Consider the following 68,625-nt stretch of genomic DNA (forward strand, 5'->3'; position numbering starts at 1 on the left):
CTTTAAGAAGGTAAAAATTTTTATTGTATTTTTACACTATGAATTTGCTTGTAAGGAATTTTTTTTTTCTGTAGGAGATTAAAAGATAAACTTTATCCCATCCTCTGAGTTTTAAATTCTAAATTATTGGGGCTCAATGTATGACATTTTACAGTACTGTATTCTATTCTTCCACTGAGAGGAAAAGAATGGGAAAGTTTCAAATAATTATAAATGGGAAAATTTTATTTTTATATTATGTAAAGTTTTACAATTTAAAATGAATCAGCATGTGATTTCATATAGACATTAGCCACATCATTTCTTTCTGTATTTTTGCCAGTTACTTTAGTTTGCTCTATAATGTACTGTTCTGAGTTACTTCCTTCACCCCCACATCAAGTATTAATCGAGGATTGGTACTCTGATTATAGGAATTTGTTACTACTAAATAAAAACTAAATATGTTTCAAGCAGTCAGATATATTTTTTGCTTCAGGTTTATGTCCCCTTTTAAAGGATATTTATAGTGCTTATAACTTTATTAGTTTTATTCATTATATTTCGACATTGTCCTAGGTTGACAGACATATAATTCTTGTAGACGACCATTTTTAAGGCTGCCTCTAGTCCTCTGTTTTCCTTTTTCCTTCTGAAAGCTCATAGGAACCTGGCATATAGAGCTTATTTTGCTCTTTTAACTGGTTAGTTCCACAAATCCAGGTACCTGGCTTTGGTACTACATTACCACAGTGAAGTACTCGATGGCTTGTTCATGTTTATAGTCCGCCTCTTCAGAAAGAAATATTTGTGCAGTAAGTAATAGGTCATCCCAAAGAAGAACTGTTATGAAAAATCTTATGAGGAGAAAACAGGTGGGAGTGTTGGTCATTAGAACTTTGCTTTGTTTTGTGCTTTTCAAAAATTGACTGTGTGCAGATCATAATTTTATGTTTGAAGTTTAAGAGACTGGATCAGAGACTAGAGAGGGAGATCCCTATAATATTTAGTTGCCTAAGGGCCGAGCCCGTGGCGCACTTGGTAGAGTGCTGCGCTGGGAGCGCGGCGACACTCCCGCCGCGGGTTCGGATCCTATATAGGACTTGACCGGTGCACTCACTGGCTGAGTGCCGGTCACGAAAAAACGACAAAAAAAAAAAAAAAAAAAAAAAAAAAAATATTTAGTTGCCTAAAACTTTCATCTTTAACTTCATGGATTTTGATTAGAAGAACAAGCAAACAAAAATCCTTTAATTTAGCCCTTTAATGGTCTTTTTAGAACCAAAGAAGGAAAGACACTGCATAAATGTTGCATATGTGAGTCTATCTTTCTCTGTTACAAGAATTTGTGGAGAGCTGGCTGGTTAGCTCAGTTGCTTAGAGCACAGTGTTATAACACCAAGGTCAAGGGTTTGGATCCTCACACCAGCCAGCTGCCAAAAAGAAAAAGAAAAAGAAAAAAAAAAATCTGTGGAAACAGGATGACTTTGTAAAGAAATGGACTAGTGGGATTGTGAGAGTATGTAGTGAGGTGGGGCATGAGGATAAGGTTTCTTTGCTGAGATCCTCAGACAGAAACCTTACAACTGTTTAATATTTGGCAAGTTCTCACAACCACGTAGTGAAAGAACAATTGTTATTGGAACCTATGGAAGAGACCTAAGAAGAGTGCCTGTGTAATCTAACTTTATGTTATGTTGTTGTCCCAGATCCAAAGCTGCATTTATTCTCAGTAAGTTAGGGATGTTTTGGAAGTTGCTTCTGAATTTCAATAAAGAAATTAAATGAAGTGTTGTCCTTATAATAGAGCCATGGCACTGCTTTCAACATAGTTTCTCCAGTTTTCCTCTTTACATAAAAAACACCGAGCAGGGCCTTTCCAGAAAAGGTAGTCTTTATTTGGGAAAAACACTGGTAGGTTGTAATGAAGAAGGAATTTTGGCATAGACAGTCCAGCCTAGCTAATGGATATGGTTTGGTCGCAGGGAGTTAACAAGAGGAAGCGTTGGTTTTGGTAGCAACAGACTTCATCTCCAGTGGTGATTAATTGCAAATATCTCCCTGTTTCACAGACAGGGAATGATCTCATATTATTGATGATGACCCTGCAAATGACCCTAATTCAAAAACCAGGAATCGCAAACACTAACTGATGTCTTTTAATAGTTTGTCCCTACAAGATTCTTAAAAAGTTTGCCAGGAACTTTCTCATTTCTTAGCCCAGGGTACAACCCCTTTCCTTCTTTTTTTAAATCTGTTTTTGTTTGTTTGTTTCTTTCTTGTTTCATTTTTTTCTTTCTTCCCTTTCACCTCTTAAAAAAAAAAAAGAAAGAAAAAGGATTTAGAGGTAATTCATGTAGAATTCTATTATAGGTAAATAATATTCTTTAAGATACTTGGGGAAGAAGTATCACATGCCAGAAGTTAGCTCAACTGAGACTATTTTAACATGTTTTCCATGTTTGTGTTCTAAAGTTTTTTTCCTTTGACATACCATTCTTTGATTTACTTGAGTGCCACCATTTTTATTTGTGATACAATCAGTGTTTTATGCCATTTATGAATCATGCAGTTCTTTCCTCCCCATACACACACACACACACACACACACACACACTGTTAAAAATGAGGGAGGAGTAAAACAAAAAAGATATAATGAGAATTATTAGAATGTAGCTTTAGTTAATATAGATGAAAAGAAATCCTCAGTTAAGTAAGAATTAAGATTAAAAGTGTTAATGCTACAGGTATTATCTCTAGTCATAAGTAGTGAAAAGAATATACAAGTGTACTTCAAAACATCTGTGGAAAAATAAAATTAAAAGATAATACAAATTTTTCCGTGAACTTTTTGAAGTACCCTCATACATCTGGAATATAACGTATTATAGCAAGGTGATAAAATTATTCTTGAAAGTAATGTTTTAACCTTATGCAACAGAGATCCCCATATTGTTAGAGAAAATTAATGTAGCTTATGGTTTTAATAAATTAGACTCTGATTTAAACTTGAAAAGTTTGTGACTTTTATTCTGACACATGGCTTCTTAAATATATAAAAATTATATTGAATGAATTAATACTTAGACTGTTCATTCCTCTTAACTTACATATTCATTTATTCTGACTTCAGTTCATAGATATCTCTCTCACATTGGCCTTCTTGGTATGTGCAAAATTCTACATAAAAAACTTTTTAGCTCAACCCATTTCCTAACCAAGCCTGAGCTGTAAGGGAGAAGGCATAAGGTGTTTTCAAATGCAGGAACTTCTTAGAGGTTACAACTGGAAAAAGACTTGAGAACTTACTGCCTTCCAGAGTAGAAAGGGCTGTAGTCATAGCTCTACCATTGATTTGCTTCATGTCCTTAGGCAATTCTCTTAATCTCTGTGTGCCTAGTTTCCCCTGTAAATGGTAGTGATAATACCTGCCCTCACCTACCTCACCAAATTGTTGTAAGAATAAGATAATGTTTGTGAAAGTGCTTGAGTTCTCCAAAGAAAAAGCTACTCAGAAGTTGAAGATAATAGAATAGTGTTGTATGAAGCGTTCCTCTCCAGTTTGCCTCTGTGAAAGTGTCTTTAATTACTGTAGATCATTTTATGAAACTAGTATAAAGGAAATATAGGCCTTAGCATGGTGTGGTGTTCAGTTACAAACGTATCCTGTTCTCTCTCTTCCCTGCCCAGATATCCACAACACACAAGTTGAATTTTTACTTATAATAATCTTTGGCAAAAGTGTAAATTTTCAAAAACCAAACCCCATTTAGTGGTGCTAAGGCAGCTGCAGTTGTATTTTGATTTAGGTTAATGTGGTGAAATCATCAGAAACTCAGACTGCACTTTTGCCATAAATGCATCAGAGACTGTTTTACAGCCAGATAGTTATCCTCTTGTTTCGTGGCAGATTTTTGATATCTTTCTTTAGAAGAAAAGAGGGTTGGGTTTTAAGAATGACAGTGTGCTTATTTCACTCGTCGCTTTGCAGAATTGAACTTCACTTTTACTTTAAAAATTCCAATCATCATGTACCTGTAAAAGTTAAAGTATAGTGAAAGTTTTTTCTTTGTGTTCATTCAATTCTGAGCACCTGCAGGTGATATCAGATATCTGACCCAGTGATCTTTATGGATCGTGGGCAGGAACTTGCATCATTTTAACAGGCTTATGCATTTCCATGGGGGGAGGGGGTAAGATCCTATTTCTGGGAAATTGCAAAGGGCACACCACCGAAGGGGGTGTAAGTAATTCCTTGTTGCAACAAACAAGATTTTTTTTTTTTTTTTAAGAAAAAAGGATGCATTTTAGGTATACAGGGTATGGATGCATTCAATATTTATTTTTATTTCTATAGATGCTGACCTCCCTTTGTTGCAGGCAGTTGGGCTTTTCCAACTCATTGCTAACAGAGATGGTATCTGCATTAGTTTTATAGGACAATGACAGTTTCAAATACTGAAGATGAAAAGTTGAGGATATTCATGCTTGAAAAGTGAACAAAAAATCTACCTTAAGCAGTGAGATAGCTAACGTTGATATATCAGGAATACTTTTAAACAATTTTTGCTGTAACGTAATAGCTTTAATGTCTCTCTTCAGTTATGGACCCATAAAAGTATTACTATATCTAGGGAATTTCTTGTGGACTAGTATATGGATGCATTCATAGGCTGTGGGAAGCAGTGGTGTGTATATGTGTGTATATATAACTATTTTATGTTGATAACACTGTGTATTACATAAGTTTATATAGAAAAAATAATGTGTTGTAAAAAATAATGTGTTGTTTCTTTAATGTTTGGGGGACTAAAATTGTAATATGACCATTCCAGTGTAATGTGACCACTCACTCTAGAGAACATATTTCTATTATTCACACACACAATGCACACACAAATGCATACCCCTAAAGCATTGCTAATTGCTCCCACTTTAAATAATTGCTGCTTTTTATAAAACCCTAAGTGATGGAGGAAGAAATAGAATTCTTTTTAAAGGGGCTTTTCTGAAGAGGAAAATGTAAATATAGGACATGTGGGGGAGGGTGGGGCCACCTGCAAATGTCCTACAGATGGACAAATAGCCTTTAAATTTTACTTTTTAACCATCTTGACCGTGTGTGCCTATTTATATTGCAGATGAGAACTACTATTTTAGGGGGTTGATAATCAGTATGTTTTGAAAGTGAATTATTACATAAAATCAGAGTAACCTCTTCTTCATCCTCTTTCACGCTAACTATTCTTGCCAAATATTTCTACTGATACCAAGTTTCAGCAAGGCAAAATGATGGGACTCTTAAACCTTCCTCATCTTCCCTACCCCTCTGGCTTATGCCTGGCCTGGCCTTATATTTTTTGTTGGCTTTTCATAAGTAAGAACAGCTTACTGTAGTATTTTAAGACTGCAGAATATCAAGTGTTTATATATGTGTAGGCCTTCTTTTTAAATGTTTGGTTACACAGTAACATCAGTTAAAACAATGAGTGAGTCTGAGTCTGTAATATGCTATAAGACAAGATCTTAAGTGATACCTAAAGAACACTAACCTTGACTGCCACATTAGAACTTTACGATGGGGAAGGGATGGGAGAGCAAGTCTATGATATATATATGTGATCACTGTACAATTAGAACAACAAGTGCAGAATCCTACCACTGTGTGCTGGGGGCCAGGCTTTGGATTTGGTTGTCATTTGAACTCTGTGAAGATTATATGTAATTATGGTGAACAGAAGGCAAATAAAGTTTTTGAACAAAAGTATTTGTTTTCACTATTTAAAATTTGGTAGTAAATATGCCACTTACAGTTAAACTATCTTCCCAAAAATAATTACTACAGAAAACTTGTGGGTGAGGTTGAGAAACTTGAAGAAGTTGGTTTTTAAACAGTTCAGTCACTTATATTTTATGTTAAAGAAATTGTCATAATTCTCTCTGAGCCAAACTGTCACTAAAATGTCCTGTGACAGAACCGCTCCTTCTTTTTCTGCCATTCTGCATAGTGGAAGGGTTCTATGTTGTATTTGTTTTTAATCCTTGATTTTAAAAAAATTAATGGTTTTAGTGTTGCTTAGCTTCAGTTTGAAGTGTAACTTCCACTAATAACTGCAATAAAAAGAAAAGCTTTGCTCCAAACCTATTGTGTGGTCATCATTACAGCTCTTCAGACTTAGGAAAGGGGAACGGGTGTGATACAGTGGAGAGAATTTAGGCTTCAGAGTAATGAAGTCCTCTCCTGAGTTCAAACCTTGATTGTATGACACAGTGGGCAAGTTCTTTGATGCTTCTAAATCTCAGTTTCCTCCAATTAGAAAGAAGATAATAGAGCGTAGGGGTGTTAAATGAGATAATATATGGAAAGTATTTAACAACTCTGGGCATGTGAATGGAGCTCAGGTTTTAAAGAGTTTCCCTACCTCTTCTCCCTCCCCCCACCCATTTTCCCTTCTTAAATAAAAGACATTGGAAAGAGCAAGACAATAAAAAGTAATAAAAAGAAAAAATAAATGAATAAAAGCCATTGGGTGAAGTGGAAAGAGGGGGAGGCAAGAAACGAGGCTTACAAACTTGGCTAGGAGAAAGAATATAAGAATGGATAGGGAAAAAAGGAACCAAAAATGAACTGAGAGAATCCTAACATGCCCAGAAATGGGTACACAGCCCATGTATGATATGCAAGATTTTGGAAACCAGCTGTCAACTCTCATAACTGTATTACTTTAGGTATATCATTTCCCTTCATTTTATAATTGAAGTTGTTGGACTAAAATCAGAAGTCTCAAGCTGGCTGGCCAATTTTGGTCTGCGATTAATTTTTGTTTAGTGTTTAAAATATTTTTATTAGTTGCCGACATTTAAAAAATCAGATCTCATATAAAAATCCAGATTTTGTCTTCTCTTGAAAAATGAGATCTGGCACCTTCACGGTATTCCATCGGAATTCTTTCATGGCTGCCATCAGGGAAAACTCAGTAGTGGTCGCCCTCTTTGGGTGGGGCAGATGCTGCACTGCCGCTGCTGCTCTGCCTGGCCTGCACAGGCATTTGTTTGCCATCACTAGACTAAAAGGAATCCTTGCGATGAGTAAGGAGCCAACCAATGCAGGAATCCCTTTGGGGATGTGGGGGTTACTCACTACGTTGAAACAGTCCAGCCTAAATATTAAAAACTTGACCCTTAATAATTTCCATTGCCCTGTTTGTGTTCTCCAGAACATCACAGAATTAGTGCAATACCTTCTGGCTATTATGTTTTGCATGCCCTGGCTTCTCCCAGCTACATGTCCTCTGGTTCTGCACAGCCCCAACTGTACACATTGTGTTCTAAAGGATCTCATTACTAATGCTAAAGAAGCACTAGTCTGCTTATTGACAAATGCCGATGGGTTTGCTTGCTTGTTTATTTAAATTGTATGTGTCAGTTGATAAGTGAAGAGAATCACTCGTGTCTTTGCCCAGTAACTGCAACCAATATCAAAAAAAAATTTTTTTAAACATCAATAATTTTACCCAAGTTCATAAAGTTAGGTGGGGGGAATATATGTAACAGTAACGCTAAGGCCAGGTTCTAAGAAATTATAGAGGCTGTAGCGTAGACACATGTATCAACAAAAAAGCACCACAGTTATCTAGGCAGACATCAGCCGATTGTTCTTATTAATAAGATGTGCGAGAATGAACAGAACAAGTTGCCAATGACATTAGAACTCAACTGCTTGAAACTTTCTCCAAAGAAAAGGGTACTCAGAGTGCTACTCTTAAGCCTCAGAAATGAGGTGGCAGTCTGAGGTAAAATTCCAAAGTGCTGTTTTTTTTTTTCCTGGGGGCAGGTGGTGGTGAGGGGTATACATCTTGAAGTAGTTTTCATGGTTTCCATGCTTCAGTTATCTGATCATCTGACAAATTCCTCTTGGCTGCTGACACTTGCATACCTTGCATATGCTTTTAGAAAATTAATTAGGTTAATCTGTCAATGCCAGGAAAGGATGCGATCATGTTTACAATATTTGATAAAATGTTATCATAAAGGAAACTGAAATCTTTAGTTTTATCTATAGAAGAAATATGGTTGCTTTCCTATGTTCTGTCACTTTTATTGCTTCTACAATTTTACAGTCTATAAAGATCTTTTCTTGTACTTTTCTTTATAAAAATATTTTCCCTCAAGAATAATGCTTGTGTTCAACATTTATTTATAATTACAAACAAAGCAGACACATTAGTGGCTTAGGATTATGAAGCCCAATATGTTTTTCTAAATGATTTTAGAAATGGCACAATTCAAAAGTACTTGAAACTGCTAAATGTACAATATTATTCTTTCTTTACTATAATATATCTCGCTGAATGGAATTTGCACTCTACGTTGCAAAAAACAAAAATAAAAACAGAACATAGGAATAGTTTGATGCTGTACCAGACAGAATTTCTGTCAGCACCGTCATTCAGATGGTTTCACTTGTATCTTATACAAATGTAAAATTAAGATTGTTTAACCATCTTTATATATTTTGTTTTGTGAGCTTAATTTTTCTAATTTATTTTTGTACTTTTATAAAGATTTTAGATTATAAACGTTTGCCATCTATGGCATCCCTTTGAATAATATTCTTAAAAATGTATTAATAGGTGCTATATAAACCATTAGTAAAAAATTCTTAACTATTATCTACTTAAGGCCCCTTAAGTAGACAATAATTTAATAATTTAATTTGAAAGACTGCACAAAAGTACAACACTTCATATTTGGGGGGGGTGGCTGGCTGGTACAGGGATCCAAACCCATGACCTTAGTGTTATAAGGTTTCACTCTAACCAGCTGATCTAACCTACTGATCTAACCTGCCGGCCCTAACACTTTACTTTGAATGCAGCAAAGCTGCTTTCCGTTCATTTTAACCCAGAGACTTTTCTGTCATGGAAGAAGAGTGGGCTCTGAAGATATGGAAATCAAGTGGGGAGAAAAATCATTGTCTCAACCTTCAGAGCAAATCCTCTGCAGCTGTCTAATTGCAGCAGCAGTTATTTCTCTGACTAGTATGCTATGCAAAACCAGTTGGCTTTAGCCATATCTCAGACTTGAGGATCACAACATGAATTTATTTGGCTTGAGAAAAGTGCAAGACCAGGAGAAAAGTAAGCTGGAAAACACACCAGAGTCGAGCAGTTTCCTGTAGAGCAATAAACAAAAAAAAGTTGTCAGGCTGGCAGTTAGCTCACTTGGGAGACAGCAGTGCTGGTAACACCAAGGTCAAGGGTTTGGATCCCCTTACCAGCCAGCCACCTAAAAACTAAAAAAAACAACCAAAAAAAATTGTCTAAGGTGAGAGAGGTCGACTATTCTTACCCACCCGCTTTTAAGAAAAAAAATGTACGTTACTCTGGGGCGATTATATTCGACTCCCTTGGCAAACAACTCATATAAAACCTCTATATGGGACAGCCCGGTTAGCTCAGTTGGCTAGAGTGCACCCTTCGAACACCAAGGTCACTGGTTTGGATCCCCACACCGGCCAGCCATCAAAACAAAACAAACAAAACAAAACAAAAAACAAAATGCATAATCTTCAACTATACCTTGAAGGAGGGCTACTTGACTGTAAACAGCCAAAGCCAGTCCCATTTTAAAACAGAAATCTTCTAATGTAATATTGAGTTGTTGTCTGAAAAACATTTTTACATTTCAAAAATAGCAATTTCCAGAGAGAAGGGTCGAGTTTGATTTAATAATAAACCTCAACTTAAATCTTTGCTGTAATTTGCCAAGCACATTAGTAACCTGTTTAGGACTTAACTTTGATTATCTTCATATGACAGAAGGAAGATAAAAGGAAAAAAACTCTTGAAATTTGTACCTTGTTTTTCAACTTAAGAGAGAAGAAAGGCTGACAGGGAACTGATTTTAGGATGTTCAGTTTTGCATTTCTGCATATTGGAAACAACCTGATATTTGAGCATGCTCCTAAACAGAATGAAACTATCATTCATCTTCTGAATTGTCTTTATTTACCTATTTTTCTGTTAGATTTAAATGAAATAGAAAACAACCTCAAGTCAACAAAGCCAACAGAAAAACAGAAAATACTATTTTGTAGAGCTTGCCCACTTGAAAAAAAAGGAAAGGTAACTTATCTGAAGTTGTTCCATACAAAAGGTAGTTAACAAGGAGAAATTGTAATCCAGTTTTCAATTAATTTGTAATATCTACAACTATCAAGAAGCGCAGTAGTGTATTTCCGTAGGAAAGACTTGGGAGATGTTGTACTAAGCAGTACTATATTGGCCTCTAGGCATTGGAAGTGTCTCTAAAGAAGGATACTTGAACTTCAGGGAACGATATAACACAACTGCTCTCTCCACCCACAAAACAATCTGTGCAAATATACACCTCTATGGAAAGATAATAGTTATCTTAAATGGCTTGATGTGGGGGCCACCTTGTCAAAATCTTTTTCATGTTAGAGTATCAACTGACCAGTATTAACTAAAATGCTTTTAAACATTATTCTAATTCTGTAAAATCCTTACTCCGTAAGGATTTTAATAATTGGACTTCACTAAATTAGGTAATCTATAGCATCTAGTAGGAAGGGGAAAAGAACAGAGATAATACATACCATAGTACTTCACAGATTTTGAGAGCAAATGGTTTTTTATTGTCAAGGCATTTCATGTTATCTCTTGGTTAAATCAGAATCACTTTTAAAAAGTATGAGTTCACATTTCTCTGCTTCACATTTTTGTCACATTTTTTCATATTTCTTTCTTCATTGTCTATGTCTCTTAGGATCCCTTTTAACCCATGGGAAGGCTGTGTGGATAATCAGGTTCTTTAAATCTAAGGAGGGAGAGCAGCCAACTGAACGATATTATAACCAAACATACGCCACTCACACACACCATCTTCCTCTTTACGATGTTCATCCTACATGTGGCAGCTTTATCTATTAGCACCGTTCCCAGGGTAATGCACATGTTAAACAAAGAAATGAGGTATGTTTCTGCTGCCAACTGAGAGTAACTAGTTTTGCTCATATAATATATATGTCCTGTGTAAGGATTCCTTTCAACATATGGTGCGCCTTTTATATGAGGCCACATTTGACCAGATGTCATCACAATCACAAAACACACAGTTAAAACTGCCCATAAAATTTTGCTAAAAATAAATTTGCTATTCCATTTCAACAAATACATAAGTCCACCAGTGAGAGCTAAAGGTATCTCCATCTTGAAGAGATGATAATTTGTAGGCTGTCTGATTCTGATGTCGACATTTGTTCTCTCAGCTACCCATTCAGCCATTTGCTCAGCTATGATACCCCTTTTATTAAAATGATAAACGTCATCTAATATAGATTTCCTTTTAGCAGAAAAGTGGAGGAAACTTGGAACTGACTTCACTTGGAGCATTCGGAAGACCTCAGAGCTTTGATCATAATCTGCCATAGCAAAAAATACCTTGTTGGTAAATGCACTGGGGTGTTGCCAGGAATTTGCCAAGATCTGAAATTCTTTAGCGGCATGTTTGCACATTACACATGATCTAAACTCTTGGAGAGTATTAAACATCACAATAACAGAATAGTTTCTTGGTGTTTCTAATACAAAATGATTGAACACGGTGCCACTCATCCGTATCACTCTGTTTTTCTGGGTCCACTCCATCAACTGGCTGACCTTTTTTGCTAACACCTTCTCCCCTCGGGCAGGATGGGCAGGAACCCCATGAACCATGAACATCAGGGCCACCGCTATAGTCAAATGTATACGCCAAAGCCACCACAGTTCTGCCATATTTGTTTACTTCTTTCTGTGACAAAATGTTTCAAAACATGTAAGCCAAAATTTGATCATTTCTTCCAGCAAATAATTTTCTCAAGACCATTTCTTCTGTCTTCTTTAATCCTGGTAAAGGAGTTATATTACAAACTCCTGTTCATGTCTGGTTTATGAGCCATGTATTAGAGTTCTTAAAACATTCTGTGGAAAAAAATGTTCTGTGGTCAAGGGAGTTTGGGGAAATATTGTTTTAGCCTCAGTGTTTCTGCTGAGCTCCTGACTTGGAGTTCTAACTGCTTTCTGGACAGCTCCTGAACCCACCACAAGCAACTCAAACTTCCCAAAGCCAACCTCTTCCCCCCTTGCCAACCAAGCCCTTGGTTCTCTACCTTTCTTGCCTCTGTTGAGGACAGAACCATCCCATTAATCACTGAGGTTTTCAAACAGAAGGACTCTTCCTGGACTACTTTCCTTTATCCATCAAACCGGAGCTTGGCCTCTGGGACAGATTGCCTTACGTTTAAATCCAGGATCTACCACTTGTTAGTTATGTGGCCCTGGGCATGTTCCTCACTGCTCTGTGCCTCAGTTTTCTTCTCAGACGAAGATGATAGTAGTGCCCACCTCACGGGATTGGTCTTGCAAAGCCCTCTGAACAGGCCCAGGTCCCAGGCTTGTTTTCCTCTTATTTCCAGCGCCACCACTGGCGGCTGTGTGGAGCCGAACAGAGAGAATGTACTCACCTGGTTAGAGCGTGGGGCTAACACCAAGGTCGAGGGTTCGGATCCCCTTACCTCCAGCCGCCAAAACAAACAAAATCTGGGGATCAGACACTACTGGGTTTCTATCCCTGCATCTTAGCAGTGTACGTCTCTTTTGTTACTGCGAAAATGGAGATATTGCCTACCTCACCTCTTAGTTCGAAGATTAAAGGTTAACATTTTCCCAATGCCTAGAACAGCACTCACGATAACGCAGGTTGAATTCCTTTTTCCTTCTCTTTTTTTAAAGAAACGGTTGAATTTTGAGCGTTGCTTCTAATACCCCTGTTATTTCTCCCAGGGTGTACCCTCTGCAAATACATAACCATTCCTTGTATGCCTTCGAGCTGATAGGTAAAATTGTGGGGCAAGGCAGGATCCGGGGAACGTGTGTAAATAGTATTAAATATATATCCATTTCTATAAGGAGACCTGCTGGGGAGCGAGGCTGAGCGGGACAACGTCACTCCTATGCGTTGTTCGTATTTTTTACCTTGTCGATGGGTAACTTCTATCAAAATGAGAGTGTAATTTGTAAGTCAAGTGAAGGCTCTATACCGACGTCCTCCTCCCCACGTCCCCCCAGGCTCGGCCGCCTCTTTCCTACCCTGTAAAGGCCTTTGGGGACGCCACGCCGCGGTCGCCGAGCTAAACCCGGAGGCCGGTGGTCACCCGCGCGGGGCGGGGGCGGTTGCCTAGCAACCGGGGGCGCTAAACAACAGAGGAGCTTGCCGGGGGGCGCAAGGAGGAGAAAGGAGGTGAGAGGCGAGGCGAGCGCGGGCGGCGGGGCTCCCACGCAGGGCCCTACCTCTCTCCCTCCCCCCTCCGCGCCAGGGCCGGGGTACTGGTTTAAACCCAAAACGACTGTCCTGCGAGGGGAGGGGTTCGGCTGGGAGCTACCCCCGCTCCTCCATCTCCTCCATCGGCGGGCGGGAGTGCAACAGCAGGACAGCGAGGGGGCCGGCGCCCTCACCCCCACCCCAGCTCCTTGCTGCCAGCCCCTTTCCACGCCGCGGCACGTCCCTGGGAGAGAACAGGGCTCCTTCGCCTCTCAGATACCCCGTGGGGCCTGGCCCACTGCCGAGGAAGAAAGAAAAGCAAACTCAACAAGACGTGGCTGCGCAAGTAGGGGTGGCAACTGGATTAAGGGCTGTCTCTCCTGCCACCACCCTCCCCCCACCAGGCACTCGGTACTACAAGCACACACTCACCAGGGACCCCATCATCCCCCTCTACCTGCTCCAGGACCTGCGGGGTTTGGGGGTGAGGGTAGGCGGCTTAGGTAATACCTCACACACACAAAGTTGCAGTAAAGCAAGGGCTGTTCCCAAGCAGGCTTCCTGTAGGAAGGGACTTAGAGCAAATGGACAGGAGCAGGTCCCGGGAGGAGACATTTGATCCAGGAGGTGGTCTCCCGGACGGTCTCCTGCAGCCCTGCTTTCCCTCCGCAGGTGTTGCGTCTTGGATCAGGCCTCCTCGGGGTCTCTGACCCTTCAGGTTTCTGCGCTATGGCCACACTGAGTGTCAAGCCGAGTCAGCGCTTCCAGCTGTCCGACTGGCACACCAACAGCTACCTGTTGTCCACCAATGCTGAGCGGCAGCGAGATGCTTCTCATCAGATCCGCCAGGAGGCCCGTGTACTCCGCAACGAGACCAACAACCAGGTTGGCACAGGAGCCCAGTTGGATGGGCAGAGGGATAGCCCCCAACCAGCAACACCCTCTTTACCCACCTCTGTCTCTTCCAGACCGTATGGGATGAACATGACAATAGAACTCGACTGGCAGAGAGAATTGATACTGTCAACCGGTGGAAGGAGATGCTGGACAAGTGTCTGACAGATTTAGATGCTGAGATTGATGCCCTGACACAGGCAGGGAGCTAGGGCTGGGTGCCAGGAGACTGCTGCAAAAACGTCCCTGCCTTCCCCACTTCTGGGTTTTGGGAACCCTTGATGGGGTTGTGGGTGGCATGTCTGTCTGAGTCTCATTGGTCCTCTGATAAAGCGCTTCCCAATGGATGGCTCCACCAGCCTCTGGTGCCCCCTCTTTTCTAGATGAAGGAGTCAGCAGAGCAAAACCTGCAGGCCAAGAACCTGCCTCTGGATGTAGCAATCGAGTGCTTGACCCTACGGGAGAGTCGGCGAGACATTGATGTGGTGAAGGACCCTGTGGAAAATGAGCTGCATAAAGAGGTGGAGGTCATTGAGGCCACCAAGAAGGCCTTGCAGCAGAAGATCAGCCAGGCCTTCGAGCAGCTCTGGTGAGGGAGGGATGGGTCATTCGTGCATTCCCATGCACTTGCAGGCTTTGTGTCTTCCACATGGAGCACAGGCATTGTGGATAATGAGTAACTGTCCCTCCTGTGCCCATGGCAGGAACTACTAATTGACTCTAGCACCTTTTTGCTGCCTGGACGTGGTCTCAGAATCCTTCTCACCATCCTTTAGGCAGCCTGTATCAGTTATCTGGAAGCATGAGCCATGAAGTCCATTTGCCACCACTTCTGAGTACCTTATTGTGATGGTGTATGTGAGCCTTTGTAAGCGTAGCTACACGTGTGCCTGTGGTTGAGTGTAGCACTTGGGTGTCACAATTCTGTCTGCGGGAAGCCCATCCAGCTGTGCTGCTCTTTGTCTCAGCTTCAGCAGCAGCACCATTATCTTCTGCTGGGAAGTCTTCCAGCTCCCCACTCCTCAGTGTCCCCTCAGTACAGTGAGGCCCACATGCTGGGGCTTTGGAGAATAGCTCCTGATCGAGTCTGCTCTTTCCCCAGCCTCCTGCAGGAAGTCCAGCAGCAGCTCAACTCTGACCATCGGGGCAAAATGGAGACATTGGATATTGACAGAGGCTGCGCCTCTCTCAACCTCAATTCCCCAAACATCTCTCTGAAGGTCAATCCCACGCGTGTCCCCAGTGGGTAAGAAGAAAGTTTCAACCAGTCTTTCCTCCTCTCCTCATAGGCCATATACTCTTATGAACTCGTTATTTCCTGCCACTTGCAGCTCTACCACACTCCAGCAATGGGACGACTTCAGTCAGTTCAACAAGAACCGAGCAGAGGCTGAGATGAAAGCAGCCATGGATCTGAGGGAGGCCATTGCCCTAACGATTGCTGAGGTGACTGGCCACCCCCCAGCCTGCTCCTTCAGAGCTAATGGGTGGCGCAGTGTACATTCAGTCCTTATCCGTTGTTCCCTGTTGACCATTTGGTACCCCTTCCCCTCACCAGAGCAATATCCTCAGATGGCCATGAGCTTATACCTTCCCCTTGCCCTTCCTACTTCCTGTCCTTCAGACCAACAATGAACTTGAAGCCCAGAGGGTTGCAACAGAGTTTGCCTTCAGGAAGCGGTTGCGAGAGATGGAGAAAGTGTACAGTGAGCTCAAGTGGCAAGAGAAGAATGTGAGCCTTCTCCTTGGGCCTGGACTTCTTGCTGTGTGATGAGGAACCAGATGCCCTGCCTGGAAGCCCTAGACTGACTGCACCGTGGTGAGTTCAGCTGGTGGACACCAGTACCTCTGTCCCCTGCAGACCTTGGATGAGATTGCTGAGCTGCAGGAGGACATCCGGCACCTGGAAGAGGCTCTCCGCAGAAAGTTACTGAACCTGAAGCTGGCCCATACCCGGATGGAGTCCAGAACCTACCGGCCCAATGTGGAACTCTGCCGGGATCAGGTGCGAGGAGATCCCAGTGGGGAACAGGCCTCCTGCTAAGGTTTTCAGTAGCACCCTCCAGCACATACTCCTAGGGGAGCCAGTGTGCTAGTAAAGGGCAGCACTCAGGCCCACAGACTAAAGGACTGTGCAGCTGACATGGAACACCTAACCTGTCCCTCTGCCTCTAGGCACAGTACGGCCTCACTGACGAGGTTCACCAGTTAGAGGCAACCATCGCTGCCCTGAAGCAGAAGCTGGCACAAGCACAGTAGGTTTGGGGAGTGGGCAGGAGAGGCAGGGAGACACCACCCACCAGTGGGGCCTTTGCCACCTGCTGGTTCCCCTGGGCTCTAAAGGCTGGTGCATTCGGCCCAGACCTCCCAGCCTCATGCAGGTGCGGTGGGTTGTCACTGCCTCCTCCCCAGGGACGCTCTGGACGCCCTGGACAAGCACCTGGCCCGGCTGCAGGCTGACATTGCCTGCAAGGCCAACTCCATGCTGTTGGACACCAAGTGCATGGACACCCGACGCAAGCTGACTGTGCCTGCTGAGAAGTTTGTGCCTGAGGTGGACACCTTCACCCGTACCACAAACCGCACCCTTAGTCCACTCAAAAGCTGCCAGCTGGAGCTGGCTTAGCCTTGAGGGGCTGGGGAAGAAGGGGAGGATGGGTGGGGAATGGAGGGAAGGGGGAGAGAATGAATCTAATAAATGTCAGGGTTCTCGGGCCAGGCGGTTCTCTGCTACCCCTTCCCGTAGCCAGCAGGGAGAGAGAGGGTTCTTGACCCTTCTGTGTACGGAGGAGCACTGATGGGGAGCAGCATCCCCCCAAACTCCAAACTCCATGTTCCAAATCCCATCCCCTCGGGAAATCCCTCTCGGGGCTAGGCCAGCACCCCCTGGGCTCTAGCAGCTGGCCTCCATCCAGTGCTGTCCCAGCTAGTCTCTTGCCTGCTCTTTAGATGGCCAGGGCAGGCCGAGAGGGGCTAGGTGGGGAGGCCCAGGCCTCAGTGGGGCAAGAGCCAGAGGTGCCATGGGAGGGCCGGGGGTGGAGTCAGGGCTGCTCGCCCGCGGGGTCAGTGGCCTGGAGGGACCCGATGGTCTGGCTCATTGGTCACCCCTCCGGGACCCTTAAGTGGCCCTCCCGCCGGGTTATGACGCCATTTGCAAGTGGGGAGAAGGGGGACTACAAGCAGAGGCCGGCGGGGGCTGCGCGGCGCTGCGACTCCAGGCCGCGGGGTGGCGCTGTGGGGCGGGGGCAGAGCGGGAAGCGGTGGCGGCGGCACCGGAAGGGGGCCCCGGACTGAGCGCGGATGGCGGCGGCTGCGGGGGCGGCGATGATGGCTGCTGGCGGCGGCGGGGCTGGGGCCGGGGCGGCCCGCTCCCTCTCGCGTTTCCGAGGCTGCCTGGCCGGAGCGCTGCTCGGGGACTGCGTGGGCGCCATCTACGAGGCGCACGACACCGTCAGCCTGACGTCAGTCTTGCGTCACGTCCAGAGCCTGCAGCCGGACCCCGGCTCGCCCGGGAGCGCGCGGACAGGTGGGCGGGGCCGGCGAACGCGGGCGCGCCCCGGCGGCGGGGACCCTCGGGAGCCAGGGGGGCCGCGGCCGAGGTCGGGGGGGTAGCAGACTGGAAAAGGGGCTCCGCAGTGTGTGCAGATGCGGCTGCCGCGGGGACATCTCGGCCTCCGCGCGCCAGTCCGAGCTCCGTCCTCACACGTCTCGCCCGAGCATCCCCCACGCGGGGCATGGCAACACCGTGGTCCCCACCGTGATGACCTGGGCGTCATCCTCGTGCACCGCGCCGGCCCGGCACACACGCCCTGCCGGCGGGCCCTGTTTCACCGCTTCCCGCGAAGCAGCGCGCCACCAGCGCATTCTGCTCACGGCGGGCGTGCTCTTCCCAAAGCGTAAATCCGACCGCGTCCTCCCGCGCAGAGAGCCCTGCAGTAATTCTCCATTGCTCGTAGGTCCTTAACGTGTCCTTTTTGGCCCACGTGTGTGCACGTGCCGTCCCTTGCCTGTAAAGCTACCTCCCGTTCACCTTTCCTACCCTTGCGTAGTCAGCTCATCACCCAGATCTCAGCTCAGGTATCAGGTCTGAGGTCAAGCAGAGCACGTGATTCTTCTTGGAGAGCATGTAGAATAGTAAGAAAAAAGGGCCATACTCAGAACCCCGGAGAACACCCGTGTTTACGAGGGCGATACAGGAGCAAGGAAGGGAGCTAGAGAAGGAAACTGTTAGGAAGAGAAGCAGGAGCGGGTATAAACAAAACCCCAGAAAAGAATTTCAAGATGAAGCTGGTCACTGGTGTCGGGCTACAGAGTTTAGGGGGAAGACTGGACTTAGAAAGGCATTTTCAGTGAGTTAAGGAGGAAATGGGAAATGAGAAAATAGTATGGTTTGGTATGATAGGAAGGAGAGAGATGAGCTGTAGTCGAGGTGAAGACAAGATGGAAGGATGGTTTTTTATTTCATTTTTGGTCTGATGTTATGATGAGGAAAAAGCATGTTTTAGGTTGAGAGGTGTTTTAGGACCCTTTGGATGAGAGTGACAAAAAACCAACTCAAAATGCCCTAAGCAACAAGGGAGTGTATTGGCCGATGTAACTGGAAAGTCCAGAGGGAGGTCTGGCTTCAAGCAGAGCTGAATCCAGCGGTTCAGACCATCTGCACAAAGCTCAAATTCCTCTCTGCATGTTCAGACCTGTTTTCTTCTGGGTGGACTTCACTCACTGTGGCAGACCCTTCCCAGCAGCTCCTGGTTCAGCACCTCCCGCAGAGGAAGAGCTTCTCTTTGCAGCAGTCCCAACCAAAGTCCCCAACTGGTTCTCATGGGCCTGGCTTAGGTCATATGTCCATCCCTATGGGAATGTGGTATGCTGTTTAATTAGGCTAGTGGTGGGGTTAACTCCATGCCCTAGTCACCTGGATCAAGAGTGGAGAACAGTGGTTCCCTGGGGAAAATCAGGGTGCAGTGACCAAATGGAGAGAGAATAGATGCTGTACCACCGTAGAAGGAGAGGTTGAGGATACAGGAGAGAAGGGACAAGGTAAGAACAAGGTCTCCTGGGAAGTGGACTGGGGGTGGACTTCACCTTTGACCGAGAGACTCACTCCCTCTGGGGGAGACTGGAGAGTGCAGCTGTGGATGAGATACCTGTTAGCTACCCCTCCTAGTGAAGTAGGAGGTAAGGGCCACCTAAGAGTGAAAAGGGAAAGGAGAAGTGGGGTTTGGGGCTTGGGATATACCCAGGACGGGGTGAGAAGTCACAAAATAACCACTAATGCTGTGCCAGAGCTGTATTCACAGGCACTCAGAGGGGACGGAGGTGGGGCGGAGTGGAGGGAGGGGAGCAACCTGGCTGGGAAAGACTTGACCCAAGCTCCAAGATTGGTTCTGAGCATGTGTAAGGGAGCAGTGGGATATAAGATGGGTGAGGAAGGAAGGGGCTAGACTGGGAAAGGCTTTGAATGTCAAGGCCATTTATTTTGATCTCATCCTGAAGGCAACAGCCAGCCATTTTGAGCAGGAGAGTGAGATGAGGAAAGTGGTTGACTGCTCTCAGGAGGGGTTTTCTGGCAGCACATATAGGCAGAGTTGGAGGGTGGGGATGTGCAGGAGATTTGAGCAGCTCTGCCTATAGTCCCAGCAGATTGTATTAAGACTGGAGCTCAGTGACAGCAACCAGAAGGGGATGGAAGGTTTTCCTTCAGGAATCAGCAGGATATGGTGACTGACTTGAATAAAAAATTGCTGAAAATCCAAGGCTGAAATCCTAGGCTTTTAGAGCCCAGGAAACTGGATGAGCGTGAGAGGCTGATTTAAAGTCACTTTAGGGCCGAGCCCGTGGCGCACTTGGGAGAGTGCAGCGCTGGGAGCTCAGCGACGCTCCCGCCACAGGTTCGGATCCTATATGGGAATGGCTGGTGCACTCACTGGCTGAGTGCCGGTCACGAAAAAGACAAAAAAAATAAAAATAAAAATAAAGTCACTTTAGATGTGGGAACTCTAAAGGAATGAGTGGGAGGCCTTCGCCCTAGAGCCCTGCAGCGTGCTCTCCCCCACGCCCTCCTTTCCCCACAGAAGCACTGTACTACACAGATGACACAGCCATGGCCAGGACCCTGGTGCAGTCCCTGCTGGCCAAGGAGGCCTTCGATGAGGTGGACATGGCTCACAGGTGAGGGGATGGGGGATGAGGTAAACCAGGTGGGGCAGAGTTATCGCACCCCTTGACCAGAGGAGTGATGTCTGGGCATGCTGGGACCCCCACCCTCTGCAGTACCCTGTTTCTAGGGCTGATGAAGCTTCCCAAGCTAGAAATGACAGCACTGCTGATACAGGCTCCTTAGGTCCCCAAGGTTTCCTCTTTTTCCAAACCAGCCAAGATTTCTTCCCTCCCAGCCCTGAGTGGCATCCTTTAAACCCCAACTCTGTCTCTCTTCTCTTCCCTAGGTTTGCTCAAGAGTACAAGAAAGACCCCGACAGGGGTTATGGTGCTGGAGTAGTCACCGTCTTCAAGAAGCTCCTGAGCCCCAAGTGTCGCGATGTATATGAGCCTGCCCGGGCCCAGTTTAATGGGAAAGGGTCCTATGGCAATGGGGGTGCCATGCGGGTAGCTGGCATCTCCCTGGCTTATAGCAGTGTCCAGGATGTGCAGAAGGTATTCAACGTGGGTGGCTTCTGGACTTTCTCCTCCCACTTCCGTAGCCTGGGTCCTGTGACAGCAGGTCTTCCTCTCCCTAGTTTGCCCGGCTCTCGGCCCAGCTGACACACGCCTCCTCCCTGGGTTACAATGGTGCCATCCTGCAGGCCCTGGCTGTGTACCTGGCTTTGCAGGGCGAGTCTTCCAGTGAGCACTTCCTCGAGCAACTCCTGGGCCACATGGAGGAGCTGGAGGGTGATGCCCAGTCCGTCTTGGATGCCAAGGAGTGAGTATGGGCTGAAGGTGTGTCTGAGTGTGTGTGGGGGTGGGAGTGGGGGCGAGGAAGCCTCTGACATTGCCACAGAGCTGAATCTTCCTTCCTTAATGGCACACTGTAGGGAGGGACAGGAAGAAGGCCCGTTGCCTTGTCTGTGTTTCAAGGTTCTCAGGGACCCAGAGAACAAAACAACTTGCTCACATCTAGCCCCCTCCCTGAGTGTCAACCTGACTACATCCCTGGTGGCTCTGACCTCCCTATAATCTCTCCCCCACGCCACAGGTTGGGCATGGAGGAGCGTCCATACTGCAGGCGACTGAAGAAGATTGCAGAGCTTCTGGATCAGGACTCAGTGACCAGAGAGGAAGTGGTGTCTGAGCTAGGTGGGTGGACTCAGCTGTGATTTGTCCCCCCAAACCCAGCGTCCTTCAGGGAGGAGAGGGGAGCATGGGATCATGCCCACCTTCACCTTTTTGCCTCGGCTGCTGTGACAGCTAGAGCTGCACTCTGTAGGATCTTTGGCAGGGTTGTGAGCTCTGCGCCTTCTTGTTCTAGAGCTGCAGCACCTTCAGCCTTGCAGATCAGTGTCCCCAGAAATGGCAACTGACCACCAGTGTATACAGCTAATGTTGGTAACAGATGTTTACCTAGCACTTTACTGTGGGTACTGTGCAGAATGCTTTACAGACATGATGTCCCCTCAGCCTCACAGCAGCCTGAGAGAGAGTCCTAACCTTATTCCCTCTACACTCAGGAATCATAGCGATGAGGTAACTTTCCCAGTCACACTGCCAGTATGTGGTGGGGCCAGAACTGAACCCCAGCAGTCTAACTCTAGAGCCTGTGATCCTAACGGCAGCCCCGCTTGAAGCTGGAAGTGTTGACTGGGGGCACGGGGGCAGGCCCAGTTCCTGTAATCTGGCTTCTCTGTAGGGAATGGCATCGCTGCCTTCGAATCTGTGCCCACTGCCATCTACTGCTTCCTGCGCTGCATGGAGCCCGACCCTGAGATCCCCTCTACCTTCAATAGCCTCCAAAGGACTCTCATCTATTCCATCTCACTTGGTGGGGACACAGACACCATTGCCACCATGGCTGGGGCCATTGCTGGAGCCTACTATGGGATGGGTCAGGTGCCAGAGAGCTGGCAGCAAAGCTGTGAGGGCTATGAGGAGACAGATGTCCTGGCCCAGAGCCTGCACCGGGTCTTCCAGAAAAGTCTGTGAGGGCCACAGCTGTGGGGGTTCTGCCATGTCCAGCAGGACTAACTGCAGCTCACATTGGAAACCCTTCGGCTCCTCAAGCTTGGCACCCCTGCCTCAGTCTTCCTGCAGTGCAGGGCTGAGTGCGCCATTGGGGCTGGGGTCTCTCTGGAACAGCGAGCGATGGACTGGTGCCTCCCTGGTGCTGGGTTTCTGGCTTGCTGCAGAGCCGTGAGGCACTCCCTGGCTCCTCAGTGAGACATGAGGGACCAGGGCAGGTTTTCTTTTGGAGGACTGCTTATGGCATTTTCCTTTATTATCTAGGACGTGGGATTTGGGGAGGTAGAAATGATCTGCAGTAGCATCATTCTCCCTGTTGGGTTTTAGCCAATTTGCCAGAAAGCCTGCCGTTGACTGAGCAGCAAGTTTTGTGGATCAAGGCACAAGCATCCAGCTGATCTAGGTGCATACCTGGCCCTTGGCTGTCATGGGGCTTGTTAACAGCTTCCAGTGGAAGTCACAGCAATAAACTGTGGTAAATCCCACCACTGTTTCTTACATTTCTGTTTTTCCCTGAATGGATTCTTCTTTCCTGGCAGCTTGGCCTTCTCAAGCCTAGTGCCTCTCTGTCTGGGCTGCACTCTTCTGGGAGCTGAGATCCCAATGTAAGCTGCCGTGTTGTCAGGCAGATTCCTCCAGCTCTTCCTGCTGGCTGCATTGTTCAGCCAGGAAGGGCCAAGTAGGCATGTGTTGGTGACTTTTCTTGGACATCACTCAGAGTGGCCTAAGCAGCTGGGCCAAGTGCTTTGCCAAAGGCAGTGGGCAGGAACAATTCAGATTTGCCTACTCTCAGAGCCCAACTTCCCCAAATAGGACACAGGCCTGGCTGGGCCAGGAATAGGAACCCCATTCAAGGGTGCAGAGAGCACCTTCTACCACCAGACTGCCAGCCTTTGGGGGGAGGGTGCAACATTGCTGGTGCCCTGGGTGGACTGAATGCTGTGTGCCTCCTGTATCTTGGGGCCCAGTCCAAGGTCTTGCCCCACAGGAAGTCTTGCATAGCATCCACTTTGAAGAAAGAAGAGTTGAAAGGGAGGGGATGCCTCTCCTCAAACTGTAGGTATATTTTCTTAGCTTCCTTCCAGCCTCATTGGAGAGACAGGCTTGCACAGCTCTGTAGCTAGCCTGATGTTTCAGGACTGTTGGGGTTTTCAGCCAAGATGGGGTTCTGCCAGGCTGGGATGCACCACAGGACTTTTGAGGGCACCGACCGATCCACTGTCCCAGATCCCCAGAGCCAGGGACAGATCACTTGCTGCAGAGGATGGCAGGCTGTCAACAGATGCTTTCTGCCAGGATGCCTCCCTCAGCCCTGTCTTCAGCATTGGGCCTGGCACTAGCCCTGCTCTCAGGAGCAAAGATTCACAGTTTCATTCATAATTTGTATCAGATGTTGAAACTTGGTCCTTGGGATCCTGAGCCAGCTGTTATGTTCCACTACCCCTAAGAGCTTGCAAGAATGTTCCATTGGTCCATCTCCCCCAGTTCTAGCTACTGCCTGCCTTTGTTTCTTAAAATGCCTCTTGGCATTTGCTGGGTACATAGCCTCAGCAGCTGAGGAGCATGAAGCAAGTCTGACGAGGTGGTGACAGACCCTGGGCTGGGGGCTGCTGAGGAACACATGCTTGAGAGAGCACACAAGAGCCCCAGAGCACTCCTGGACTCTATAAGCCCAGAGCTGGAGACACTCTGCATGAATGCCAATCTCATCACAGTGCTGTTTTATACAACGGGTTTTATTGAGGTTGTGTCAATACAGTCAATACTGTTTTTCTTTTCAAAAAGTCCCATTTTCTTTGATTCCCGAGTGCATTTTTCCCAAATCTTCTGTGACACAGGGCACATGATAAGTATGTAGAGAACTAAGTTTCCTATACCAGATTAGAAATGATATTACTAGTGGAAAACATTTAAACCTTAATCTTAAAAAAATGAGGAATCAGAATATAAAAGTGCACAAGGTAATGCAGTTTTCATAGTTAAATTTGACATTGTTTATCAAAGCTAGTCACTTAAGTGGACACCTGCAACTCAAATCCCATAAACATTTCAGAAACGCCAACCACGCCTCCCTAAAGGCTTCAGGAATGAAATTTGGCAGAAGCTCAGCTCTGTGAAACAGCTCTTTTTAGCTCCCTTGGCACCCTACTTAGTCCCCTGGACTCCCTTTGGGAGCTGATTAATTTCTGCCGATCAGAACCCATCCCTAACACATCAGATTGTAGTGGCTTTGACCCAGGCAGAAGGAGGAGGTCAAGAAAAGGACCCCCACCCCCACCAGGTGTTAGGGAGTAAGAAATCCACCATGAACTCCCCCCCCCCAAAGAAAACCTTTTCTTAAAATGTCACGGGCAGATTTGGGTTTTCGCTTCTGAAAGCTAAAGTGAGCAGTCAAATAGCCTGCTTCATTTGGAGAAGCTGTGGGCAGGGAAGGAGGGTTGGCAAGGAGCCTGAAGAACTGCTGCCCAGCGAGTCAGCAGTCGGCAGTCACCTCCATTACCATCACGGGCAGTCTGGAGCGGGCCAGATTTGGAGCAGTGCAACGAGATCACATCGTGTGACCCAGGTTCACACCCGGCACAGGGAAGTGGGCTGGCGTGGTGAGGGCTGAGGGAGAGGCCTCGAGCCCCTGGGGAAGTGGTCCTCCTTGCCTGGCCAAGAATGTCCATATCCCTGCCCCCTGCACTAACCTCAGTTTCATCCACTCAGCTTGAGCTAGGGGCTGAGGGGTTGTGAGGGGGATCCTGTTTCCTGCAGAGGGGCTCTGGGGAAACATCAGGAGCCAACCCATTCCAAAGGGGCCCATTGGCACCCTTTCTCTCAGAGCCTCAGCCTCCTGGTCCCTAATCCTGCTTAGAACAGGAAATTGGAACCAGCGGGTAGAAAGAGAGGCAGCCCTCACAGATTAACCCCTCTAGTAGACACATATACCCCCCATGTGGTTATTAAGGAAAAGCAAGTGGGAGACTTCATCCCCGAACTTGGGTGCACCTTATTCAGAGGGCTAGACAAGAAGCTCTCTGCCTTGGGGAGACGAGTTGGGGGTGGCAAGAATCCCTTTACAATTAGGTATGAGAAAACCAGTCCCCCTGCAGCAGGTGATAGGAGAGAAAGGGAGGGACACTTGTTAATTGTCAGTCCTGCCTTGTGCCACCATCTGTGCTAGACACTTGTACACACTTCACAGAGTTTGATCTTTCTGGCCTGTGGAAGTCCCTAGGGGTCTGTGTGGCAGCCCTCTCGCTAAACAGAGCCAGAGCAGCTGGGGCAGCCAGGGAAACGGGGACGAATGGGAAGAGCTGCCGTTCTGCCCCAGATCCATGCCCCTACCCCTCACAACCCACCTTTCCCTATGGCTGTGGCTGGAGCAGTGAAAAGGAGCTGACCTCCCCAGGAGCCCGCAGAGAGGGCCACACAACGGTACCTGCTGTGGACAGGCCTGATGCCACAGCATCACCACTGGGGTGGCAGTGCTGGCAAGGTGTCCATGCGCCACCTCGATGGTCCCCCTCCTCTCCCTGTCCCCTGGAGAGAAACAAAAACTGTCATGTGTGGGAGTTCCTGGGGGAGCTGGAGGAGCTCCAGCCAAGGACTATGAGGGAGGCATGCCCCATTCCTTGAGCAGGTGCCATCTGGGTCCCCACGTGGATGGATGGGGGAGCTCAGCCCCCTCTCAGCTCCTTCAGGTCCCAGCAGCACCCAGGACTCAAAACGGGGGCCAGGCTGAGTATCCTGGGCCCTGTCTGCAGATCAGGCAGGGCAGGAAGAGGGGTGCAGCCCCAACACTGCACACATTTGGGGGAGAGGAACGCAGGCCAGGCCCTTGCAAAAACACTCTCAGTCTGCATGTAGGGTCAAGTCTCCTCAGGGCAAGGCCATGGCCCCCTCTGTTCAGCCTTTGGTTTTTTTCTTTAAATGGAGATTCTTTGTAACTGAAAAGGTCACTCTACCACTAAAGAGGAGGAGGCCAGGGCAGCAGGGCCCCCCACGGGTTATGTGGGGCAGAGCAAGAATCCTGAAAAGGAGGAGTGGATGTACTCGGTGGAGTAGAGGCCATTGGCCTGGTCCGAGGGCATCTGAACCCAGACCTGGTCGTTGGGCCGCAGCTGGAGCACAGCCCCGCCAGACGCCTGGTCCAGGTAGCCCTTCTTGTACTCGTCGTAGGTGTAGGTAGCTGGCACGTTGTTCTTGTACAGGGCCACCCACACGTTGGTGCCCTTGACGTGTACATGGTAGGCAAAGTAGTAGACGCCGCCCACAGGGCAGGTAAAGATGCCAGTGGCCGGGTTGTAGCCACTGTGGCCATTGTAGAGAGTTCGGTCAAATTTAACAGGCATGCCTGAGGCAGGGAAGGGCGAGGTGAGCACAGCGGTGAAGGCCGGCGTGGCGTGGGCTGATAGTTCACCCAGCCCAAACTGTGGCTTGCCCCCCTTGCCCAGCACAGCACCCTCCACACCACCATTGGGCAGATGGAGGCCTGCAATGCCAGTCTCGTCGAAGGCCCCAGGGGCACCAGGGGGGCCAGGAGGCCCAGGAGGCCCAGGAAGGCCTGTGAGTCCTGGGGAGCCAGGGACCCCAGGGGGCCCTGTGGGCCCAGCTGTTCCAGGTTCCCCCACTTTCCCCTCCCCAGGGGGCCCTGGCAGGCCTGGTTCACCCTTCAGGCCTGGCAAACCCTGGGGCCCGATAGGGCCAGTGGGGCCCTGAAGTCCTGGTATCCCTGAGGGGCCCCTCAGGCCAGGCTGCCCAGGGAGCCCCAAGTCGCCCTTCTGCCCAAGGGCTCCTGCCACCCCTGGTCCTCCAGGGCGGCCCGTGAAACCTGGTTCGCCCTTGGGCCCAGTAGGTCCAGGGGGTCCGTGGGCCCCAGGAAGTCCCCTCTCACCTGGGAGCCCAGGTTTCCCAGCCAGGCCACTAGGCCCCTGGTCACCCCGAATGCCAGGCACTCCTGGGGGCCCTCCAGGCCCTGCCTCCCCCTTAGGCCCAGGGGGCCCACGTCTGCCAGGGAGCCCTGCAGACCCAGGAAGTCCAGGGGGGCCCCCAAGGCCCTGTGGGCCTTGCTCCCCTGGCTCCCCATCCTCACCTGGCTCACCTCTGTCCCCCAAGAGCCCTGGGACCCCAGCTGGGCCCCTGTCCCCTTTGGGGCCTGGCAGTCCTGGCATCCCATAGCCAGTGGGGCCTATCAGGCCAGGAGGGCCTCGGGTCCCTGGTTCCCCTTTGACCCCTGCTGGGCCCTGTGGCCCTGGCACCCCTGCTACTCCTGGAACCCCTATACCGTCTACCCCTGGGGGTCCTTTTGGGCCCACAGCTCCTGGCTCCCCACTGGGGCCTGGAACCCCAGGAGGCCCAGGCTCACCCTTGTCTCCAGGTGCCCCAGGAAGCCCATCCAAACCTGGTTTTCCCAAGCCAGCTGGACCAGGGAGGCCAGGGGGTCCAGGGGCACCCCCCTGCCCTGGGGCCCCAGGTAGTCCTGGCTGGCCCACTCCATTATCCCCCTTGAGGCCTCGATCACCTGGTGGCCCAGGCTCCCCCTGGATCCCTGGCTCCCCCTGGAATCCTGGGGGCCCTGGAACCCCCTGGGCACCTGGTTTTCCAGGGACAGTAATGCCTGAGGGGCCAGGGAGGCCAGGGGGCCCCGGGGGCCCCCGGAGGCCCTGGTCCCCTCGTATTCCTGGCTCCCCTCGAAGCCCTGGCTGCCCTGGTGGTCCAACCTTGCCCGGGAGCCCTGGAGGACCAGCCTTGCCCATTCGGGAGAAGCCAGGGGGGCCGGCTGGGCCAGGCTGCCCATGGAGCCCTGGCTTTCCGGTGCCTGGTTTTCCTGGGAAGCCAGGAGGGCCAGGGGGGCCCCGAGGTCCGGGCTTCCCAGGGGGGCCAGGCTCTCCTTTCAGGTCCATTGGCAGCATCGGTAGAGGCATATCTGAGAGAGAGAGAGAAGGGGGCAGTCAGGAGCCGGGAGAATGGGGACAGGAGACCCCATCTACCTACTCCCCTATGCCAGTATGAGGTACACTGAGGAGGAACAAGGCTCTGTATCTGCTCATGAAGACCACTCCCCTCCCTGCTCACGTGGAAGATGGATTATAGGGGTGGTCCAACGGCCACCTTGGGGGCTGCAGTGTCTTCGCCCAGAGCTCCTAGCACCCAACCTACTCAGGCCAGACCTTTCCTGTGAGCTTGGGATGACTCTCATCCCTGCATGACCTGGGCGTGGAATGGCCACGAGGTGGCACCAGCAGCCCACCTTAGAGCCTGTGGGAGTAACACACCGCCCCCCCTCCGCCCACCCCATCCCACCACTTCTCCATATACCTTCCCACACCGCCCCTTCTCAAGACCACCTGTGCCAGCCAGCTGTACCTTGCTTCCAGTCCCTCCAGGGCTGAGAGGACCTCGACCAGCATCAAGAAGAACGGTAGGGATAGGAAGATCTTTGGTGGGGATTGGGGCCTGGGAGGATTTGGTGGTCGGGGAGGCAGGGAGTTTGGGGATCAGAAGCTGTTTGAGGCACTGTGGGGGAGGGAGGCTCTCACCCAGGTACTGGCCCTTGCCCTCGCGGAAGGGCGGTCCCACAGGTCCTTTTTGCATGGGCTGCACATACTTCACTGGCGCGTAGCCGGCTGCCCCGCCAGCCCCACCACCAGAGGATGCCTGCGGCCCACATCCCAGCAGCAACAGCAGCAGCAGCAAAGACTGGGGCATCTGAGCCCCGTGCATGGCGTCCGTGGATGTGCTGCAGGGAGGAACACAGAGGGGTCATGAAGCCAACCCCTGGGTGGTTTGGCACTAGGCCCAGGGGCTCACAAAAAGATCAGAATTCAGATATTATTCATGAGCAATTGCCAAAGTCACAGAGGTCTGCCAGATCTACCTCCTAAACCTCTTCCAACCTTGCCCATGGCTCTCTATCTCCTCTTTATCCCCCAGGGCCCAGCCTCTCGGGGACAACAGTCACTCTCTGCAACCAAACGTGCCTTCTAGAGCATAGTCTGACCTCGGCACGTAGCTTGCTAAAAACCCTTCAATGGTAACACCCAGGACTGTTTGCTGAGCCAGCTCTCTGCTGGGCACCGGGCTGAGTTCTTTAGAGATATGAACTCACTTAATCCTTACAACACTTTCATGAAATATTATTGTCATCCCATTTTCCAGATGATAAAACTAAAGCAGAGATCTCTAGGAAGCAGAACTGGGATCTGACTTAGGGCTGATTGACTCCACATATGTTGATGCCCTTCTGGGCTCCCCACTGCTTCAAATCATAATTCAGATCAGGATCAAGTCTGTGGTGCTTAGCACAGCGTTCAAGGACTTTTTAATCACTGTGCCTGTCTCCCAACCCCATCACCTTCTACCCCTTTCTCTGTCTCTTCTCTCCCCCATACTTCTACCCCAGTAACACAGACTCCTCTCAGCTCCCAGATGCCAGGTGGCCTCACACTTCTAGGCCTCTGCACCTGCTGTTTCTCTGTCCACAATGTCAGTTTCCTACTCATCCTTTAAGGCCCAGGGAAGCCGTCACCCCCTCCTCTATAAAGCCTTCCAATACTTAACCCCTCACTCCTTTGTGCTCTGACCTATCTCTGTTCCCTGTCACAGTGTTTAGCTTAGCTCAGAGGACAAAGTCCAGGTGGGGAAGAAGCACAGGCTCTGGACTCAGCCAGCCCGAGTCCTCCACTTACCAGCGGAGGGAGCTTGGGCAAGAGAGTTCCTTATCTGTAAAAAGGGGTTACATGTACACCCAAAAAGTTGTATGTGAATGCTCATAATAGCACCATTTGTAATAGCCGGAAGTAGAGACAACCCAAATGTCCATCAACTGATGAACAGATAAAGTGCGGTATACCTATACAATGGACTATTATTATTCGGCAATAAAAAGGAATGAAGTACTGATTTATGCTACAATCAGCTGAATCTTGAAAACATTATGTGAAAGAAGCCAGTCACAAAATCATATTGTATATGATTCCATTTATACAAATGTCCAGAATAGGCAAATCCATAGAGATAGAAAGTAGATTAGGGGTTGCTTAGGGCTGGGGATGGGGGAATGGGGACTGACTGCTAATGGGTACAGGGTTTCTTTTAAGGGTGATGTCTGCACAACTCTGTGAATACAATAAGATACAGTAACAACAACAACAACAAAACATTGAATTGTACATTTACATGGGCCAATTGTATGATCTGTGAATTACAGCTTAATAAAGCTGTTATTTTTAAAAAGGTTAACAACCTGCTTCTCAGGGCTGCTGGGATGAGTAGAGATGTCACGCCTGACTCAGAGTGAGTTCCCGTCCATTGGACAAGGGACTATTAGGCACTTTTCACAGCCGGGGAAAGTCCCACTTCCCCTCACATCCCTGCTCGGGGCTCCCCTTGCCCCACCCAGTGACTTCTCTGCACCTGTGCTGCCTGGCAGTGGTGGGGTTTGGGGGTGGGTTGTGCACATCCGGGGATGCCTGTGGGGAGCAGAGCCCTCCCTGGGGCTGACTAGAGCTGGGACTGCAGCTCCTCATTCCTCCAAGCTCAGGACCACACAGAGCTTTGCAGGAATGAATGCAAGGCTGTGGGGAAGGTCCCAGGTTCAAATCCAGCTCCACCACCAACCTCCCTGAGCCTCAGCATAATGGTAACACCTCCCACTTAAGGGCCCACTATGTGCCAGGCCTGTGCTCAGGGCTTCAAAGGCCTCTTGCACCTTAATCCTCTCCACGAACCCATGAAGCTCATTTAATAGGTGTAGAAATGTGTAATCCTCTCCACGAACCCATGAAGCTCATTTAATAGGTGTAGACAGTAAGAACCATGTCCAGGACACGCCACTCGGAAGTCTTAGAGCTGAGGTCTCATGCAGCTTGCCCTTAACACAGGTCACCGCCTCATCTTGCTCTGATGGATGCCAGGCCTCCATGAGGTGGCGCTGTGCAGGCCTGGCCTGCAGGGGTGCTGGTGGACTTCCGTCCAGGCAGTGTCCTAACAGTTTACATGTAACCCTCATACAAGCCTGTGACATGTGTTATCCCTGTTTTAGAGGTGAGGAAACTGGGTGAGGAGGTCACTCGCTAGTAGCACCACAGTCGGAACCTAAGCCCAGGCAGGGTACTCCTGAGCCCCAGGCCCTAGCCACCACACAATCCCACTTGTCCTGAGCAGGGCAGGGCTCTCCTGTACTGGCCACCTGAGCTATGGGGTAGGGGGATAAGGGGGGCTTGCTCACATGTACACAGAGCCAGAAATATTCTGCTGGGTGGGTGGGCAGGGGGATGGGGCAGAGGTGGGAGGGGACAGAGGGAGAGGAGGGAGCAGCTTCTGGCCTAGGTAGGCCAGGACCAAGGTCATGACACCACCAGAAGAGGATACAGGTCAGCCCCAGCTCTGAGAAGACAGCCCCCTTCCTGCACTGGGGACGGGGTTGATGGAGGGTGCACTGGGAGAGTGCTCAGGGCAAGAAGGACTGCAGAACACAGGCAGGCAGGGCCCCTGGCAAGTTGCCCACCTTTCGTTCCTCCTTTGTAATGGGGGTCCTCGAGGAAGTGCCTCTGCCACCCCTGTGGCTCCCTGAACTTGCCCATCCCAGCACTTTTCTCCTTGTGCTATGCTCCCCTACACTGAAGTCAAGAACCAGGTCTGATGCCAGGACCCCAGAGCAGGTGTGTCTGCAAGTGATGAGTGTCTGAATGAGGATTACAGCTCAAAGACCAGCTGTCAGGCACCCACCTAGAGGTTTATGCTCAAATATGATTTCATTCTCACAGCCTCCCAGGGAAAGAGGTGCTATTGTGGGTCCCCATCCTATAGACAAGGAGACTGAGGCTCAGAAATAAAGTGAGGTGCACCCTGGCTAGGTGGGGGAGCCAGGATGTGAGCAGATGTCTGTTAAGAACCCGAGCTCTGGCTGGCCCATTAGCTCAGTTGGTTAGAGCATGGTGCTATAATGCCAAGGCCAATGGTTTGGATCCCCATACTGGCCAGCTACCAAAAAATAAAAATAAATAAATAAAAAGTAACTTTAGAGTTAGTCGGTTTGCTTAGTTGGTTAGAGCACAGCCTTGTAACACCAAGGTCACAGGTTCAGATCCCAGTGCTGGCCAGCCACTTAAAAAAAAAAAGAACCTCAGCTCCTAACCACTAGGACATACTGCCCCCGGGGGGAGAGCGGGGGGGAGAAGGAAGGGGAGCAAACTGAGAGGGGGAGGCTCTCCTCCAGCTCCAAGCCACCTGGGGCTTTGAGGAGAGGGATCACTCTCACTCAACTTAGTTACAGAGGGAGGCCAGCATGTGCCAGTCTGGGTGGGGGCTGGGAGTGGAAGTGAGCGCAGGGCAGTGAAAAGGGTGTGCTGAGCCTGTTCGAGAGGTTGCAGAAAGAAATGATGTCCCCGGAATTGCATAATGTGGCAGCCCAGGTGGGACAGATCGCCCTCCAGCCCCAATCACCATTACAGACAAGGGGGTCTGGCACCTCTGAGCCCTGCACCCACCTGCCTTCTTTTCACTGCACCACCCCAGGCTCCCTGGGGCTCTCTGGCCTCTACACATTCTGCCCCCACTATTGCTCCTCCACCTCTTAGACATTTGGGAAGCCTACTGGATGCCTCCCTTGGGCTCTGCGGATGCCTGTGGGTCCCGTCATAACTCTTATTCCCCCTGCAGCTTCCTACTCTCTCCGACCGCCACACTCCCCCACTCCATGCCCAGCAGCACAGCACTGGGCTGGCACACGGTCATGTTCCAAAATGTGTGATAAACCCAGTTCACCATCAAATGTAAAGGGTGCACCAGTAACTCACTCAGCCCTTTCCTCAGATACTTGCCTCACATGTATCTTTGCAGAGACATGTCGCATCTGCCCAGGGACCCCCCCTCCCCAGGCCACAGGGGCTCATCTGGGCTAGAATGGGAAGGGGTGGGAGCATTCTTGCGGCCTCACAGAACTTCAGCTAAGAACCACCCACTCCTGGAATAGAAGTGCAAAGAGAAGAACAATTCATTTGTTCTTTGTTCGCACTGTGCCACACAGTGGCCAAGCAGGGTGTCAGGGGTTGGGGAGGGCCCTGAGGCTCAAACCCGGCTCTGCCCATGACTGGCTGTGTGACCCTGGGCAAGTCATCACCCTCTTTGGTGACTTCTTGGGAAGTGAAGGCAGGAAGGGGACAGGGCTGGCAAGGGCATGAAGTCTGAGGTGGGACGCACACAGGAGACGCTGATTCAGGGGATTGAGCAGTGGCGGCAGCGGGGTAGATGCGGTGTTTGGACAGCTGCAAGTCCTTAAAGGGGATTTCCCCCCTTTTCAACAAATCCCTATAAAACAGCATTTTGTCCAAGTCAGCGTTTTGTGGCAGCCTGGGCCTCCTCCCAGGGAGGCCAAAGAGACTGCTGGGAGCACATAGCACTACAGGGTCTTTCAGACCAATTGCAGGGGACAGGGGGAGACAAATGGGACCCAGCAGGAAGAAGTGGCATAAAGCAGATCCCTCGCCCCCTGGAAGTGGCCGAGGAGGGGAAGAGGTATCAGCTAACAGTGAACCTTGCCACGGGTCCCTCTCTCAAAGGGTCCTGTCCCCGGGGTGACCAGCAGAGGGAGCCAGGTGATCCCTGGAATTGAAAGACCTGCCCACTCCCATCTCACTTCACAGATGAGCTATCGGAAGTCCAGATATAAAGGGGCTCCCGGGCCCCCCATCCCAGGCTCCCAGTGGACTGTGCAGGGGTGTGGCTGGTGGATGGAACGGCTCTGTGCAGGCTCCTGCTGCTCTGTGCCCCCCACCCACCCCAGACAGGCGGCCACAGCTGAGGGAGCAGTGGGGAGCACTCAGGCAGCCCCGGGGCCTGGCCAAACCACAGGTATGTTATGAGACGCTTCCTGTTGTGGAGACATTTCTGCAGATCGGCTGCCCTGCTTGCTTGCCCATCGGTGCCTCCTGTCTCCCCACTCTCCCAGCCTTGCGCTTGGCTCTTTCCCTGGGTCTCTAACCCTGACGCATCTGTCCCCCCTCCTCTCTCTGGCCCTGTCTCTTGTCACCTCAACAGGTAAGCAGTGATTCTTGCTCAGGTTCCCCTTAACAGGGGCCCAGCCCTGGGGGCCCCTACAGCCCTCCTAGGTCCAGGCAGCCCCTGGGCTCCCATTCCAGCACAGCTACTTTCCAGCTGGGTAATCTTGGCTAAGTGACTTAACCTCTCTGTACCTCAGTGTCCTCATCTGTAAAGGATTAACTGAGATCATATAAGCTACCAGCCCCTCCAGGTATGCTGCCCTGTCCTGGCACCCTGATGGCCAGGAAGTCCTCCCTTCAGTCTAACCTCAATTCCTTCTACCACAAAGCAACACCTCTCCTCCATCCCTGCAAAAACTTAGGTGACTTGCTGCCAAAGGACAGGACTTGTGAGATGAACTCCTAAAGTCAATTTTCTGGCCTTCTAGATTTCCCTGACCACTCCTGAGATGAAATTGGCCAGGGGCCACAAAGCCTGCTCAGGACTAAGACTGAGTTATGGGGTCTGGGTGAGGAGCAGAGGAACCACCCTCCTGACTAACTGGGCATGACACCTACCCCTGATGGCCCAGCCAGACAGCTCCAGACTTCTCCAGGGCTCCTGAGCCCCTACTTGCCCTCTAATCTCCCAGCTGTGGAAACTGGGGAGCCCTTTCTTATCCTCTTTTTCTGAGTCTCAGAAGAAGGAGGTCCCCTGTCCCACTCAAGGTCCAGGCCCCTCCACACCTCCTCCTCAGGGCCTCTCACTGTCTGTCCATGCCTTCTCCCAGCCCAGGCTCCAGCCTCTCATCCCCACGTGTGCACAGGCCTAACCCCTCCCCTTTGCCTCTCTCCAGCCCTTCTCAGCCAAGCTTCCTGAAGAAACCATCTCCACCCCTCGACCCCATTCACTCCTCACTCCACCCTCTCACCTGGGTGAGCCGCCTTGTGACCTTGCTCCCCTCCTTCCTTGAAAGGCTCCTCCACAGATTCTTCTCTGCTCCCTTCCTGTGCCCACCCTGCAGACCCAGGCTTGCCCCAAGGAGCTGGCTCAGGCCTCACCTCTTCTCTCTGGATGTTTCTCCTGCAGCTTCCAGCTCCCACCAGCTACCACAGCTCCCATCCCATCACCAAGGACCCCTGCTGTCCAGGGGTCCAGCTACCACCTCTGTCTCCAGCTACCACCTCTCCCCCAAGCCCCAGACTCTTATGTTCAACTATCAGCTTAGCTAATAGTTGTCTGGCTGTCCCTCAGACACCTCCTCCCAAATTGCTGACATTATGTTCTCCCCATTGCCTACTTCTCCCCTGGCCCCAGGTACCCTGCTACCCTCAAGTCCCCGGGCAAAAAATCTGAACATCACTTCTAACCCTTCCTTCCTTACAGGGAAGTAAGGAATCTCTCTAACCAATGCGGTGGTGTGCAATTAGGAAAGGCTACCCTTCCTTCCAGCCAACCCAGCCACTACTTGTTGCTGCTCTTGGATGCCCTTGTGCAGTAACCAACTTGCACAACTGTACATGACAGCCCTGTTCCTTTCCCCTCAAACTTCCAATCTAATCCTATGGACTCTGTCTCCTCTATTTCTCTCACTTCTGTTCCTTTCCCTCCTTCCCACAGCCTCTGCCCTAATACAGACCTTGTACTCCCTCAAAACACATCCCAGTGCCTGGAACAAAGGTTTGTTCAATTAAATTGCCAAATCCTCTCTTGGATAATCATAAATCTCTCACTCCCAACCCCACTCCCAGTTTCTCTCTAGTTCCTTCAACATATCTTATATAGAAGACTCCAACAATGCTTCTCAAACTTTAGCCTACATCAGAATCATCAGGACAGTTTGTTAAAACAGGTTTCTGGGTCCCATCCAGATCCAGTAGCTGTGGGCTCAGGCCCGACATCTGCATCTCTAACAAGCTCCCATGTTATGCTGATGCTGTCGGTCTGTGGACCACACTTTGGCACTACTCTTCCCATGGATTCTCTAGTGGCTCCTTAGTAACTGGCAGGATAAATTCCATGTTATTCTGCAATTCTTGGCTTTCTGGAGGAGGAGGCATACTTTAGACTTGGAAGGATATGGATCAGTTAGGATGAAGGGAGTAAAGAGGGTAGAGAGATTGACAGTGAGCCCAGCAAAGGCCTGAGATCATGACTGAAGGAACACACTCTAGGTCTAAGAGCTGTGTGTAAGGGAGGGCTGGAGACCAGCTCAATGTAGGACCCACATGGGTGTGTGCCGTGCTGTCTGTATCCCTTCCTTCATGTCTCTGTGTCATTGATCCCAGGTCCTCACCCGCCTGTGTGTCTCAGGCATCTTTCTGTGTGCCTCCCTCTCCTCCTACCTCAGTGTCACCATGCCATCTGTCCACCCATATCTGTGACTGTTTTTCTTGTTCCTCTCCCCTGTTCTTGTGCCTAGCTCCCTGTCTGAGTTCCTGTCTCTGTAAATCTCTTGCTGTTAGTCACTTGGCGGGAACCTCCGGAAGGCCAGCATAGACGATCCACACCTGCACATGCTAACACCAGGTCTGTGTCTGACCTCCTTTGGACAATGCCTGAGCAGCCCACGAGGTCTGGGCAGGGACTTGGGCATCCAGTGCCCATGAGCTGAGCTCTCTGTCTGTTGGGCCACTGTGAGACTCTCAAGCCCTCAAATCTAAGTGATCTAAGTGTGCACGTTGAGGACCGTTCCAAAGCCAAAGAACTGCCTGGGATCTGGGAGTTGGGAGGTAGAGGGAGGTGGTCAGGCTAGGTCAGGGCTGCTTGGGGGCCGCCTCATCACCCTGGTTGATGGCAGGACAGGAGTGCTGTCCCTTCCCCGTCCTGTCTACCCTACCAAGCTTCAGTTTCACCCAAGAGTCCCACCAGCTCTCACTCTTGTGAGTGAGGCTCCCAGACCACATGGGACCGTAATTTCGGAAACAGCATTGGAAGGAGGCTTAAAGGACAAGTCAGAGTTCAACAGGCCCCTAGGGGCAGGTGATGCTGGTAAAGTCCCAGCTGAGAGCAGAGCAAATGTCTACACAAGGAAGACTGGGAACTTTCCGGACTGGGAGCATCCAAGAGGCAGTGGACCTGTGGGTCTGGAACTTGGGAGAGAGACACAAGCTGGAGATAAAATATGGGTTCACTGGTGGGGTTGCTGCAGGCTTAACACTAGCCACAGACTCTCCTTTGGGGAAACATCATGTTTAAGGAGTAAGAGGAGCCCAGCACAGTCCTGGGCTCCACTCCAGCACCCTAGTACCCAAACATCCAAACTTCTCACTGCTTCCCTGCAAATTTATTTGCATGATCCTCCCTGCCAAACATATTATTCCTTATGTGAGACCCAGCCCAAATGCCACTTCCTCCAAGCAGCCTTCCCTGCCTCCCTCAGATATAACAGCTTCTCCTCCTGGGCACCTACCAGCATGTCAGTGCCTCTTCCCCCCCACCCAACCTCACTCTGACTGAGGCTCCACACACAGTTTATACTCAATAATGTCTGCAGCTGGGGAGCTCCAGGTCCAGACCTCTGACAAACCTCCCTCCCACCTCCAGCCAAGCCTGCAGGTGGCTTATCACAGGGCCCCTTTCTCCTGGTGGCTCTTGCTGAGTCCTCAGCTCTGGGCTAGAGAGGACTTGGGCTAAACTTCCCTCCCTGCAGGTAACTGTGTCCATTTCCCAGGCTCCAAGCCTCTGTCCATTTCTGTGAGTCTAGACACCCCAGGGAGGAGCATCTCGCAGCAACAAAGCATCAAAGTGGTAAGAACAACCAAGTAGGGGCAGATGTTCCAGAGGAGGCCCAACGGTGGGCAGGACTCAGGGTGACCACGTATCCTCAGACAGGCGGCCAGGGGAGCTGGCTCTTCCCCACCGAGGGGCTCGGCCTTGACTTGTGCCAGAGCTTTCCTCCCAGCAGAGGCCATAAACTTCTCACAGGTCCTGGGCATCTGAAGGCCCCCCCAAGACCCAGCCACCCCCAGGCCTCAGGCCGGGGCAGGCGGGGCCTCCTCAGTCTCCAATCCCTCGCCTTCTGGTTCACATTTGCAGCCTTTTCCGGAGCGCCACCCGCGCCCGCTGCCTTCCCATGCCTGCCAAGATTCCTGGGCCTCCGCGGCTTCCCCACATGGTGGCGGCAGCAGCAGCAGGAGAGGCCGGGTAGGGCAGGGAGGGGGCCCGGCAGGAGCTTGGCCAGGCCACTGCACCCAGGCTGGGCCAAGCAAACAGGGCCACGCCAAGGAGCTGGGCGAAATAGTTCACAAATGAGAAAAAGCTGCTTCCAAGTTGGGCCGGGATTTTAAAGCCCAGGCAGCAGGGAGCTGAGGTCACCTGCAAGAGAGTCTGCTCGCAAGGACACCCTAGACCTGGGAGAATCTTCCACTGCAGCAGAAGGAAGCGAGGTTAGACAGCAACAAGCACAGACTTCATCCAGCCTCGGATGTCAGAAAACCCCACCCCCAAATCTAGCTTACCTTTCAGGTAGGAGGGGTCTGGGAAGGTCCAAGAAGAGGCAGGGCCTGAGGACAAAGAGAGAAACAGTGAGAAGACACCAGGAGCCTGGGAAGCCTCCTGCCCTAACCTACAGCCAGCCCAGTGCCAGCCATGGGCTTCTTACCAGGAGCCTTGGCCCCCAACCTCAGTGTCTCTGCTCAGCTCCCTCCTACCCTCAGGGAGCTGGAGTGTGCCTCACACTCCCAACTCCATTCATTCAACGCACACTTGGCAGTGCACACTGGCCATCTGGTGCTGGATGGATAGAGTTCCTTCTATCCTAGGGTCCAGGCTGAGGAAGCCCCTTTGGTATGCCAGTGTCCATACTGTAGAAGTTCCGACTATATGTCAGGCCCTGATTTGGGGTGGCCCCTCCTATGGGTTAGGGTCCCTTCTGGGGAAGCTCTTACTGTGTGAGGGACCCAAACCTACGCCTTGGGACACGGAAATGGTTCAACCCCATGCCCTGCCCTGAAGAAGCTGGGACACCAGACAAGTGACCATCACACAGTTGGCTAAGATCTCTGGGCTGTGGGCACAGAACATGGAACACTGCCTCCCGCTTGAACTTCCCCAGAAGGCTTCATGGAGGAAGGGACATGGGAGCTAGATCCTGAAGATGAGTAGGAGTCTGAAAGGCAGCCAAGGTAAGAAACAGAATTTCAGGCAGTAAGAAGCTGCTTGGCAAATCCAGGGAAGGTCCAGAAGTGTTGTGGGGCTGGGAAGGACAAACAGGAACTGAGAAGGCTAGAGCAACATGGTGAAGAGCCTTGAAGGCCATGCCTGCATTTCTCTGGAAGGCAGTGGAGAAACATGGAAGGTTGTTGAGTGGGGAGGTGATGTGGTCAGAGCCCTGGATGGCCAGGTCCCCATTCCTGCCTCCACCAAACATGGTGCTGGGCTCTGTTGAAAGCTCTAGTCCAGGTCACACAGCTATGTATACAGGAGCCGGGACTGGAGTCCAGACCCAGATGTGACTCCCGGCTGGATGAGGAGTGGACGCCCAGCCAGCCCACCTGGCAGGGAGGCCTGCAGCCGCGTCACTCTCTCCCCCAGCTGCTCGCTTGCCTCTGCCTGCTCCCATGGAAACTCTGACATCCCAGCCCCGTCTCTAGCTGCACAAGCAGCCAAATGTCAAAGCCAGCGGCTCCTAGGCTTTATCTCCAACCCAGCTGAGCCCTGCCTCTGTCCCGCCACTCTGAACACCATGACCCCAGAGGTGGGTCAGGAGGCCACTTTCTGAGGCCCCAGCCTGGCTGATGCAGCCTAGGCAGGAAGTCCTCACTGCTCTGCTTAACCCCAGCTTCTCCGGCCCCAGCCCCTCCCCCCACCATGAGGCTCTGGGAGGGGAAATGACTTATGCTGGATCTGGGCTTTGAAGGATGGACATGGAATTAAATGGTTGGTGATGGGGAGAGGTGATCAGTCCAGGCCAAGGGAATAGCATGTACAGGGAGGTGTGAAAGCCCTGAACATTCAGGGGATGGAGATAATTAAACAAAATAAACAAACCAATTAACTAACTAGTCATAGCTGACATTCACTGTGCATCTACTATGTACCAGGCACTGTTCTGGGCATTCTCATGGATTCTCTTGTTTAATCCTCACAAAAACCCAGTGACATTGGTGCTTCCTCTTCCCTTTTTACAGATGGGATAACTAAGGGACAAGAGGTCAAGTAATTGGCCCAAGGTTACACAGCTCATGAGGGGTAGAGCCTGAATTTGAACCTCAGCCGTTGGCTCCAAAGCCTGGGCTCTTAAACTCTTCACTCTACAGACAATTTGAGGTAGAGGGGCTGGCTGGGGTCAGAGACCCAGGCCCTGTCTAAAGCTGGCTCCCATCCCTTCCAGCCATGTTAACCCTTAATAATAATGGTCTCTAAATCCCAAGTACATTGTGTTCACCAGACACAACATTAGGCATGTCCCAGGCATTATTTTATCAAACTCTCCTGAACGCTGTAAGGCTGGAACTGCTGTTCCATTTCATTGAGGAGGAGCACAGGGGCCCAGAGAGGTCACATCCATTCTCCAAGATCACAGGGCTCGAAAGTGAAGGGGGCAAGACCTGAACCCAGGGCTGCCCAGCCCCAGGAAGGCTAAAGCCCTGTACTCTTGGGATTCATGGAGGCCTCAGCCACGGGTCCTGCTCCCCACTTGCTCTCTATCCCCACCTGTACTGTATCACCCAGATGGTACCAGAAACAGGCATGACTGGGAGAGAGTGGGCAGCTTCTATCAAGGGTCTCAGGAGCCCCCTCCACTGGATCAAGGCCCCCTGGGTCCTACAAAATAGGAAGTTGGGTGGGGGAGGAGGGGCGCACAGGGCAGTGCCTGAGCTGACTTCAATGGGACTCTGTTCTTAACCTCCACTCCCAGCTGCCTTCCCTAATCCCATCCTGGAACCCCTCCCCTGGCGACATCTCCCCTTTGCACAGAGCCTGCTCCTGTCAATAAATCCCAGACCAAATGTGGGCGGGATCGTTTGCATCCCCTGCACCCGCCAGCTTCTGAGAGCTGCAGGGCTCCCAAAGAGACTGGCCAGGGCCCCAGGCCCACTTCCCCACTCCAGCTTTCCCACCTGAGGTGCTGATGGCATGAGGTGAGCAATCTGCTCCTCCCAGAGATGGGGTTCAGGGGAGAAGAAGGCCTATTTCTGAGCCCCAACGATGACGAGAAGGATCTGGGCTAAAAGTCCTGCTTAAAAAATCATGTCAGGGGCCGGCCCGTGGCTCACTCGGTAGAGTGCGGTGCTGATAGCGCCAAGGCCCCGGGTTCGGATCCCATATACGGATGGCCGGTTCGCTCACTGGCTGAGCGTGGTGCTGACAACACCAAGTCAAGGGTTAAGATCCCCTTACCGGTCATCTTTAAAAAAAAAAAAAAAAAAAAAAAAAAAAAAATCATGTCAGGGGCCGAGCCCGTGGCACACTCGGTAGAGTACGGCACTTGGGTGCGCGGCAACGCTCCCGCCGCTGGTTCGGATCCTATATAGGACTGGCCGGTGCACTCACTGGCTGAGTGCCGGTCACGATAAAAAAAAGACAAAAAAAAAAAAAAAAAAAAATCATGTCGGGTTAGGAGAACCACAATGAAGTTGCCTGCATTCTTACCCAGCCCCACCTCTTACTAGCACGTGACCTTTCCCACTGTGCCTCAGCTTCTTCATCAATAAAATGGGAACATTCTCACTTCATATGTGAGGGGTAAACTAGTTAATTTTGTCCAGTGGACTTATAGCAACGCTTGGCATATAGCAACACTCAATAAATGTTCGGTATTATTATTATAAATGTCATCACCGTGACACCTCCCAACAGCCCTGTGAGGTTAGTATTATAAACCCTATTTTACAGATAAGAAACCAAGGCTCAGAAAGAAGTCATTTGCCCAGGTTCACCCAGCTAGCCAATGACAGATGGTCCCAAAGCTTCGACCCAAGCTCAGTGAGTCCAAAGATGAGGAAGGCCTCCCAGCTCACCCGAGCTGAGGTATAGTATTAGGGGGGGGAGTCCTCCACACCCCCTCAGCCCCTTTGCATGACCCCCAGGGGCTCAACCCCCACCTCCAGCCCCTGCTGCCGCTGCAGGAGGGGGCTCTGCATTCCTGGCTAAGCAGCCGGATTTGCTGTGCTTGGAGAACTATGAAAAGAATGTTTGCCACGAGCTGAGCCGTGGTTGCCTGTCAGGGAGCGTGGCCTGGAGGGCCCACGCAGAGCTTTGTGGCAGCCAGAACACTGGGAGGGAAGGCGGCTAGACAGAAGGGAGAACTTCCGGGGAGTGAGGGCTGTGGACAATAGATGCGATGGAGACCAAAGAGGTGGCTGCCTGGGATCTTCCAAGAGAGGAGAGATGATCCCTCTGCTCCCAAACTAGGTTTCTCCTCACCACAGGCAGTGAGGAGAGCCAGGCCAGCGTTACTGGCCCATCTCATGGATGGGATTACAGAGACTCAGAGGAAAACTCATCTGAGGTCACACAGCAGCCGGTGACAGAATTGAGACCAGAGGCCACGACCCTGAGCTTAGGCCCCCTTCCCTGCAGAGGCTGCCCTCCTTCACATGGTCCACCAGGGACCACCGTTACTAGAAAATACCATCTTAGATACCAGAAAATACCATCCCAGCCCTCACTGTTCTGGGCTCTCTCTGGGCCTGACCTTCTCATGCCTGCTACTCCCCACGCAATCCCCCTCCCTTAAAAAATATCTCGTGCTATGAAAATGCCTAGCACACTGTGGATGCTCAAGAATTAAGTTTCCATTCCTTTCCCTGCCAAACCAAGCCATGGAGAGGAAAGTGGCCCAGGAGGTCAGGGGGGTGAACATGAGCTGTGTGTCCTCACAGACCTGGGAGTGAATCCTGGCTCTGCACTCAGCAAATGGGCAGGCTACTGCCCTCTCAGAGCCTCCGCTTCAGAGATGGGCTACCAATCCTTGCCCTGCAGGATTGCTACAAGGATTAAATGAGACAAGTGAACACAGGACCTGGTGCACAGTAAGTGCCTAATAATCTCTCATTGTTACCCCTGCCTCAAGGGGACAGAAAGAGGAACTGAAATTAGAGAACCTCAGGTGACGCTGTTTCCCCAGCCCAGGTCCCTGGGGGGGCCCTTCGAGGGAAAGCAGCTTCTGCAAGGAAGGGGTCCTGAGCCCAGGATCCTGGTCTCAATTCTGCCTCTGGCTGCTGTGTGACCTCAGGTGAGTTTTCCTCTGAGTCTCCATAACCCCATCTATGAAATGGACCAGTGATGCCAGCCTGGTTCTCTGCATGAGGTGCTAACACTCTGCCACACCCCCAATGTGGGTCACCTCTTCTGCTCTCCAAGTGCCAGGAATCCCAGCCCATCCACGCTGCATGTTACCTTCCAATTCAAAACCTTCCAAGAATATGAATGCAAGTAGAGCCAGTCCATTCCCAGGATCCGACCAGAGAAGGGGAATGGACACTGATCAGAAGTCTAGGTGAAAGTTCTTGGCACTACACCCTACCACATGTGTGACCTGGGATCACTCCTTACCTGTCTGCAGGCAAAACAACCCTGGAGACAAGTATGAGCACTCCCATTTTATAGGTGGGGAAACTGAGGCATAGAACTGGGAAGTCTGGGTCTGTCTGACTCCCAAGGCCACCTCTTCTCCACCCTGCACAAGATCTGCTGTCCATATCCCACCCACTCTGGAAATGCCCACAGAGCAGAGTGGGTGTGGAGTTCTCTTTCTGGGAGCATGACTTCCATGGCTGATGTCCAGCACATGTATGCACACATATGGCCTCACAGACTCACCCAGGCTTCTGTACGCATCCCAAGCCTTTCAGACACTACCTCCTAACTCATGGCCACAGTCAGCTCCCAGTCATTTCAGCTTAGTAGACCCTGGGGGCCAAACACGCATCTCCCCTGTACCTGCCTCCTCTGAGGACAGACTACAGCCACCCAGCACGAGGCTCGCGGCCTGCCTTCTCCTCACCTCCACAGCCAGTCAGCCAGTCAGCTACCAAGGCCCATCTGGTCTGTCCCCTCACTCCTCTCCATCAACTTCCTCCTCTCATCCTCATGGCAACTACCCACTTCAGAGCTATCACTTTCTCCCTAAACTCTGCCCAGCCTCCTTGGTGGTCTGCCTGCTGCGCAGAGCAGCCCGAGTGATTCCCAGATTGCATCACTCTGCAGCTCACACCCTTTCTCTGGACAAGGCCTTGGAAATCTGACCTCAAAGTGGTAGAGTCCCTCCCACTCCCCACCATGTGATCCAACAGAACCCTATTACTCACTGTCCCTGAGAGAACTCGCAGCTTGCCACCCCCACACCTCTGCACGTGCTGTTCCTTCAGTCTGCAACACCCTCGCATTCACCCTTCCACCCCCTGCACCTGTCACAATCCTCATTAGCCTTGAAAGCTCTAGTCAGTCACCTCTTGAGTGCTTCCTTCCCTGATTCCACCCCCTCACCCCGGCACTTTAGCTGGCATGTTGCCTCCTCCTCATGTACCTCAATAGGCACCCTGAGACCACAGCTGCACCCCATATGAGAGGCCACTGTGTCTCTTCAGCTCTTCCACCACAACTTTGTAAGTGCCTCGAGCCATGGATGGGACCAGCTTATCTGAGGCCAAGGGGTGCCCCATGCCTGCCACTGGGGGTCTGGAGTGGGTTGAGGGTCTAGCAGGGAAGAAGTAGTGGGGTATAGGGGCTCAGGCTGACAGCCCTGTTTGGTTTCTCTCCCCTCCCTCTTGCTAACAGACACATTCATTTCCATTTTTTCTTTCCCCTTCCTGAGCCAAAGAGCGGAAGCACTCATTTTCACTGCGGTGGACAAAATGAAACTGGAGAGAGGGATCCTGGTGAGCGTGTCTGAGTGTGAGCGTGTGTGTGTGTGTGTGTGTGTGTGTGTGTGCTACCCTGTCTATGTCTGGCTGGGCCACGTGGGGCCTGCTGTGTCTGTAGGAGTGTGTGTGCGTGTGTGCGCGCGCGTGCCGCCATCTGTCACTGTTTTAGCATTTCTGGTGGTGTGTTTCAGTAGAGTATGTTCGCGTATGTTTGATGAATGTTTGAGTTGGTGTGTGATTGTGTGTGACTGTCAGTGGAAGGGAGTGTAGCTGTGCGTGACTATGAGTGTGTCTGTGGTTTGTTCTCATTATCATTTTGGGGTGATTGTGTGACCAAGGCTCTGTGGGTGTTCACTAGCCGAGCAGGAGGCTAGCGGGAGCACCTACGCTCTGACCGCCATTGTCCTGACTGAGACCGCCAGCTCCCCACAGTGCCTCTGCCAGACCCCAACTCCTCCCCTAAGGCCTCCATCTCATCGGGGCAGTGAGGATCAGCCTATTTTCACTCAGTCCCCAGAGAGGGACCCCGGGGACTCAGCCCAACAGCCCCCAGACCTTCCAAATGCCCGTTATGGCTTCTAGGAAGCCACCGTTGCTAAGGACACTCCAAGGAGATGGATCCCTGCCACCAGCCTTAGCAAGACGCACCAAAAGCAAATGGGAAGAAGGACTTCTGGGTTGCCAGGGGACACCTCAGGAGGTCAGCAGCATTTCTGTGTCAGGAACCTAGCATGTTCTCACACACACTGATGGTCTCACACACAGGTATGTACCTACACACACACCCCAAGCGACCTCAGCGATTCCTGGGCCCCTCTGCTGGGGACTCCTGGGGGGCCAGTGCGTCTCCCCAGGGAAGGCTGTTCTGGGGCCCTGCGATCCCAGTCATTCTTGGCCAGGCCACAGCCCCCTCACCCCCTGCATGTCTTAGTCTGGAGCTGGGGGTGAGGTGCTGAGCCTCTGCCAGGGACATTCCTCAAAACCTCAGTCTCCAGTTTGGGGTGGGGGGCTGCCAGGGCTCCTAGAATAGGAGGGACTTGGGGGCAGAGGCAGAAAAACTGAGTGGGAGGTCGCCGGCGAATCAGAAATGGCACAGACGGGGAGGAGGAAGGTGGGGGCCGAGGGGGCTCTATAAGGCCCCTCACTCCCGCCTCTCTCCCACACCCTGTGGAGGGAGCTGTTATTCCCATTTTACAGGTGGGGAGGTGACACGCCCGGAGCCACATCGTCGGGGATTCCCAAGGGCACTGTCTGATGCTCTGGCCCTCGCGTCTGGGAGAGGGAGGGAGGCGGGGGCTCCGTCCGCGATCCGGCCCCTGGGGAAACGGGGAGAAGGGGACGGGATGGGCTCCCCCATCCTAGCCCCGGCCCCCGGCCCGGAGAGCGAGGCTCCGGCCCAGCTGTCGGCTCAGTCTTGGGGGAAAGCCTAGCCCGGGTCCTGCCCTCGGAGTCCCCCAAGCCCGAGCCCCAGTGCCCACCTCCCGCCTTTACCTGCAGGGGCGGCCTCCGGGCGCGGCTCCCGGCCCTCGAGGGCGGCGCGGGCTGAGGGCGGGGGCGGCGCGGCGCGGCTCTGCGGGCGCCGTCGGGGTCCGCGCCGGCGGGGCTCCGCGTCGCTCTGCCGGCCGCCCTCGCGGCTGCGGAGTGGGCGGGCGGGGGGAGCGGCGGGGCGGGGCCTGCGCCCTGCTCTTTCCACAGCCGCGGCCAAGGCGCGCGCCCCGCCCGGCCTCAGACGGCTGAGACGCCCCCACGCGCCCGGGCGGCGCGTCCCGCGTCGCTCCTCATCCGCCCGCGCCTGCGCCTGGGGCCCCGGGGGCGTCCCGCGGGGGCCACCTGTCCAGGGGAGACGGAGTGGGGCAGTGGGAAGGGGCGGCACGGGGCTCGTGGCCCGTAAGCGCGGAGTCCACAGAGGGCTCACGGGGAAGGGGGGAGGGGCACTTGTGGCCAGGCGGCCGCAGAAGCAGGCAGGGCCGTGCTGAGGCCGGTTAGGCTTCACCTGCACGGAAACGGGGACCTCTGGAGCGGTCAGATTTGTGCTTTAGTAAGACCCCTGACTGCAGCGTGGAGGAAGGCAGGTAGGGTTTGGATGTTGACGTGAGGGGCCTAGAAAGAAGGAGGTGTCGAAGACAGGGCCCTGGTTTCTGGTTAGGCCTTGGGCCGGTGCCTCTCCGGGAGGAGGGTGTTTAGATGCTTTGAGCTGGATGAACCTGTGGGACTTCCACGTATCTGGAAGGAAAATCAGAGTTCTGGGCTACAGATTAGGAGTCCACGGTGTGCAGCTGGCATCTGAGACCATGGGGGTGAGAAGTGGGCCCGGCCAGGACGTGGGGCGTGCAGAGGAAGAGGGGTTGGCAAAGGAGAAGGTGTGGCTGGAGGGGGAAAAGGGAGAACCAAGAGAACAGTGTCTCGGAAGGCAGAAGGCCAGGGAAACCTACAGGGTCAGGTGTCACTGAAGAGCATCTTTTGAGACTGCAATTAAGGGTTAGTGGTAGAGGGGCCAGCCTGTGGCTCACTGGGGAGAGTGCGGTGCCGATAACACCAAGGCCACGGGTTCGGATCCCATATAGGGATGGCCAGTTTGCTCACTGAGTGAGTGTGGTGAGTGTGGTGCTGACACCACCAAGTCAAGGGTTAAGATCCCCTTACCCGTCATCTTTAAAAAAAAAAAAAAAAAGGGTTAATGGTAGAGGTGGGAACAGGGGCGGTAGCCAAACTGCAGAAGCTAAAGGAGCAGCCACAGAGGAGGGGGAGGCAGTGAGTACAGTGGGAAAGTTTAGATGAACTGAGGCCAGGAGAAGGGGATTGGGGTGAGGGTGTGTGTGTGTTCTAGGTGGGAAAGAGCTGAACCCCCAATTGGCCCAGAAAAAGAGTAGGGAGGGCCCAAGGCTGTCTGTGCCTGGGGCAGGGCCCACCCCCCTCGCCCCTTCCTCCTCCTGTGCCTGCCCTCCAAGGGCCTCCCACTTTGCTGTCCCCCTGCCAAGGTACACACCAGCCCCGCCACTCCTCAGTGGGGCCCCTCACCCTCATCCACCCCCAGAACCTGGGTCACTCTATCCTACCTTTAAGAGTGGGGGTATTGACAGAGGTCTTTGTGTCTGGCCTCCTGGGGGGAGGGCAGGGGGCCTGGTTGGCAGGAAGCCTAAGAGGACACTGGCAGGGGTGGGTAACTGTGGCCCTCCCCCAGGGCTGGTGTGAAACCAGGCCCTGGATGGGGATCAGATGGGGGGGAGGTGGTGAGTGTTTAGAGAGGGGACAGACTCAGGGAAGGGTGGGAGCTAAGCAGCAGGGACTAAAAGTTGACAGCATGGACTCTGGAATTAGACTGCCGCCACTCACCAGCACTGTGCCCTTGAGCAAATTACTTAACCTCTGGTGCCTCAGTTTCCTCATCTGAAAAGCTCTCATTGGCTTGTTGTGAGGATTACATTTGCTAATCCGTGTAGGGCACTTAGTTGTTTTTAGAATGGGGAGGGAGAGCTCAGTGCAGCAGGGCCTGGTGGGGCAAGCAGGCTAGAGAAGTGAGGGGCTCACCGTGCTGGGGAAGGGGCTCCCGTGGGCTTCATGCACACACCCTCACTCAGACACAGATGCAGCTGGTTCCCCCCTCGGATCCCACCCTCAAGCCTCCGGACTCACTCCTTACACTTTCCCTGAGCCCCCAGCCCCTCCCTTCTTCCCTTGCCCAGTGCCCTGTAGGGGCAGAGGGCTCCAGCTCCTTCTTCTTTTAACCAGCCCTGGTACACCTAGCCTGGGCCCTGTCCTGTTGCCAGGTCCTACAGCCCCAGGTGTTCACCGGGCAACAGGAGCCGCCCCTACCCTCAGGTGGGCCTCAGCTGCTCATCCCCCAGTGGAGACTGAGACAGCTGTGCATGACCTTGAGGCCACTGTCTCCTTGTCCACCAGCTATTCTCTCAAAAGACCTCAAGGCAGGAAATGAATGTTTGGAGACAGAGGTGGTAGACTTTCCCACCAATGCTCACTTCTGGACTAGGCCAGGCTAAAACTCCCAGCCAGGCTCCCCACCCCACCTGCCCACCAAAGGGGCTTCCACCTTTGGTCTGTCTCTGGTGGGTCTGGATATTAGTGGGTCAGCTCTGCCTATGGACACCTGCTGTAGAGCCATGGACAAGTTGTTGCCCTTCTCTGGGCTTTGGTTCCTCAGCCACATGAATCAGCCACTGGCCAGTGAGGATTCAAGGGCTGTTTTAGGACTGAGCAAGGTATCAAATGGGGTGGGTGTTTAAACTGAATGAGATGAGGCATGTAACCTGCTTAGCACGGCCCCTGGCAGAGCCAATGCTGGCACCAGCCTGGGGGTTCAGAGAGTGGGCTGAGGAGTCAAGCAGACCTGGGTTTGGATCCAGCACTGCCTCTCTGCAACTGTGGGCAAGTAACCTCATTTCTCCAAACCTCAAATTCCTCCTCTATAAAAGGGGATAAAGACAGTCCCTAATGACAACAGCTAATGCTTGCAGGGCACTTATACCCTGTGCCAGGCACTATTCTGAGCATTTTATGTGGATTAACTCATTTTAATCTTTACAACAGCCCTTTGAGATTGATATTGTTATATCGTCCATACTTTGTAGATGGGAAAAAATGAGGCACAGAGGGATTAACTGACTCACCAGTGGTCACACAGCTAGGAATCTAGTAGGCTGGGATTTGACTCCAGGCAGGCTAACTCCCCAAGTCTTCCCCTTTACCACTGTGCTACAGGGCCTCTTCGAAGAGACAGTGAGCTTTCCCCACCACATGAAGATACAAGGAGAAGATGGCCATCTAAAGCAGGAAGAGGCCTTCACCAAGAACCCGGCCATGTTGGCACCCCGATCTCCAACTTCCAGCCTCCAGAACTGTGAGCAATAAATGCTATTTAAGCCAAGAAAATAAAGAAGAAGATGATGAGATAGTGTATAATAAAGGGCAAAGGAATTAAGACAAGCCCAGCACAGAGTAATGGCTCAATAATAATCGAGCATTTAATAGTAATAAATGTTAGTAATTCTTATTATTGTTAACATTATTCTCCCATTCCTTCTAAATTTCTGTCTTGATCTGCCCATAAGAAAACCCTCTGGGCTCTAAGCATCCTTGGTTGGAGCCTGGGGAGGACCTGGATGGGACCTTCCCCTTGCCATCCTCTTGTCTGGCTGGCAAGCTGAGGGGAGAAATGTTTGCAAGGATATGTAGCATGGGGCGTGCAAATAGTATGGGGAGGGGGTGTGGTGCTGGTAAATTCCTGCTCCACCAGGGCCCACCCCTGACTCCCCACATCTGCTAAAGGCCTGGATTCCTGGTTCTGAGATTCCTGGGAAGTCCCTCCCTCTGTCTAGCTCTCCTTCCTTTTTTTTAGTTGCTAGAGGCCTCTCATCCAGGGCTACCCCTTCTGCAGTCCCCACCATTCTCCCCACTTCCACCCCAGGGGATCTCTAAGCCCCATCCTCAAAAATCCCAGTAATGCAGTAGAAATTAAAGTTACCTTAAATATTCTAATCTTATAACAATTTTGCCTTAATCAACATCTAAATGTGACCACATGTACCCAGACCACCCAGTGGCCTAGTTGGTGAGGAGAGGCGGTGAGCTCTGGGGGATGGCAGGCAGGTTTTGCTGTCAGGTATGGAGGGGCTTCCTGGGGAGAGGTCTGCTGGTCATTGGTCCTTTCCTCTGCTTTCTCCTGGCCTGCCCCACACTGGGCAGTCCCTCCTCTTGGGCATCCCCAGAAGCATAGCAGGGTTGATACTTTCTCTGGAACAACTGGGCTGGGGCAGGGCTGGGGGGTGGTGCTGCTTCACAGGCAAGTGGAGGCCAGGGCTGGCTTTACACAGGAGTCACAGGCTCTCTATTCAAAAGGGCTTGGTTTAATGCTCTGCCTGGGTCGTCTTGAAATGCATAATAGCTTCTGAACAAGGGGCCCCACATTTACATTTTGCGCTGAGCCCCATAAATTATGTAGCTGGTCCTGCTGGAGGCCCCCCTGTCCATACACCCCTGTCTCTATGGGTCTTCCCCACTTCTTACTCACACTCAGTCAACCGTCAATACACATTTACTGAGCACCTATGTTGTGCTGAAAAGTCGTATTAGATGTTTGGAGATACAGTGATGGACAACATAAATTTGCCCCGATTTCACAAAATTACCCTCCCCACACACTCAGACACTAATCCCTACAGTGGTTTTGCAAGCCAGTTCCCCCAATGACAATCATGTTAGTTAACTGCCAATTAGGGAATACTCAGCATATTCCAGGAAATTTGCACACATCATCTTGTTTTATCCTCAAAACTGACAGCAAGGTAGGCATTATGATTCCCACTTTCCAGATGAAAAAACTGAGACTTACAGTTCAAATCATTTGTTCAGCATCACATAGCTAATAAGTAGCAGAGCCAGGACTTGCCTTTGTTCTCTGTTTTCAACCTCTCCTCTCCCCCACCCCCAACAATGCATTCAGCAGCTTCCCCATGGGCAGGAGCTCCCAGCAGGTAGGGCTGGGGTCTAGGTCATATCCATGTCCCCAGCCCCCAGCATGGGGCTACATTGTTGTTAGGTGAAAGAATTCATACACAGACAAGGAACACAAGAAAACACAAACACTGAAATACAAAAACATACATACGTAACATATAATGTACTGGATAAGAGTTTGAAATTCAAGTCCTGACTCTTTGGGTTGAAATCCTGAATCTTCCACGTCCTAGTTATACACCTCAGTTCCCTTGTCTGCAAATAGTGATAGGGGTGTTGTGAATGCTAAATGAGGAATACATGGGAAGTGCTTAGCCTAGCACTGGCACATAGCCACTCTGCAATAAATATTAGTGATGGCTATGAAGAACATTCGTCCACACTAGCTGGCACATGCTCTCATGCTTACGTGCACCAACCTCTACTCCACCCCTCAGCCCAGACAGTCCAGACCCGCAGAGCCAGGAGGGAATAGCAGCTGCCTCTCTGCATCCCTCTGTGCTATACCTGGGCCAGTCCAGTGAGCTCCTCACCAGCTCGGTTACATCACAGAAGGCTTCCTGGAAGAGGCCTCCACCAAAGCTGGGGAAGGGAGCCAGGCCAAAGCAGGAGGGTGCTGCCCTGTGCCCTGGCTCCCTCCACGGTTCCTTACACAACCCCCCCAACCTCTACTACAGCACCCTCCCTCCACCCCTTCCCCACAGTAGAAACTTTCCTCTCTCCTCCTGCCAGAGTGTAAATTGCCCCCAGGAATGTGCTACATCCCACGGCTCCCCTGGCAGTAGCCGGCCGCTGTCCTGGGGTCAGGCCTGGCCCTACATCAAAGGCTGGGGATCGGTAACAGTGCAGCTCCTCGCCTGCTGCCACCTTCCCCTCCCCTTCCACCAGCCCTTTGGCTTCCAGGGAACAGCACATGGTAGCACTTAAGCTCTGGGAGGATGCTTTTCCTGCACCCCCACCCCCCACCAGCCACAATGAACTACTTGTTAGGAGACTATTTCAATTTTACTTAATGTAATTTCTGTTCCAGGGATCTCTGTTGCCACCCGCTTCTTGGACCAGGATGCCCTGTATAAATGTAGGGGAGGCCAACCCTTCAGAAAGTTTAACCAGAATGTGGAAATTTCACAGGTATTGGGGGTCTGGGGCTGGAAGGGGACTCTGGTACACCAAGGGAATGGGGCTAGTGCTTTGGACTCCACTCAGGAAGTAAGGGGGGTTGCTTAAGGCAGGCTCAGAGCTAGCTTGTACAACTCAGGAGGCCAGCATGAGCATCTGAAGTGTGTGTGGGGCCAGGCATCCTTGGCCAATGCTCTCTTCCAATGCCCTGGGTCCAGTAGGTAGGCATTGAGTCTGGCAGCTTTGCTTTCAGTTCTCGTGGGGGTGATTGGAGGAGGGGGGCACTTCCGGGCTCAGACTGGCCTCTGAGATTTGCTCCATCAGGTGCATCTTCTCGCAAATTCTGAAAACAAGGGATCCAATGGGCACTCTCTGGGACAGTATGGTAGTGATCTAGAGACCCCTGGTGGCCAAAGGCTGCAGAGAGAGGCCTTTCCTTAGAGCCCTACGCAGCCAGCCCCAAGCCCAAAGACCGCAAGCCCTGGCTCCTCCAGCCCCCAGAACTCTGCCATTCATTAGGCTCCCTGGAAACACTCCTCAATGGTCAGCCTCTCCCATATAGCCAAGAAACCTTGTCCCGTCTTGCTGGGAGGGAGTGTGCTGGTACCTCAGCCTCACAGTCCAGTAAGGCAAAGGAATATGTAATCTACAACCAATCAACTACAGGTGTGGGGATGGGGTGTGGGGCCAGGAAGTTAGGTTGCTGGGGCTTGTACATTTGGCTCATTTGGGGAAGATGATGAGGTGATATTCCAGGTAGCTCTGTAGTCCCCAGCCTTTTCCTTTTGCTCAGCCCCTGGGTGCACATCACACAATTGTGGGGCTGTAAATGGTAAAAAGTCACTAAGGAGGCTTTGTTTTCACAGCTCACTAACCCTGTAATGTTGCCCAAGTTTAACTCTGGGAAAGAAAGTATCCAAAACCTCATGTCATATAAACGGCTGCTAGAAGGTAGGCTGCGGAGTGGTGGGGAGAGGAAAGGCAAGGGCCCCTGGGAGAAGGGAAAGGGTGGTACAGCTTTCTTTGGCGGGGTCCAGACATTACACAAAGCTTTCTACATGTGGGCCCTGACATTCATTCCCTTAATCTTTTTAAAAAAATTTTTTAATTTATAATTAGCACATTCATTCTTACAAATCGTGATATTTATGTCCTTTGCCCAAACTATCACTTCTCAAACTCCCTTCCTCCCTCCCCGCCATCTCTAGTATCCTTACGTTTGTTCTCTCCTTCTGAAAGTTTATTGTTGTGGTCTTTTCTTTCTTTCTTTCCTTCATTCCTTCTTCCCTCCTTCCTTCCTTCCCTCCCTTCCTTCCTTCCTAGCAGCCAGTTATGAGTGAGAACATGTGGTATTTCTGTTCCTTTGTCTGGCTTATTTCATCTAATTTTCTCCAGACTCATCCATGTTGTTGCAAATGGTAGAATTTCATTCCTTTTTATGGCTGAGTAGTATTCCATTGTGTAGATATACCACATTTTCTTTATCTAGTCATCTGTTGATGGACACTTAGGCTGGTTCCATATTTTGGCTATTGTAAATAGAACTGCAATAAACATGGGAGTGCAGGTATCCCTTCAACATGATGATTTCCATTCCTTTGGATATATACCCAGTAGTGGGACTGCTGGATCATATGGTAGTTCTATCTCTAGTTGTTTGAGAAACTTCCATACTGTTTTCCATAATGGCTGTGCTAATTTACAGTCCCACCAACAGTGTAGAAAGAGTTCCCCTTTCCCCACAACACTACTGAAAGAAATTAAAGAGGACATAAAAAGGTGGAGATGTGCTCTTGGATGGGAAGAATTACATGAAAATGTACATTCTACCCAAAGCAATCTACAGATTCAATGCAATCCCCAGCAAAATACCAATGACATTCTTCACAGAAAAAGAAAAAACAATCCAAACATTCATATGGAACAAAAAAAGACCCGAATAGCCAAAGCAATCCTGAGAAAATAAATAAGTGAATAAAGTCAGAAGCATGACACTACCCAACTTCAAATTATATCCCTCAATATCTTTCATTCATTCACTGAGACTCTGGCGTGACTGGGTCTACACTGGGTGCTAAGGATACAGTTGATCAAAATAAGGTGCCTGCTGTGGGGCCCAAAACTGTCCCTGGAGGGGGAAGTAAAGAGGCTCAGAGAAGGATGGGATCCCAGAGGGAGGATGAACCTCCCTATACTCAGGGGTACAAAAATGACCATCCCTCCTCCTCAGTAGCCTAACCCAGATAGAGGCAGCAAACCCTGTGCAAATTGCCCCCTTACTGGGGTCTCAGAACTCTGGTCCCCCCCTTACACAACCAAGACACACATCAAGCACAATGCATCTATACCTGGCTATCCTCATCTCAGGCCTGCTTACTAACCTTGGGGAAGGCCTGGGGCCCAGTATTGCTCCAATACCTGTGCCTAGAATCAAGGCCCCAGGCTGATCCCAAGAACAGTGCTACCAGGTATGGCCTGAAACAACCTCTGCTTCCTCCCTTTCAAAGCTATCCCAAGCTCAATAAGGCTGGGAGGGGAGCTGCAGGCCTGCTCCCCTCCTCCCCCAGAGTGGAACCAGGCATCAAAAGAGCATCATCATTAAGAACATGGGCTTGAGTTTGGCCTAGCTTTGAACCCTAGCTTCTCCACTTACTAGCTGTATGACCTTGAGCAACTTTTTTAGGGCCTTGCTCTAAAAATGGAATTATTGTGAATTAGGTAACAAAGTGTTCAGTAGTGGATGACACGTGGTAAACACTCAATTAAATGGTACCCCAACACCAGGATTTATGGGGTCTTTCTAGCCACACCTCCCAACTTAGTGGCCAAGAGCCCAGGATAGTCAATTTTAGGCAAATCTGAAATAATGGTCTGCTTCTAAATTTTGCTACAGACACTAGAGCCAAAAATGATTCTGAAGGGGTGTTATTTGCAACTACTTGCTCCCAAGTTTCCCAGACTCTCCGGTCTGTGGGGAGAAGCCATTGCTAGTCCAGGTCAAAGCAAGACAGGGCCCAGGAATTTACCTTGTCCCTTAGCCCATACTAACAAAATTGCTGGGGATGAGCAGAAAGAAAACAGGACATGATTGGGATTTCACTCAAGAATGTGTCTTTATTGAACAATTTGTAAGAAAAAAGGATGGACCCTCTGTAAAACGAGATGTCGCCTCCAAATAGCAGGGAGAAATGAGAGACCTGGGTGGCTTCCCAGAAGTCAGTATTTCCAGAATGACTGGCTCCCCTTTCCCGGCAAGCCCTACAGTGTGTCATACTAAAGCTAGCATTCCTACCCACCCCCTCCCAGCCCTTCTTCCCTCTACCCCACAACCCCAAATTCCCTATAGGCATTTACCAATGGCTTTCTAAAGGCCCAGAGATAGGTGTGCCAGGACTGCCTCTTAATGGGGTCAAAGTGGGTTTTGCTTTGGAAAAATCACACAGGAATGTAAAATGGTCTGAGCTCCTTCTAGTCCAACCAAGGACAATTGTATCCAGCCCCCTTTTAAGGGAAAGAGAGCAAAGAATTTGCCTCCTGAATGTGCACACTTGTGGGGTAAATGGACTATATCACAGTCTGCTCTTTATTAGCAAGGAGAATGGAAACAAGGTTAGAAGAATATATAATATCTGTGTTAAAGAGTCACTGAGTTTTAGAGAGCAGAGAGCACTGAGGCTTTCTGATTCCAACAAGTGCTCCTGCTGGCTGCCCTCAAGTCCTGGGCATGATCATTCCTCTCCAGCTGGGAGATTGTCCTCAATCCGCCTGATGAACCTCATCCGGATTTCTGTCACACCGTCTCCTTTCAAGGTGTCCTGGACAAACTTGGCCTCCACAGCCATCTGGACCTGGGGGACAGTGGGAAAATGAAGGGGCAGCTGCCAAACCACAGCCTCTGGGGAACCACTGGAGATGGGGCTATAACTGACACACCAACAGCAGCCAAAGAAAGGGGGCTGGTTTCCCACAGGACTATTGCCAGCTCCAATGTTCTGTTGCAGAAGACAGCGGGCCCAAAAAATTAAGGAGCAACTTAGCAAAGAAAGCCCAAGAATGAGATAGTTACCAAATAAGACAATCTGGAAATGAACGTTCCTGGGCTGCGGGGACTAACAGCACCACCTCCTAGCCTAGTAGGGAGCATCATTATCATGTAGAGACATCCAACTTAGATCCTATCTCAGCATCATCTCTATCTCAGGCAGGCAGTAAAGCACTGCATTGAGCCAAAGGCCTTTCTTTTCTCTCATTCATTCAAACATTTATCAAGCCCCTACTACATTTCAGGTGTCCCAGAAGGTAAAGAGTTCCACTTACCATCTCCAAAGCTCCTCGCAACACCCCACACAAGAGATTGGAATAAATAAGGGATGAGTGGTTATCAGGCAGTTCCACAAAGTCCACCAAGGGGTTATTTTCTAAAATGAGGGAGAATTCATCACCAGCTGGGCTCCAATTAGTAATACTTGGAGTGATGCCCAAGTACATCTTGAATGCCACCTGTCAAGAAACACAACAGCACTATAGGGAAGAGCAGTAGGAACTATACAATGGGGAAGGTGACAGGACTGGCAAATGGGAAATAAGTGGCTCAGGAACAAAACTGAGGCCTCTGTAAGACAACAAGGATTTGATATTCTGGGCAAAAATGGAGAAGCATCTGTGCATGATTCTGCACCCCTCTCCTTTAAAGCATCATACAATTACACAACAACTATCGTCTACCTACACTTCTCAGTGGAAGGAAGCACTGATCTTCTGACGGTGGCTGCCCTGAACCAGCATATGAGCGCAGAGAGGCCCTTGCCCTCTTTCCTGTCCTGTCTGTGCTACTTGAACCCATCTTCTTGAAATTGAATATAGGTAACTGGGGCAGATCTACTCTGATGACATCCTTCCCTATCCACCCTCCTAATTCCAAAGCCTCACAAAGCTCTGCCCACTATGAACCCTTTTTAGAATTTGGGTATGGCCTACATGCTTACAACCAAAAGAACCAACCTTTAGATAACTGATAACAAAAAGCTATAGGTGTTATATCATTTATTAATATATAGCACTAATATTAATACCATTTACTGTATGTACAACACTATACTAAGTGCATTCATTAGACCTGAATCATGTGCATTATTCATTTACTCCTTACACAACCCTGTGAGGTAGCTCTCATTTTCTTCATTTTTAAAGATGAGGTAACTGGTAATTAAAGAGGTTAAAAGCAACTTACCTAAGAACCCAGAACTAGTAAGTATTGGAGCCAGAATTTGAAGCCAGGTTTGTCTGAGTCCAAAATTTGCATTCTTAACCCCATGCTACTCTGCTACACCTTCACAGTGGAGATCTGGCTTTGATTTCATTGAGGCTTTAATCCACAGGGATGATCCCAACCACTCTTCCCTTTTTCATAATCTGTGCTATTCCCAAACCACCAGGAAGCCTTCTATGGCCCAAAGAGCTGCCTAACCAGTCTTTTGGGAGGCAAAGGGCCTCTCTAAGGGAGATAGAGAGACTGGTAAGTAGCATCTCCCAATGGCACTCCTTCAGCATGGCCAGGTGGTCCAGGATAATGACCTTGGCGATGACATCCGCAGTTTCCCGAAAGTCGTGGCACCTCCCAACATTTGACCGTGCCAAGAAATCTTCAATCAGTCGAACTCCAATGTTATAGCCCCTGGGAAGGAAATTAGGTAACAGACTATTATAAGGTCTAAATATCTTCTGTCTAAAAATAAGGCTGCTTGAGATAAAGGAAAAATGGAGAAAATCTCAAAATATCCCAATAAATGAGCTCAACTGTACCCAAATTGTTGGATATGAGAGAAAGGACCATGTTCTGGGCTCTAAAGGACAATGTAGACTCGGTGCGCTGGGGAGCCCCATTCCTGTCTCTCTTGCAAAGGAGCTCACTCACATTTTGTCCAGCTGTTTGTTCACATCTTCATCATTTTCATAGTCCTTGCATAGCTGGGTGACCAGAGCCCCATAAGTCAGGGTGAAGAGCTCAGAGCTCTATAAGAGATCCAAAAGACAGTCAGGACCAAGCAGCACAAAAGAGAAAGTATGGTGAGGGTCTGCATCAGCAACTGTCAGGATTCAGAGGAAGGTCTCCTGTGTCTGAAGGGAAAGAACATCATCCCCAGTGGAGTGGCCAGAGAATCTGGACTCCCAAGGTGAACATGGCAGGTCTGTAGCCAGACCCACTGCAAAACAGGCTGTAAAAGACACCTCATGCACTGAGCAATCACTCTCCCAACACACCAAGGTGGGCTTCTGCCAGTCCAAGTCTCCACTATAGCTGCCAAGCCTAAGCTCAGGTCACCAGAATCTGGTGTGGGAACAGTAGTCATTCCCCAGAGTCTGTGAAAGACACATCCGAAGTAGACATTTATAAACTAGTCTCTGTGTGTTAGGAGGTATGACCAATGGGTCTCCATGCCTTAGAATGCCCTGGCCTAGGGCTGGCTAGTTAGCTATTGGTTAGAGCACAGTGTTATAACACCAAGGTTGAGCGTTCTGATCCTCATACCAGCCAGCCATCAGGGGGGAAAAAAGAATGCCCTGGCCTACAGTTAAACTGTACTCCCAAGGCTCTACCCAGGAGTAGCAGAAGACCCAAGGGCCCAGTCCATGGGAAAGAAAGGAAGTCCTAGACAAAGTCCATTGAACTGATGACAACCCCTCTCCAAAGTCAACAGCATGATAAAAAAAAAAAAAAAATTCCTCTTGACACACTGCTAAAAGGTTAGGAGGAAATGGGGTAACTCTGAAAGAAATATAATCTTTTATGTACCTGGAACACAAATATTGACCTGAATTGGTTTCTATTATAACTGCAGTTAAAATCATAGAAACTCTTTCTTAGATAAAGAATCCTATCACTTGGGCCGGCCCATGGCTCACTTGGGAGAGTGTGGTGCTGATAACACCAAAGCCGCAGGTTTGGATCCCTATACAGGGATGGCCGGTTAGCTCACTTGGGAGACCATGGTGCTGACAACACCAAATCAAGGGTTAAGATCCCCTTACCGGTCATCTTTAAAAAAAAAAAAAAAGAATCCTATCACTTACCTACCAAGAAACAGAAAGACGTGGAAGGGGAAAGGAATGGCAAATACCAAGACTATGCAATAAAAGCAGCCATCAGGAAGGAAAGGCATCATCAAAGTCAAAGTGAGAAACATGTTAACAGCATATTTGGACCAATGGATTCACTCAGAAATAAGGCTGAAAAACCAAGACCGCCACCCAACCACTCCCTTCTGATTGGAGACTTGTCAGACTTTGAGCAAAATACCTTTCTGTCTTCAAGTTTCCTGGGGAAGAAAATTTAAGAAATGTTAAGGCCCTGCTCTCAGAACCCAATGTTCCTCACTTCAACCCATAGCCCAGTGGTAGGGTCCTTGCAAGAACAATACTTTGATTGCCTTTTGCTTACATATTGCATTCTACTTTTCATCATCTTATTTTCCATCCCACAATAACTGTAAAACAGAAAGGGGAGGGATTAATCCCACTTTGGAGATGAAGAAACTGAGACCCAGAGTGGTTAAACAATTTGCCCAAGGACAAACAGCTAATTAGTGACAAAATAAATTTTAGGGGACTAAAACCAAAGGTTTCCAAGCCAATTTTCACTCTATCCACTGTTCCCCACAACTGCAATATTAACAAGCTCCCCCCAACAAAAAAAAGAAAGGAAGGAAGGGAGGGAGGGAGGGAGGGAGGAGGGGAGGAAGGGAGGGAGGAAGGGAGGAAGGGAGGAAGGAAGGAAGGAAGGAAGGAAGGAAGAAAAAAAAACTTAGCTGCACTAGAGTCAAAGAAAATCAGTTGGGGATAGGAGGCTTTTTTAACTTAACTAAAACAGTCAGATCAGGGTGTCTCCAAGAGACCATTTACCAAACATGGCAATTAAGGGGAAGCTATTAAAGAAGGGAATGATTTCTTAGTAAAGTCAAGGGTTTGGCACTAGAATAGCCAGGGCATGAATGGATGGAGGCAGTCCAGCAGTTACCAGAGAGTTGGCACTACTGCATTAAATCAGGACAGCTTTCCTTCCATTATTAATGAGCCCTTGGATGGAGATTCCAAGAGTCTCTGCCCACCATAATGCCAAATAACTTGCAAAACATGATGTTATCAAGCACCTACACATGTAGCTGCCCCTAGTTTATCGATAAGAAAAAGCAACGTCCTGGACAGATCTGTCCGTGGTCACAGAATCAACGTGCCTGAGATCTGGGAATGGGATCCCTGACCCAGGCTCTCCATAACCTCTCTTAAGTTGCAAGTCTCCATCTTCGGTTATGAACCAAGACTACTTAGAACAGTTAGTGACATAAATATATAACTTAAAGGTCTTCATACTTTAAAGATAGGCATGGGGCCATGGTGTAGAAAAACATTATTCAGGGCCGGCCCGTGGCTCACTCGGGAGAGTGTGGTGCTGAGAACACCAAGGCCCCGGGTTCGGATCCCATATACGGATGGCCGGTTCGCTCACTGGCTGAGCGTGGTGCTCACAACACCAAGTCAAGGGTTAAGATCCCCTTACCGGTCATCTTTTAAAAAAAAAAAAAAAAAAAAAAAAAAAAAAAAAAAAAAGAAAAACATTATTCAACATTTACTATGTACCAAGGACTACCTAATAGGAGGGAGATAGACAATACAGAGAAATAAATAAAATACATGGTTTGCCAGATGGTGATATGTGTTATGGAGAGAAACAAAGCACAAAAGGAGATTAGGGAGTATTTATGTTCATGTATGTGTGTATGCTGGAGGAGAGGGGGTGTAATTTTAAACAGGGTAATCAGGGAAGGTCTCACTAAGGTGATATTTCTGCAAAGACCTAAAGGAGGTAAGGGTAAGCCAGGAAGCTATCTGGGTGAAAAAATTCTAGGCAGTAAGTGTAAAGGTCCTGAGGTGGGAGTATGCCTGGCATGTTTGAGAAACAGTTGCGAGACAAGCATCATTACAGAGGAGTGAGCAAGAGAGAGAACAGAAGAGGAAGTCAGAAAAGTAATAAGAGTTACGGAGTCCTGGGTTTTTAGCCCTTGTGACCCTTATAATGAAAGTTCCCATGTGACTGTAAAGATCAGGTAGTTCAGCCAGTCGAATTTCTTCACTGAACCTAAGCACCACATTCCCCCGCCAAAAGAAACATGAATTTCTTCTGCAACACTTCTATTTTCAGACTGCTTTAACTATATTTCATAATAACAGTAATAGTCATTAACATTTATGAAACTTTCTGAATGTCTTCACAGAAACCAACATCCTTCTTATGGTTGAGCACTGTCCTGCAAAACACTTTGTTATTCTAAGCCTTGCTTAATCTCCCCGAACATCAGTTTTTCCAATTTATAAAATGGTGACAGTAGTATCTGCCCATCAGGATTACTATGCAATTCTAATGAAATAATGTTGTAGAGCATCTATGGCATAGCACGCACTCAAGAAATATTTTTATTTTTAATGTTCTACTGTTTTGTTTTTTGGGAGCAGATGGTTGGTATGGGCATTCGAACCACTGACCTTGGTGTTATCAACACCCCGCTCTCTCAAGTGAGCCACTGGCCAGCCCCCTGATATTTTTATTCTTAATTTGGTTTTATGTGGTGTGGTGCCTGAGAGCACTCTGAACTAGGTTCAAGGAGGGCAAGAAATAAGGAGGGATATTTTGAATCAATATAAAGATATTTCTAGCAATTAATAAGGCATATAGAAAGAAAACTGGGTTTGTAGTCAGAAGACCTGATTCTGAGTCTGGACTTGCCACATAATAGCTGTGAGACCTCAGGTAAATCACTTCGCTTTGCTAAGCCTTAATCTCTTCATACAAGAACAGTAATCTGTCATACCAATCATAGGGTTGTTGGGAGGACCTAATGAGATAATGGACTTGAACATGCACTGCAGACTGAAAACCATAGGAATTATGGCAGCTATGCCAACATGATCTCCAAGTCAGTCACAACATGAGAAGGGTAAGTTAAGCCACGCCCTATTCTCAGGTGAGCCACCACTTGATGGTTTTCAGAAAGCCTTTCAGTTGATGCCCCAAACAAAACATCAAATCCCCTTGAGGGAGCTGATCCTTAGAGCTAATGCTCAAAGAATCATACTATTTTTGTCAAAACAGATAATTCAATATGAATCCCCTCCAGCAGCTAGGGAAAGAGGATCAGTAACAAGACTGGGTCCAGTCCTCTATCTTACCCTGTGGACTCCTGTCATGGAGACTCTAAGTCGTGCTACTTAAGTAGTAACTCACTTGAGCTCTGGAGAATAGAGACACTGTGGTTGGGTTACTAGTAACATGACACAAAAGAAAGGGAGGACTCATTGTCGATGGGATTCAAGAGCTAACCACTACATAGACACATAAAGGCTAATAGCTTTACCAATAAGGATGATAGATGACACTGAGTGTCAACTGTGTTCTAGCTTCACTGTTACACTTCTAGCTTTACATGCATTCTTGCAATTAATCCTCAGATCAACCCTATAATATAGGGACTATTATTATTTCCTTTATTTTTTGTAAAAAAGATGGTGAAGCTGATGCTCAGAACAATGAAAAAACTTGCCCAAGGTCACACAGCAAGTAAGCAGTGAAACCAGGACTCAGTCCTAGGCAGTACTATACTCCTGTATTGTGTACATTTCTGTTTCCCTCACAGTATGTGCTTCTTAAGGTTAGAAACTAGGACTTCACCTTTGCATCTCCCACAGCATCTAGCACAGAGCTTTGCATATGTTCGGTGCTCAGGAAAAGTTTGGTGGACAAATAGGCTGTTTGTTTGCCCAGACTAAAAGTACAGATTTGGTTACTTGGGCATATTAACCATTTAGGTCTTGGAAGACTTAAGTTGAACACAGTAATTAGCAGAAGGTTGGGCGATTGGGAAGAGGGCTGCTTGAGGGGTAGACTCCCCATGCAGAGAGGAGAGGATCATGTGACAAGCCCTGAATAGGCACCAGTATGAACCGAATGAGAGAATACACTCAAACCTTCCTTTCATTCATTCAACAAATATAGGGGCTGGCTGGTTAGCTCAGTTGGTTAGAGCGTGGTATTGATAACACTAAGGTCAAGGGTTCAGATCCCCATACCAGCCAGCTGCCAAAAACGAAACCAAACCAAACCAAACAAAAAAGACAAACAAAAAAACAAACATATATTGATTGCCCAGTGTCAGGCATCATTCTAAATGCTGGGAATGGAGCACTGAACAAAACAAATCCCTGCCCTCACGGAGTTTACATTCTTGTGGGGGAGACTGAAAAGAAACAAATATATAATTTATAATGAAATATTTAAAATTAAATAGACAGTGCTATGGGAAAAAAACAGGGTAGAGTAAGAGAATAGATAATAGTCAGGTGGTCAGGGAAGGCCTTTCTGAGGAGGTGACATCTGAGTAACTATGAATGAAGTGTGGAATGGGCCAGGTGACTATTTGGGAGAAGGGAGTTCCAAGCAGAGACAGAAATGGCAATAGTCTTCAGGGCAGAAGTATGCTACTACTCCTCCCTAACTACCTCACTTTACTGAAATGAAGAATACTGGGGGTGGAGGTGCAGACTGCAGGTTCCCGCTAAAGTAGTATAAAGATTTCCGTATTGATTTAAGGTAAAAAAAAAAAAAAAAAAAAAAAAGTACAAAACAAGAGCAAGATATGAAAACCAAGCAGGAAGACCTCTCTGCTCATATGGTAGGAAAAGGAGGAGGAAACAAACATTTCCCATGCCCCTCACATTTTACACTCTCATTTAATCATAGGGCATTAATTACCCCCTTTTATAGATAAGGACACTGAGGATCAATTGAGTAAGCCAGAATTCCAACCAATGTCCGTGTATTTTCCCCTACATGACACTGTTTCCTAGCAAAATATTCTTTTTCTTTTAACTCTTGGTATTTCCTACAAAACAGGAATTCATTCCTTTCTTTTATTTTGGAGGCTGGCCAGAATGGGAATCTGAACCCTTGGTGTTACAAGGCTGTGTTCTAACCAACTGAGCTGAACCGCCAGCCTCAAAACAGGAATTCTTAACCTGTAATTCATGGAGTCTCTTCAGGAGGCCCAAAAACCCCCTCCAAATGTAAGTAAATGTTTGTGTGTATGTTTGTGTATTTAATATTTCCGAGGAGAAGATCCATAGCTATCATCAGCTTCTAAAAAGGGGTCTGAGAAAGAAAGGTTAAGTACCACTCTGGATTAACAAGGCTTCCTGCAGCCCATTTTTGTTGGCTGTTTCTGGTGTAAACTGCAAAGGTGTGAGGAAAGTCATCCCCTCTAGAGGGGAGTATCAACACAGGGACCCTGGTCGCCCAGCATACTTCAGATACTACGTTTTTAAATTCGAAAACAAAGACATAGTATGCGCAATTCTGGAAGAAGTAAGAATATGCCAAAGAAAAGGAACACCTGCCAGGAAGGCCCCTCAGTTCAGAGAAAAATGTTATCTATCTCACTTTCCAGCCCCAGCCTCCAACCCAACTTTATGGGACCAAACAGTGTCCCACTATTCTAGGACAAGAAGGGAGCCGCCTCCTCCGCACCCCCATTACGGGGGCACCACTCTGCTCACTCTGGCCCATGTCTTATTCCACTGAATAGAAAGATCCTTTCTGTCAAGACCAGTATCTAAGCGTACGTTACAACGGCCATGGCCAGTGTGAGAGACAGTAGAGCCTAATAGTATGAAGCATTAGCTTTACAGTTAAGAGAGACACGGGTTCAAATCCTAACTCTTCTAGGTGTAAATCTGGGCAATTTACGTAACCTCTTTGAGTCGTAAAATGGCGATAACACTATCCACCTAATAGGATTACTTTGCAGATTAAATAAGATAATGTAGGTAAAGTGCTTGGCCCAATGCCTACCACGTAGTACGAGAGGAATAAATGGTTTGTTTTACTGTTATTTATGTTACTCGTGTTGCTTTTGGTCTAGCACAGAGCTGCACTCAGGCCTCGGGGTAGGGGTGTCCTAAGCGGAGCTCGTCCAGCGGTCCTCCAACCAGCCTCAGGCCCGGGACGCCCCCAGAGTCACCCTCCAAGCGACCCCCCTCCTAGAGGTCACGGGGGGCCCTTTCCCAATCGCGCCTCGGGCTTGGTGCCGAGCCCCTTCCCCAGTTCGCCTCAGTTCCGTCCCTCCCGCCGAGGTCACGCGTTCCAAGTTACCATTTTCTTGCTCTCGGTGCCACGATTCGCTTGCCTGGACATGGTGCCGGCCGCCCCGCCCCGCCTCGCTACAAGTCCGCTTGGCGACCCCTTCAGACGCCGCTCGACACAACCGCCGCCCCTCAGCCTTCAGGACTGACCGGCACCTACTCAATGCGCCTGCGCGGCCTGTCGCTGGGCACCAAGGGACTCGTGGTCAGGCCGATGAGGGTAATTTCCGCCCGACAGACGTCGAACTACAACACCCAACAGCCCCGTTCTAGCACAGCCGAACTACAACTACCGGAGTGCTCCGCGCGTGCCTGACGCGTAGTGTTTAGCTCCCCCTGGACTGCATTCTGGCCGCTGGGTGGCGTCCGCGGCTTGCGGTGGTTCTGTGTCATCACACACTTCCCCCTCCTTTCCCTCCACCTCCCCCCACCCCTGACTCCCGGCTCAGGGATGCTCAGCAGATTCCTCTTGCCGCTGGGGCTGGTCTTGGAAAGTCCCTCTTCAGGATTAGTTTCTTCCGCTGTTGCTGCAATCCAGCGCTAGAAGTTCCCAAGATGTCCCAGAAAACTAGCAATGTCTCACACGCAGATCTGGCTGGTTCATTATGAAATATTTAATGACCATCTACTATGTGCCAAGCCTTTTCCTAGAGCTTTTCTCTTCAAACTGCCATCTGTTCCCAAACCTCAAATGCAGCCAGCACCTGAATCCTATCACCTATGGCCTCGTGATGGAATATCCAGTCTTTTAGATAAAGTTCAAGTCACTTTCTTCCTCTCCCTCCCCTAAAATAGCTACACTGCCTGGTTCCCAGAAAAGAAAGATCACCAGCTGTGGTGGCAGTCAGTGCTGAGTTCTAATCCCAGCTTTGCCATCTTAGGCAAGTTGCTGGACCTCTCTCAGTTGTGAAGATTGGTGAGACATGCATGCAGAGAACTAGGCATATAAACAGCACAGAGTAAATGTGTATTCCCTTCCTTCTAGCCACGCTTTAAAAACAGACCAATATAAAAAAAAAAAAAAAAAAAAAAACAGACCAATAAACAGGCCTCAGAAACACCAGGGGAATGTACTGGCTGAACCCTCACCTGTCACTAAGGGAAAGTCCTACCATCCCTGACCACAGCTCTTTGGTTGCAGCTCCAGCCATCTCTCCTTAGCTGGTCAACTCTGAAGGGGCTGGGCTGGGGAGTCCCCGAGCACCCTCTCCTCACTGACTCTGCAGCAGTTGCACTCTAGCCCGTAGCCTTCACCATGATAACCAGCCTGTCCAGACATGAGCCAGCCAGACTCAGGTAGGCTGGGGGACCCAGGGTTCCCCCAGTCCCTCTCTCAGGGTATAGTACCAATCATTATTATACCCTTCTTCCTGCGGCACAGACATTCTGGGGCCTCCCTAGAGGCAGTAATCCAACTCCCCTGACTGTGTAATGCCCCTGGGGAGGGGCCAAGGGCTGAGGGCTCTGGGAGGGAACATAAGGGTCAGTTGGGGACGAGGAAAGCAGGGGTCAGCTAGCCCCCGGAGGGCAGCACAGCTAGAGAAGAGCTTTCCGCATTCCCAGGAGAGAGGACAGCTGAGGTAAAAGCAGCAGTTGGCCAGCCTGTCTGTCGGTCTGGGTTCCTCCCTGCTGGCTGCCCTTGGCTGCCCACAGAAACCTGAGTCACAGTCACGGCCAGCCGCTGGACCCCACCCAGCCTGCTGTCAGGCAGCGCGGTTCTGGAGAGCCTGGAGGTGGGGCCTCTCCCTGCCTATCTCACAGCCTCTGAGATTTTTTTCTCTCTCTGCCTGTTCCTCTTGGCATCTCTTTCTCTTTGGGACTTGTCCTTGCAGTGTCATCAGTCCTGAATTATGGGTGGGGTGGGGTCCATCTCAGATTGATCTGTATGGTCTCCTCCTTGCTCAGATGAGAATCTGAAAGCTCCTTAGACAGCTGCTCCAAGGGTTCTCAGTACAGTTCAGTTTTTATCATTCCCAAATCCCAATCCCCTCCCACCACCTCTAGGGGCCAGGACATTTAGGAATGCCAGAAACCCAAAGAGTTGAACCTATTTAGTTCAGGATCTAAGTTCCTCCCTGCTCCAATCCCTCTTTGTTCCTCCCTCTCCCCAAGAGCCAGAGGAGAGAGGCAGCTGGTGTCACCACTGCTCTTGAGAACATTCCCCACCACCAGCCCTAGGGAGTGGGCCCTTGAGGTTAAGGCTCCCCAGGAGAGCCAATCTGGTTAGAGACCCCTTCTTGCTTCAGCACCTTGGGGGTAGGGTGGGAGTGAGAATCTGGTGTCTGTTCTCTCCACCGCCCCCACCGTGAGGCCTCTCCCACTTCCTACTTTGTGGGTGTGGAGGCAGCATCCAGGGCCTCTGTCCTGAGGTCTTGAGATTCATATCTCCGTGTCAAATTCCCCAGTGATCTTCACTGCTCCATCAGGTTCATCTTGGACCCTGCCCCACCATACCTAGGAAGTTGTAAGTGCTCTTGCTCCTGCCCTCCCTCTAGAGAGATCAGGAAGGGGACATATTTCTGATCCTCATTCAGTAAACTTCCCCCAGCCCCAGCCCAACCACGTGGTGAGGCTAACAGCTCACTCTTGCCAGTTTCCGTAAAGGAGGAGGAGACTACCCTGGGCCACAGAAGAGGTGACAGAGTTCCCTGCCCCTCACTGAAAAGGGCAGGGCATCTTGTTGGGGCTTCAGTCTCTG

At 50.0% G+C, this 68,625-nt stretch overlaps 4 protein-coding genes across 5 annotated transcripts; 2 read left to right on the forward strand and 2 right to left on the reverse strand.

The window, feature by feature from the left end:
- Positions 1–14,034: 14,034 nt before the first annotated feature.
- On the forward strand, positions 14,035–16,825 carry TEKT2 (tektin 2). The gene is made up of 9 exons (XM_063107183.1): positions 14,035–14,190; positions 14,274–14,399; positions 14,583–14,788; positions 15,302–15,445; positions 15,531–15,645; positions 15,824–15,931; positions 16,061–16,204; positions 16,375–16,454; positions 16,612–16,825. Exons 1-9 carry the CDS (start codon positions 14,035–14,037, stop codon positions 16,823–16,825), a joined length of 1,293 nt encoding a protein of 430 aa, XP_062963253.1.
- A 674-nt stretch (positions 16,826–17,499) lies between these two features.
- Positions 17,500–22,832, forward strand: ADPRS (ADP-ribosylserine hydrolase). Of its 2 annotated transcripts, none has more exons than XM_063105664.1 (6): positions 17,500–17,725; positions 20,274–20,370; positions 20,646–20,853; positions 20,937–21,121; positions 21,395–21,495; positions 22,046–22,832. In XM_063105664.1, the coding sequence occupies exons 1-6, from the start codon at positions 17,500–17,502 to the stop codon at positions 22,336–22,338; spliced, it is 1,110 nt and encodes a 369-aa protein (XP_062961734.1). In that variant the 3' UTR covers positions 22,339–22,832. The 2 variants fall into 2 exon arrangements, with proteins under 2 accessions (XP_062961734.1, XP_062961735.1); XM_063105665.1 differs by having other exon boundaries at positions 17,503–17,725; positions 21,668–22,137.
- Positions 22,833–24,646: 1,814 nt separating this feature from the next.
- On the reverse strand, positions 24,647–29,004 carry COL8A2 (collagen type VIII alpha 2 chain). Its single transcript, XM_063106094.1, has 2 exons — positions 28,899–29,004; positions 24,647–28,285 (listed from the first exon to the last, which is right to left on the reverse strand). The coding sequence occupies exons 1-2, from the start codon at positions 28,951–28,953 to the stop codon at positions 26,367–26,369; spliced, it is 1,974 nt and encodes a 657-aa protein (XP_062962164.1). The 5' UTR covers positions 28,954–29,004; the 3' UTR covers positions 24,647–26,366.
- A 27,049-nt stretch (positions 29,005–56,053) lies between these two features.
- On the reverse strand, positions 56,054–66,093 carry TRAPPC3 (trafficking protein particle complex subunit 3). Its single transcript, XM_063106082.1, has 5 exons — positions 65,938–66,093; positions 58,657–58,754; positions 58,317–58,416; positions 57,060–57,242; positions 56,054–56,590 (listed from the first exon to the last, which is right to left on the reverse strand). Exons 1-5 carry the CDS (start codon positions 65,977–65,979, stop codon positions 56,471–56,473), a joined length of 543 nt encoding a protein of 180 aa, XP_062962152.1. The 5' UTR covers positions 65,980–66,093; the 3' UTR covers positions 56,054–56,470.
- Positions 66,094–68,625: the final 2,532 nt, after the last annotated feature.

This window comes from Cynocephalus volans, chromosome 8 (assembly GCF_027409185.1).
Source record: "Cynocephalus volans isolate mCynVol1 chromosome 8, mCynVol1.pri, whole genome shotgun sequence".
NCBI classification, from domain to species: domain Eukaryota; kingdom Metazoa; phylum Chordata; class Mammalia; order Dermoptera; family Cynocephalidae; genus Cynocephalus; species Cynocephalus volans.

What these genes read in the sequence shown, in the direction of transcription:
- ADPRS (XM_063105664.1), top strand. Translation starts at nt 17,500, where the DNA reads ATGGCGGCGGCTGCGGGGGCGGCGATGATGGCTGCTGGCGGCGGCGGG. An exon ending in GTGTCCAGGATGTGCAGAAG is followed by an intron (nt 20,854 to 20,936) that starts GTATTCAACGTG and finishes TCCTCTCCCTAG; the next exon opens with TTTGCCCGGCTCTCGGCCCA. An exon ending in TCCGTCTTGGATGCCAAGGA is followed by an intron (nt 21,122 to 21,394) that starts GTGAGTATGGGC and finishes CCCACGCCACAG; the next exon opens with GTTGGGCATGGAGGAGCGTC.
- COL8A2 (XM_063106094.1), bottom strand. Translation starts at nt 28,953, where the DNA reads ATGCAAAAAGGACCTGTGGGACCGCCCTTCCGCGAGGGCAAGGGCCAG. An exon ending in GGGCAAGGGCCAGTACCTGG is followed by an intron (nt 28,286 to 28,898) that starts GTGAGAGCCTCC and finishes TCTCTCTCTCAG; the next exon opens with ATATGCCTCTACCGATGCTG.
- TEKT2 (XM_063107183.1), top strand. Translation starts at nt 14,035, where the DNA reads ATGGCCACACTGAGTGTCAAGCCGAGTCAGCGCTTCCAGCTGTCCGAC. An exon ending in CCCACGCGTGTCCCCAGTGG is followed by an intron (nt 15,446 to 15,530) that starts GTAAGAAGAAAG and finishes TGCCACTTGCAG; the next exon opens with CTCTACCACACTCCAGCAAT. An exon ending in CAGAAGCTGGCACAAGCACA is followed by an intron (nt 16,455 to 16,611) that starts GTAGGTTTGGGG and finishes CCTCCTCCCCAG; the next exon opens with GGACGCTCTGGACGCCCTGG.
- TRAPPC3 (XM_063106082.1), bottom strand. Translation starts at nt 65,979, where the DNA reads ATGTCCAGGCAAGCGAATCGTGGCACCGAGAGCAAGAAAATG. An exon ending in CTGCGGATGTCATCGCCAAG is followed by an intron (nt 57,243 to 58,316) that starts GTCATTATCCTG and finishes GTTTCTTGACAG; the next exon opens with GTGGCATTCAAGATGTACTT. An exon ending in TGCGAGGAGCTTTGGAGATG is followed by an intron (nt 56,591 to 57,059) that starts GTAAGTGGAACT and finishes ACTGTCCCCCAG; the next exon opens with GTCCAGATGGCTGTGGAGGC.